This window comes from Hemiscyllium ocellatum, chromosome 33 (genome assembly GCF_020745735.1).
Source record: "Hemiscyllium ocellatum isolate sHemOce1 chromosome 33, sHemOce1.pat.X.cur, whole genome shotgun sequence".
Taxonomy (NCBI): Eukaryota; Metazoa; Chordata; class Chondrichthyes; order Orectolobiformes; family Hemiscylliidae; genus Hemiscyllium; species Hemiscyllium ocellatum.
In genome coordinates this window covers 46362682-46434770 of record NC_083433.1, presented here as the reverse complement: position 1 = coordinate 46434770, position 72089 = coordinate 46362682, and the positions used below count along the sequence as shown (strand labels likewise).

General features: G+C 45.8%; 1 long non-coding RNA gene across 1 annotated transcript; it reads right to left on the bottom strand.

Annotated features, from left to right (window-relative positions):
* Nucleotides 1-31560: 31560 nt before the first annotated feature.
* Nucleotides 31561-64860, bottom strand: LOC132831389 (uncharacterized). The gene is made up of 2 exons (XR_009646490.1): nucleotides 64515-64860; nucleotides 31561-32255 (listed from the first exon to the last, which is right to left on the bottom strand). It is a non-coding gene; the product is annotated as an uncharacterized LOC132831389 (long non-coding RNA).
* Between the last annotated feature and the right edge of the window lie 7229 nt (nucleotides 64861-72089).

Sequence of the window (72089 nt, the reverse complement as noted above, 5' to 3'; positions counted from 1 at the left end):
CATGATGAGTGTGAGGTGGATCATCCACTCAACACGTCTGGATGAGGATAGTGCAGACACCACATCCTTGACTTTTTTTCACTGACGTACAGAGCTGTTCCGATATTTAGGATGAGGATATTTGTGGAGTTCTCTCCACCAGTAAATTGTTTAATAGTCTAGTGACATTTATGTTTGCATTTGGCAGGACGACAGAGTTTAGATCTGATCTGTTAGTCTTGGGATCATTTCCCCTCTCCATCAGACATTAGTTCTGCTGGTCGGAATTTAACCAGTTAATTGTGGTAGCTTTAATGGGTTGTCAATAGGTTTAAGTCCACGTGATTCCCACACTGGTATGTTCACCCACACTCATCACTGAACCATGGATCGGCTTCATGGTAATGTTAGACTCATGAATTATCGTCGGGAAAATGTTACAGATTGTCGTTGAATACAATTCTGTTTCTGCTGCTGCTGAGGTCTAAAGCATCAAATGATAACCCAGTATGTGTTTAAATATCTACAATTCAATTCTACTGACTGTCCCCCAGTTCACACCGAGACCCATTCACCCATCAGCCCTGTATTCTGTACCTAACCTGGTTTCCGATGCGGTAACACTTGTATTTTCATATTCTCATTCTGCTGAGGACCTCTCCCTGGTGTCACACCTCTAATTTGTTACTTTAACTCAATCCATTTAAAGTAATTATCTAAATTGTTTCTCTTCCACAATGTCGACTTGTGTATTTGAAGTGAATGTGTTCCCCTCTGTTGTTCTCCCTGACCATGATTAAGAGCTCTGTAGTGTCAGTGATGCCAGACTTATGTTGTTTCAGAGCCAAGGAACTTGTGCACTATGTGTTATTGTTCAGTTCCCAGTGTACGGCTCTCCATGTTGGACAGGATGTTTGAGTATCTTTAACATACTTCTTTGGAAATTGTCCAAAAACAGAAATTGCTGAAGAAATTGCTAAAGATGTTGCAGCATCTTCCGGAATGAATGCAATGTTAAACTTTCAGGTCCAGTGACCCTCTGCAAAGCTCTCAGTTTCTCAAGCAATTTTGGTATTTTTATTACCAGTATCCATAGTTATTTGTTCTGCGAAAAATTGTTCTGTGCCTGTTCATTTCTGGAGAAACTCAGCAGGTCTGTCAGCATCTGCAGAGAGAGAGAAACGGCATTAGCATTTCAAACCCATTGTGACATTTCTTCACAATTGAAAAGCATTGGAAACTTGACTTTTTAATACCTTGCCAGAGGTCGGAGGTTGGTGACAAAGATAAACCGGCATTGAAAAGTGGTGAATGAGAAGATGATATGAAATGGGTTTAAATTAAGGTGTGAATGGGGGAAAAGGGTTCTCTCTCTTGAGTGCAAGATAAAGAAGACACAATCACACAAGGTCATAGGGAGGCCAGGAGGGATAATGTTGACTATGTGGTACTATAAAGTTCTGGCCATAAATACGTTTTCACTGTCGAGATCATCACCTCCTTTAGCCAAAGGATTTCAGGTGCTTGACTTCGTATTGGCACTAGTAAGCGTTCCATGCTGCCTTAGTTTTGTAATAGGGAGGAAAAAAACAAATCACAGTATGAAGTTTGGGCTGAGTATTGTTTACCTGTCATGTTTACTGTCGTCTCAAATTTTCAGTACTTAACTTTAAATGCTTGTTCTTTCAGTTAGTATTGGATGGAGTGTAGAAGTTTGAGGGATCACATTATAGACGTTTCTAAAATCATGGGAGGCATGGGTAGGGTGAATTGCCAAGGTCTTATCCACAGGATGGGGGTGTTCAGCCGTAGTAGGCATTGGTTTTAGGTGAAAGAGGAAAAATTTACAAGGGAGGCAGGGGCAGTGTTTTTACACCGAGGGTGGTGTGAGTATGGAATGAACTGCCAGAGGAAGAGTGGAAGATGCATGTACAGCTAAAACATTGAAAACTCATTTGGACAAACATAAGGATGGTAAACATTTAGAGGCATATGGGCCAAATGAAAGCAGATGGGACGAGGTTAATTTGGAAAACCTGGCTAACATGGACATTTAGAAAATCTTCACGCAGGTTCACAATGGTTTTGTGAAAGGGAAATTATACATTGCCGTGTAAAATCATGCAAAGTATTTCTGGAGAGGCCTGAGAATGTAACAAGCGGACTTTATAAAGGGGATCGGTTAGACACCAGGCTTTCCAGAGTTTTTCCACAAGGTATTACAAAATAAAAGTTCTTACACAAGATAGAAGCTCATAGGATGATGGAGAATGTATTAACATGGGATGATGATTGCTTAACATGTCGAAATCGGAGAGTCAGGATTAATGGATATTCATGATGAAGGTATATCGGCTGGAGGACGACAGCTATCACTCCGATGGCATCAATTAGTTACACTCTATACTGATAGTCTGAAGGAGGGAGCTGAGTGAAATATATATCCGAGTCTGAGGATGACACAGAGAACCAAAAGGCAGGCTGTTATTTAATGGAGAGGACTTCCAGAAATGGAACAGTACAAAGGGATTGGAGTGTTCCTGTGTATGGAACATAAAGTCAGCATGCTGATGCAGCAAGTAAGTAGGTTGGTTCATTAGCCAGCTTCCAGGAATGAAAGGGTTGTGTTATTGAGAATCTCTAAAATGTGAGGAGATTATTCATTGGGGTTTAAATAAATGAAAAGTGATACTGCTGAAAAATACAAGACACAGAAAGGACTTGAGAAGGTAGATGTTGAGACGTTGTTACCATTCCTGAGTGGAGTCTCGAACTCGAGGACATAGATACCGAATATGGAACATCGATTTCAATCTGAGTTGCAAAGTGATGTCTTCTCTCAGAAGGTAGTGAATGTCTGGAGTTCCCTAACCCAGCGAGGTGTGGAGGGATACAAGGAGTAAGTGAGAAAGTGGAGTTAGACCTGGAGTAGATCAGTCATGTTCTTATTAAATGACAGGGCAAGCTTGAGGGTCCGAATAGCCTACTCTTGTTTCTATTTAGTAATTTCACATGTTATGCTTTTGTAAAGTAACTGGTTACTATCCCAGAAGTTGTGTTGTGTAATGCTATATTCGGGTGAGCAGAGAATTTGTTTGAGTTAACGCTCGGTGTGGTATGGGGGCTGTATTCACAGTAAATCTGGGTCTGTAACATGACCCACATCTGGAGCAGACGTTGCGGAGAGGGGAAGCCTGGAAAGAGGGATTGGGGGTGAGTGTCACTTCCTGACCCAGCCTCGATTTTCCAAGTACATTTCCAAAACTGCACCTAACCATCGGAGTGGCCTCGATCTGCCGCTGTATAGCAGATCCGAAGGGCTGAGTGGAACATGGGAACATAGGACTGAGGGATATGAGGGGGACATTCGGCCCTTTGACACTATTCCACCAGTAAAGTATGCCATGACTCATCTCATTGTGGTCCCAGCTGCACTTTTCTCTCCATGCACCATTATCCCTAATTCACCTGTCTGCAGACAATCAGACAAAGCCAGCCTCGATATAATATAAAGATTCAGCCATCCCAAACTTCTGGGAAAGAGGATTCCCACGTGAATGAATTCCCACTTTGTGACTTTTTTCTCGCTCCAGTTGTGACTGAGGATGGAGGGTGTCACTCTTTCCTTTTCTAGTCCCACTCCTCACTGCTCACAACAAATGTTAAATGTAACCAGGTTGGTGATATGGCCGATGATAAAGGTCTCAGACTGGGTTAGGTTCAGTAACAAGATCAAGTCAGGTAGATTTCTTTAGTCAGCCACAAGTTACTAACAGAACTAATAGATGAATATGGTGGATCTGTGGGTAGCACTGCTGCCTCACGTCGCCAAGGAGCTGGGTTCCATTCCAACCTCGGGCGACCCTCTATGTGGAGGTGGAACATTCTCCCCATGCCTGTGTGGGTTTCCTCCCAGTGCTCCAGTTTCCTGCCACAGTCCAAAGATGTGCAGTTTAAAGTGGATTGCCCATAGTGCCCAGGGATGCGGAGGTTAGGTGGGTTAGTTATGGGAAATGCAGGGTTACATCGATAAGACTGGGGGGCACGTCCAGGTCGGATGCTGTTTGCAGTTTGGTCAGTGTGGACTTAATGGACGGAATGTCCTGCCTCCACACTGTAGAGGTTCTATGAAAATGACAACAAATTTGGACGATACAAACACTCAGTGGGTATATACCTGATCCACACTCCTCAAGGTCTCGTATGTTTTTTTTCTCTCATTCCAAGAGTAACCTTTTAAAGCCTTCATAATATTAGCCGTTCACCCCAGGAATACGTGAAATGAAATATCTCTGAATTGCTTCCAATGTAATTATATCTTTTCTCAAATAAGGAGACACAAAAAACTAATCTCACACTCAGATCATAATGTTTATAATTGTTTTCTCAAAGTGCTGTGCGTCTTTGGAACACTCTTTCCCACGGAGCAATGGAGGCAGAGATATTGATTTTTTTTGAGGCACAGACTGAATGTTCACAAATAACAACAGAATCAAGGATTATCGAGGAATGGGCAGCAATGTGTAGTGTGGGGGAAAAGTAGACAGTGGTATCAAATAACACGGCTTCAGAACCTCCAGGAATATAATACAAAATGAAATGATAATATCGATAAAATGTTCAGGGGGAATACAAAATGGCGGAGATCCAGAAGGTCTGCTTTGCTGGGCTCTGCATCAACACACGGGCAAAGTGGTTCTCTAACCCACCCCATCCAAGCCGTTTACTTAAACTTCAGCACTAAAAGAGCGATAGAATCTTTACTAATCCCGTTTTGTCAAAAGGAAATGACAAAACACGGGAAAGGATCGAGTAAGCCCCAACACGCGGTGCAACCGTCAAAAGCATCGAGCATACCTGAGGCTGGAGCTACAACCCCCTCTGCTCGTTCCATGGACCCAGTTACTCACCAGGCCTTGGTCACTGAGTTCACCAAGTTACGTGAAATGATTGAAGCCATGATTGATGAACAGTTCAGCCGTGGCTAGAGCCGCTCTCAGCCGTGCTCCAAAAACATGAGCAGCAACTTCACAGCCTTGGAAACAGAACAGACGATGCCAAGCGCTGAACTGCAGCGACAGAGTCTGTGATCGATTCCTCTCGGGAGAGGATCCTCGCCCCTGAAAAACAGGTCTGCACCTCAGCTGAACAAGATGACGACCACGGGAACAGGGGTAAGATGAAGAATAATCACATCGTCGGTTTGCTGGAGCGGACAGAAGGTGGTCAGCTGGTGAGTTTTTTCAAAAACTGGCTGCAGCGATCGCTTCACTTGGAAACTGAGGAGGGATGGGTGAAGACTGAGACAGTTCATCGGTTACAGCGCGGTAGTCAGTCTCAGTCCAACGCCTTCATCCTGTCCTTGTTCGATTACATAGTTATGGGGATAAACAAAGACTGATGGAAACTTTCAGAACCCGGGGAAAGATCCGATGGGTTTAATTCACGAGAGCTCCAGGATTACATTTTTTTCAGGACATTTTAGTTGCGGTGATTCAGGAAAAAAAATATTTTGATGAGATGAAGAGAAGAGTAAGGGAACTCGGGATTCAGTATTCCTTACGGTACCCAGAGGTGCTCTGTGTTGATTTCAATGGATCCACGAACTCGTGTGACTCTCCAGAGAAAGCGAAAACTTTATGGACATTTAAAAGTAAGCTGGATATTTAGATAATCATGCTTCTCCTAAAGGAATTTTGTTGGATTTTTCTGGTATTAACCAGTATTAAATTATAGCCAGGACTGGGTTGAGTACTCATTTTTAACTGCTTCATTAGTATTACTATTCTTTTTCTCTTTCTTTGCTTGTGTCTGGGGTGCAGCTCAAGGTGGATGGAGTTAGAAAGGTAGTTGCGATGTCTAAGTGCCAACCGAAGGGCAGTTCAAGCCCGATTTTTTTGTTAATTACCCAGGATTCCATATTGGCAGCGGGCACAAGATAAAGTTTTGAGATATGTAAGCGTCCCCAGTAGGGGTAAATTGCCCAATCGAGTGTGATTGGCATTTTGAATTTTATTTCATTTTTTTTTATGTGTTTAGCTTTGGAAAGTTTTGAGAGCTTTTTAGTTGTAGTAGTTTTAGGTTTACAGTTTTTAGACTCAATGAGTCTTTTTTTCATTAATCATCAGCGATGTGTAATTCAATGTGAAACTCGAGAGTTGAAATGTTGCTACAATGAGTTATGGATAATGATGTACTTAAATGTTGTACCTGGAACATTAAGGGGAGCCATCTGCCAGTCAAGAGGAAAAATGCACTTTCTCGTCTTCAAAAAGAGAGGGTGAATGTTGTTCAATTGCAGGAAATGCACCTTGATGGCAAGGAACATTTGGCATTAAAGCAGGGCGGTTTGATCGGGTTTTTTTTCTCGCCTTTTAATACAAGTAGTAGGGAAGAAGCCATCCTAGTGAAGAAGAATCTTCCATTTAAATTACTAGATTGCATTAAACACTCACGGGAGGATCATCATCCCCAAAGTATTGAACTATGGGATGTAATACTGTATTTTGAATGTTTATTGCCCCCCTGTGCACCATCTTAAAATCCTGGTAGATGCATTTTCCAAATTAAGTTATCTTGCACCGTGGCACATAATTGTAGAAGGAAATTCCATCTGTGTTATGGCCCCACGGTGGACAAAATGTCCAAATGTCCCAAATACCCTCGTTATGATGTAAGCAATTAGTTGATTTGTGTGCAGAATTAGAGCTGGTGGATGTCTGGAGGCAGATCTATCTCACAAGTAGGGATTTTATTTTCTCCTTTAACCCACAGAAATGGCACACGAGGGTTGATCTCTTCCCCATCCCTGCAACAGTCTTAGATTTGGTGGCATCCTGCGCAACTGGGAATATTATCCCAACATTCCTGCCCCAGAAGTAAGATAGAAGTAAAATAAGATTATGTTGTATGCAGATGAGGGTCTTATGTTTTGGTCAAATCCCACAGTTTCAGCAGCTCACGTGATGCAATACATTAATTCGCTTATCACCTTTTCGGGCTATAAGATTAATTTTACAAAGTTTGTGTCGATCCCTATGGGAGGTTTCAGGGAAATACCTGATGTTGAAGGCAAATCCTGGTTTCCTTTTAAATGGTCACGAGGGTGCTTTACCTGTTTCAGTATATTCATTACATCCGTCTTTGATCATTTATTTAACGTGAACTATGTCCATTTGTTTGACAAAATTAACCAAGACCTTCAAAGATGGGATGCACTTCCAATATCCTGGCTAGGTCGGATAGCTGTTCTTCAAATGAATGTCCTTCCTTATTTGCTATACCCCGTGTGAATGCTTCCTTTGATGTTTCCCAGACAGATATTGAGGATACTAAATGGCTAATTTAGCTCTTTTATTTGGCACCATAAGTGACTCTTTATCAAGCTAACCAAACTGCAACTACCAGACAGAGTGTGGGGAGTAGATCTCACAGATTAAAAGCTATCAATTAAGCTCCTTATTATCCTATGTTAGTGTCTGGGTCACTGAGGATTCGGTGTCAACACGATTAGATTTTGAACCCTCTCAGACAAAGTGAACCCTTATTAGTCTGTTGTTCTTAGGCAAAATGACAACATTTATGGAGTATTGTTATAACCCAATAACTATCAATAAAGTTAAAGCATGAATGCCAATATGTCAGGTCGAGGGCAATATAGCCAAAACTATGCTGCTTAACCCTATAATTGGCTTAATGAGTTGTCAACCGGGAATAATGGATTCTATATTTAAACTGTGGGAAGCCAGGGGTGTAACTTGCTTGAGTGATTTAGTATTAATAGAATCCCTACAGTGTGGAAACAATCCCTTGGGCCCAACAAGTTGACTTCGACCCACCCAGACCCATTCCCCTACCATCCTATATTTACCCTGACTAATGCTCCAACCTACATATCCCTGAACACTATGGGTGATTTATCAATAGCCAAATCATCTAACCTGCACATCTTTGAATTCTGGTGCTGTGAGGCCGCAGTGCTAACTGCTGAGCCACCACATGTTATTTGAGGGAGAAAGAATGACATCATTTGATCAAATAACTCGTACGTATGGACTACCTAGTAGAGACCTCTTCTGTTTTTTTAATCCAGATCAGGGATTTGATTTAAATAAAATACACCTTTAACAGACTCTCACAGATCCGATAGATAGAAGTGGGTGCTTATTGCTTAGAATACACTCTCTGCCAGTACCCTTCATCATTAGTTGGAGTGTGTCCCCTCAGACGAGACTTTGCAGCTTTGTGATGCCTGCGAGAGAGATAGTTGGGGGTTCAGAATACCTCGGAGAGATGGGAGGATATTTGTGAAAATGCTCGAAGGATTTTGATCTGTAATAGGACCCATTCCATGCAGTTGAAAATTCTTCATAGGGTCTATCTGACCCCAGATTGACTCTCAAAATGTGAAGTCGGATTATCGTCAACCTGTCGTAAGTGCAGAATGACTACAGGCACTCTTACTCATTGTTGTCCTGCTGCAGGCTTCAGATATATTGGAGCACTGTGGTAGCTGTGATAGAGTAGGTATTGGGGACTGAATTGGAGATGGGCCCGTTTTTTTTTCCTGGGCCTGCTCAGGGTACCTTACGCAGATGCACATGACGAAAAAATTATATCCTTTCTTTCTGTGCTAGAAAACATGTTCTGTTGTGTTGGATGTCTGAAAACCCTGGGTCTGTTGTGTCGTCGTAAGTTCTTCATGGAGAATATCCCTTTGGACTTTCTCACCAGTATGATGCATTAAAAAAAAACAGAGATTCATATAAGACATGGCAGCCCTTTTTGGATTACCACGATGCAGGTTTATCTGTCAAATTAAGAAGGGCTTTTATATAGCCATGACTATATTGTCTAATGAATCTAAAATCCAGCAAGGAACAATTATGAACATGAAAATGCGTATCAGTTAATGCTCTTGAAGAACGAGAGCTATTGTTTTGTTATGCTGAGGTGTACTATTTATTCATTACTTATTGTTTATTTTTGTTTTTCTTCTGTCCATTTAGTGTTTTTAACTTGTTTTGTATGTACATGCACATGAGTGTAATGTTGTTCAGTTATTTGAGTTGTGTTGTTATTGGGTTATTATAATATAAAAAATCTCTTTTCAATAAGATTACTTTTTTAAAAAAATAAAATGCAAGCATTGATAGAATAGAGTCCCAAAGAACTCTCATTGGCGAGACCACTCATGCTGGTTTACCCTGAGCGTCACTACCTCTCGGGTGATGGGGTGAGGTTGAGGTTGAGACAGCTTCCCCTTCATGGTAACCTCTGTCAGTGTGAGGAACTGAACCTGCGCTGTTGACCTGCCTCTACATCACAAACCTGCCATCCAACTAACTAAGTGAGATACAGTGCAACTGTCACAGACAGAAACAGTCACAGGGAAAGGGCAAGAGAAACTTTCATAACAATGAAAATGATACAATTCAGATAACGGTCAAGATAACGGCTGAGTGTAAAAACGTTCTCTGCTCGATATTATATTTTATAACAAGACATGTTTAGAAGCTGTCTTTGATTTAATATCATTAAGGTGAGTCAAGTGAAATAACCAGAATTACTAAGTGTGATTGGACATCAATAACCACAAAATAATGTAGATTTTTTGTTTGGTCTGTGTAAAGCATGCTGACTGTCATATGAAAGTATAAAGCAGATGGAATATATTGTTAGGAGAGTGCGTTCCATGGGAAATACCCTCGAACAGGCACTTGAAGAAAACTGGAGTAAAAGTGCCGCAGTGCCGTCTGGTCAATCATGATGGGTCAGAGAATTGGGCTGGTATTGAATGAGAGGGACACCATGGGGTGGGATGGGTAGCTAATGAGGTGAGTTCGATACGATAGCATCACAAAACTAGCTCAGCTTTGTACAGACAATCCCTCTGTCACACTCAACGAAAATGAAACTGAGACAAGTTACTGTTTTATACAGCTCAATGTGTCGAAGACTCTGCAGTCCTACCTCCCAGTTACGAAGCTGCAGGGCAAATGCTCATTCATAACTCTCCATCGCCTGAACTCACCCTAATATACCATTCACTCACAATTCTTCATAATACTGACCCGTGTTGCATGATACTATCAAAATGTCTTCATTTCAGCATTCTGGAAACAGTGAACATATCTTTCCATGACATTTTTTCTCAGTCTCCCCCTCCCTGTCTCTATCCCAAAACACACGTATTCACAGACATATAGTTCTACAGACGGAAACAGGCCCTTCCGCCCAGCTGTTCCATGCAGAACAAAATGTCCATCCACACTCATCCAATTTCTCTGCCCTTGCTTTGTATCCTTTAATATTTTCCTATCTGTGTACTTGTTCAAATGCGTTTTCAATGTTGTTATTGTCCGCACCTCAACCACTTCCACTGGCAGCTCAGTCCATATGTGTACCATGCTCTCTGTAAAAAAGTTGCCCCTGCGGATTAATTTTGATTTTATTCCTCTCGAAGCATTGACAGATTTCCTCTAGTCCTCGATTCTCCAACCTTGCCAAAAAAAAAAGAACTATTCACCCTATACACTTCTTGTTGTGGTTCTGTTCACCGAACTGGGAATCGGTGTTGCAGACGATTCGTCCACTGTCTAGGTGACATCCTCAGTACTTGGGGGTCTCCTGTGAAGCGCTTCTGTGATGTTTCCTCCTGCATTTATAATGGTTTGTATCTGCCGCTTCCAGTTGTCAGTTCCAGCTGTCCGCTGTAACGTCTGCAACACAAATCCCCAGCTTGGCGAACAGAACCAGAAAAATGAACACTGGAGCTACAAATCTTCTCACAAACTATCTACACTTATATAAGAACCCCCTTCAGTTTCCTAGGTTGTAAAGAAATAAGTCCTAACCTGTCCAACTTCTCCATATAACTTAAACCCTTTAGCCCAGGAAACATCTTTGAAATTTCTTCTACACTCTTTCTAATTCAATAATATCTTTTCGAGAGCAAGGAGAACAAATCTTAACCCAATACTCCAACTGTAGCCTTACCAACATCCTGTATAATTGAAACATAACGTCCCAACTTCTATACTCAACGCCCTGATGAAGACCTGTGTGCCAACAGCCTCCTTCACTGTCCTGTGTATCTGTGACTCAAATTTCAGACAACCGTGCACCTGATCTCTAATTTCCTTTGTTCCACTACACTCCTTAAAGCCCTCTCATTCATCATTAAAATCCGACCAAATGTTGCGTTGTGCACTCTCGTCCAAACAGTTGATATAGATAACAAACAGCAATGGGTACAACACTGACCCAATAGTCACAGGCCTCCAGTCCGACAAGCATACCTCCACCAGAGCCATTTGCTTCCTAACGTCAAGCCAACTGTGTCGCCAATTTGTCAGATTACCTTGGAGTCCATGCGATCCAACCTTCTTGAGCGGCCTACCATCTGGAACCTTACCAAAGGCTTTATTGAAATCCATATAGAATATGTCCACCACCCTGCCCTCGTCAACCTTCCTGGTCGCTTCCACAAAATCTCTAACAAAATGTGTAAGGCATGATCTGCCATGCACAAAGCTATGCTGACTGCTCCAAGTCAAACTCTGTCTTTCCAAATGCATGCACATCTTATATCTCCGTACCTTCTCAAGCAGTTTACCGAAAACAGATGTGAATCTTACTGGTCTATATTTCCCAGGCTTTTCTTTGCAACCCTTCTTGAATAGGGCACTACATTTGTTACTGCCCCGACTTCCGGGACCTTGGCCCCTGAACTGTCTTCTCTCGCCTCTTGCAGTGCTCTTGGATATATCTGGTCAGGACCAAGAAATTTATCTGACTTTATGCATTCTAATATGTCCAACAGCATTTCTACTGTGATATGAACGGAACCAGGATATGACAACTAACCCCCCAAAAGATCACAGATCTTCATGTCTTTCTTCATGGTCAACACAGAGGGGAAATTGAGGACCTCGCCCGTCTGTTGTGGTTTTACACATGAATACATCCTATTTTCTCTGTAGTCGTTCTTTTTCTTTACTATACAGAAAGCACATCTTTGGATTCACCCTGATTTTCTCAGCCAAGGCTATGTCATACCCCCTTTTCGCCCTCCTGATTTCCTTCTTCAGTAAACTCCTGTATCCCTGTGTCTCTCCAGAGATTCCATTGATTCCAGCTACCTGAAACTGAGCCCTCCTTTTTGCTGGCTACAGCCTGATTATCTCTTGTCATCCAGGGTTCTCTCTTCCTGCCTCACTTTCCCTTCACCCTCACAGAAACATAGACTTTGAACTCGAGCTATCTCACTTTTAAAGGCTTTCCACATACCAGAGGTCCTTTTGCCTGGTAACAAGCTACTCCAATCAACGTTTGCAAGTCCCTGTATAATTCCAACAAGATTCGCCTCGTCCAAATTTAGAACTTGAATCTGTGGACCAATTCTGTCCCTCCCATAACTATTTTAAAGTTAATACAATTCTAGTCACCGTTCCCAAAATGCTCCCCCACGTTACCTCTGTCACCTATCCTGCCCTATGTCCCAACAGTAGGTCGAGTCTGTCCCTTCCCGAGTAGGACCCTCTATATGCTACTTGTGGAAACTTTCCTGAACACACTTAACTGATTCATTTCCATCTAACTCCTGAACCCTCTGGAAGTCCCAGTCTATGTTAGTATAATTAAAATCACCTATTATGACAATCCTATTGCTCCTGCAAGTCTCCCCAGCCTCCCTTAATATTTGTTTCTCTAATTCCCATTGATTATTTGAAGGCTTATAGTGCAACCACTATAACATCACCAACTCCCTCTTACTTCTTCGCACCATCCACAAAACCTCACCGGACATTATCTGTTATTTCATCTTTAAATACTGGAGTAGTATGCGCCTGAATCGGAACTATTGGTATTGAAACTGTTTCAATTTACATCTCTCACTCCCAGTGATTTTCACACTCACAACCCCGTGTCAAGATGCATTGGAGATATAAAGCTGTAAATGGATGGGAGCTGCACATCCTGTCACTGCCAGCATTGGCTGCAAGTTTCCCCACGCTGGGCAGGAATCTAACAGTGTTACGGAACAATGCAAGTGTGGGATTATATATGAATGAACCAGCGCTGTCTGCACAGCTCCTGTGACTGCTTCCTGTTCCTGTGTACCAGTCTTTTCACTGCGGAGAGCGGCGCAAGCCGGGCGGAAGTTAGGTCGGATCGCAGAGCTGGTCGGGAAGGTGAGTGAGTAGTATTTGATTGGGTGTGCTCTAGACCCCAGGACCTGCTTCCTAGGGCCTCCTCTGACCTAACTTTAAAGTCCACAGGTAAGCGACTGTGTTATTGACTCAGTGTTCTTGTTTTGGAGACAAAGTGTATAGTCATGGCAGCGCAGGCAGTGGAATGTTCTTCATGAAGGATGTTTGAGGTAGGGGTGACCACCGATACTCCTGCCGACTTCGTCTGCAGGAAATGCAGACAGATCCTGCTCCTCACTGAACGAGTTAGGGAACTGGAACTGGAGTTGGATGAACTGAGGATTATTCGAGAGGCTGGGAGGGTGATTGATAGAAGCTACAGGGACATCGTTACGCCAGAGAACAGAGGTAGCTGGGTAACAGTTAGAGGTGGGAAGGGGAAGAAGCAGGCAGTGCAGGGTTCCCCTGTGGTTGTTCCCCTAAAAAATAGGTATACATCTTTGGAAACTGTTGGAGGGGACAGCCTTGCAGGTGTAAGTTGCAGTGAAGGGGTCAGTGGCGTGAGGTCTGGCTCTGAGACTAAGAAGGGAAAGAGGGAGAGCAGGAGAGCGCTAGTTATAGGAGACTCTCTAGTTAGAGGTACGGACAGGCGGTTCTGTGGACATGGGCGAGACTCTCGAATGGTTTGTTGCCTCCTGGGTGCCAGGGTCCGAGACGTGCCTGAGTCGGAACTATTGGTATTGAAACTGTTTCAATTTACATCTCTCCCTCCCAGTGATGTTCCCTCATCAAGGTGCAACGGAGATATAAAGCTGTAAATGGATGGGAGCTGCACATCCTGTCACTGCCAGCATTGGCTGCAAGTTTCCCCACACTGGGCAGTGATCTAACACAGTGTTACCAAACAAGGCAACAGCCTGGGTTTATATATGAATGAACCAGTGTGGTCTGCACAGCTCCCTATGCTGGACATTTAGCAAAGGATTATGGATCAGGCATTGGTGTGGGCTGCACAGAGTTCCACTCTGGACATTGCTGGGTTGCATTCAGCAGTACGCTAGCTGGACCTATACAGTGCTCCATCTTGAACGTACAATGGATGGGCTGGTTATGTGAGTTGGATTGCGAATGTGAGAGAACTAAACATCTGGCAGTGCCTTTATTTTGTGTTTTCATTCTTGTGATTGGGCCCTTCAAATCCTGACTCATCTGTTTCGACCCGATCCTCTGGATGAGTGATGGTGACTGTTGCTACGGCATCTGTGTCTGCAACATGACCAACAAATGGAGCAGAGGCTGCAAAGAGGAGCGTCTGCGTAAAATGGAATGAGGGAATCACAATCAAATCAGCTGTGCTCTGAGAGAATGGTGGGGCAGGATTGTGTGGACCCATGAATGCAATTTATTCATGTCTTTCTGTTTGTAACAGGCAAACTCCCCTCCTTTCCCAGTGCCCAAAGCTGGTGGGGAGTGAGTCACCTCCTGCTGTCCCTGCGTAACAGGATCCTGGGGCCTCACAAGCCTCCAGATTTCTCAGTGCCATTCTCGAGCAGTTGAGTGACTGCCTCCTGTTCCTGTGTCCCAGTCTCGAGCAGTTGTGTGACTCCCTCCTGTTCCTGTGTCCCAGTCTCGAGCAGTTGTGTGACTCCCTCCTGTTCTTGTGTCCCAATCTCGAGCAGTTGAATGACTGCCTCCTGTTCCTGCGTCCCAATCTCGAGCAGTTGAATGACTGCCTCCTGTTCCTGCGTCCCAATCTCGAGCAGTTGAGTGACTCCCTCCTGTTACCGAGTCCCAGTCTCGCGCAGTTGAGTGACTCCCTCCTGTTACCGAGTCCCAGTCTCGAGCAATTGAGTGACTGCCTCCTGTTTCCATGTTCCATCTCGAGCAGTTGAGTGACTGCCTCCTGTTCCTGTTTCCCAGTCTCGAGCAGTTGCGTGACTCCCTCCTGTCCCTGAGTCCCAGTCTCGAGCAGTTAAGTGACTCCGTCCAGTTCCTGTGCCCCAGTCTCGAGCAGTTGAATGACTCCCTCCTGTCCCTGTGCCCCAGTCTCGAGCGGTTGAATGACTCCCTCCTATCCCTGTGTCCCAGTCTCGAGTAGTTGAGCGACTGCATCCTATTCCTGTGCCCCAGTCTCGAGCAGTTGAGGGATTATCTCTTGTTCCTGTCCCAGTCTTGAGCAACTGAGTGATCCCAAGTTTGTGAAAGTAGATGTCCTCCTCCTGGTACTGACTACCAGGCTCCAATCTCTCTGTGCTCACCTGCTGCTCCTGTGGAATGGGGTTGAGGGACTGAATGGCCTCTTCACATTCCTTACAGCTTCTCTTGACTAAAAGCCTTTCTCCTGTTTCTGTAAAATACCATCAAATTCTGAATGATGTATTTTTGTATTCGACTCTCAGTAATTGAGCAAACAAGCTGACTGACTGAATTCAGAACCTGAATAGCCTCTTCCTGTTCCTGTGTTATACACTCAAGAGTCAACAGTTTCTCAGTGATGTACAGCACGGAAAAAGACCCTTCGATCCAGATGTCCATTCTGACCAAATATCCTAAATTAATCTCGTCCCCCTTGCCAGCACTTGGCATATACCCGTATAAACCCTTCCCATGCACGTACCCATTCAAATGCCTTTTAAATGGTGTAACTGTACCTGCCTCCATCACCGCTTTTGGGTGCTCAGTCCATAAACACTGCAGTCTCTCTTTGAAAGTGGTATGTCTCATTTCCCTTTATAAATCTTTTCCCTCTAACTTAAACCTTTGTCCTGTAATTTTGGACCCGCCTATCCTGGTGTAAAGACATTGACTGTTTACCTTATCTATGCCCGTCATGATTTTATAAACCTCTTTAAGGTCACCTCTCAGCCTCAACACTTGAAAATAGTCCCAGCCTATTAAAACTCTCGCTGTAACTCTAACCCTCCAACACCTGCAACATTCTTTTAAATCTCTTCTGTACCCTGTCACGTTTAACAACATCTTTCTGACAGCAGGGAGACCAGAATTAAAGGCAATATAACAAAAGTGGCCAAACCAATGTCCTGTACAGATGCAACATGGCATGCAAGCGCATAGACTCAAAGCACGCACCAATAAAGGGAAGATCACCAAGTGCCTTCTTCACTATGCTGTGTACCTGTGACGGCACTTTCGAGGAAAGGAGAACCTGCACCACAAGGTGACACAGTTTCTCAGTGGCTTGCATTGCTACCTCAGAGCACAGCGATCTGGGTTTAATTCCATCCTTGAATGACTGTCTCCCCGTGTGTGCGTGTGTTTCTTCCGGGTGCTACAGTACAAAGATATACAGGCAAGTGTATATTGGCCATGCTAAATTGCCCCAAGTACCCAGGGATGTGTGGGCGAGGTGGATTAGCCATGGGAAATGCAGGCTCAGAGGGATAGGGTAGGGGTTTGTCCAGTAGGGTACTGTAGGTGGCCTCGATGGGCCGAATAGCCTGTTTCCTCACTGTAGGGATTCTAAAATTTCAATGGAGTTCTCTTTGAGTGGCAACTTTCGACAGAAACTAACCTTCATTTCTTGCCCTGATTTGTCTTGCCAAAATGCAACACCTCACATTTATCTGAATTTAACTCCATCTGCCACCCCTCGGCTCACCTAATCAAGGTCCCATTATATTCTGAGAGATCATTTTTCACTGTCGACTACACCACCAAATTTGGAATTATCTACAAACTTACTGACCATACTTCATATACTCAAGTGCAAATGATTTGTATAATTAACAAAAGGCAGTGGACTCACTATTGATCTTTGCGGCACACCACTAGTCACAGGTCAATGGACAAACATCCAGTGTCACGCCCTGTCTCCAATATTAAAGAAAATGTTGGATCTAAATGGTGAGCTCTCCCTGGATCCCAGGCAGTCTGACCTTGCTAACCAGGCTACCATGTAGAACGTTTTGGTTTTCTTACTGAATTCCATAAAGACAACACCCACTGTCCTGCCTTCATCAACCATCTTCATCACTTCCTCAAAACATCCCACCCAGTCAGTGAGACGTAATCTCCAATGTACAAAGCCCTCTTCAGTCCTTGTCTTTCCAAATGCATATACATCCTTTCCCTCAAAACCCCCTTCACCAATTTAGTCACCATTGACGTCAGGCTCACCGATCTATAGTTACCTGTTTCTTCCTTACTTTCTTAAATAATGACACTATGTTGGCAGCCTCCAGTCTTTTGACATATCACCTGTGGAAAACAATGATACAAATATATCAGCAAAATGCTGAGCAATCTCTTTCCTAGCTTCCCACATACTTTTGGGATACAACTGATCAGGTTTCTGGAAGTTGATCATCTTTATATATTTTGAAATATCCTACATTGCTTTGTAATATTGATACTTTTCAAGATATCACTAAATATTTCGTAATTCTCTGGCTCTTCTAACCCCTTCCACATTAAATACTGAGGAAAAATACTTGTTTCAAATCCCTCCGATCTCTTGTGATTCCACACATAGATAGGCTTACTGATCTTTAAGAGGCCCTATTCTCTCCCTAGTTAATCTTTTGCCATTAAAGGATTTTCAGAGTTTCTTCAATGCCTTGTTATCCCTATTTCTAAAGCCATCTCATGTCCACATTTTTCTGAACTGATTTCCCATTGACTATACACTTACTGCCATTATACTCCTTTGGGGATCCATTTGATCTCAGCTCTGTTTACCTGACATATGCCTCCTTCCTAACCTTGACCATAAAATCAATATATCTAGCCATCCAGCACTCCCTGCACCAACCAGCCTTGCCCATCTCACTAATAGGAACACGTTGGCTCTGGACTCTCTGAAAATATGTTTTGATGTCCTTGCATTTTCCAACCATCCCTTTACCTGTGAATAGGATATCCCAGTCAGCCTTTCACAGGGCTCGCCTAAACACTTTCAAAATTGGCCTTAGTCAAAGTTAGAACTTTAATGTTTACATCAGGTCTTTCCTATTTCACAACTAGTGTAAAACTAATATTTATGCGTAACAGGCTTGAAAAGTTAAATAGACACTTCCTGCCCCTCTGGAACAGGCTTGAGAGGCTGAATGGCCTCCTCCTGTCCCTCTGTAACAGACTTGAGAGGCTGAATGACTTCCTCCTTTTCCTCTGTAATAGACTCAAGAGGCTTAATGGCCTCCTCCTGTTCTTCTATAACACACTCGAGAGGCTTCATGGGCTCCTCCTGTCCTTGTATAACAGACACGAGACATTAAATGACACAGCAACCCGTGGATTATGAGCAGCCGGTAAACTGTATCTGATATAGGCCCATTCCGTCTCAGTTACAGAAACACAAACAATACAATGTACTCCAGGTGCCCTCTCATTAACACCTCATACAGCTGCAGCGACAAAGCTCTTTATTCCGAATGATTCTTTTGACAAAATATGCCAATATTCCAGCTTTCCACCTTTCAAGTAGCAACAGGCTAATATGAGCTGAATTGTCTTCTCTTATCCCTCTGCAAGCGCTCCATAGGGACAGAATTGTTTCGGCCTGTTCCTGAGCAGCAGTCTCAATGCTCTGTCTCAAGGTTATGAAAGGATTTGATAGCAGGACATTAAAACCAGGAGTAGCTTCACACTGGTCAATAAGTACCATACTTTGTATTCAGGTATCTATAAACTTGCCCAACCGACTTTTTTTTGTGCAGCCGATCTGTTATTTTATAACTGCTTCCTTTCATAAACAGAGTGGAACATATATAGACCCCTGCAGTGTTCTGTTAATACTCTCATATACAAGGCAAAAAAGATTAAAAAGATTGAAAGGTTTATGGTCCAACCTCCAGCAACACTCATCCCTTCCATCCAAACCCAGTACAGTGATATGAAAAGTGATGTATGGAACTGGTTAACTGATCCTATTTGTTCAGTGACTGTGATTAATGCCAGTCTCGATGGATTCTAATTATCCCAGTGCAGGGTTTCCATCTTTTAATGATAAATGGGCACCGTTCATTGTGTTATCCCATAACATGAGCGGGAGCATCACCGACAGCACTGACAGGGATCAGCAGCTCCAGAGAAAGGGGGAGGAGAGATCAGAATCTGAGAGCATTAGTCTGGAATGTTCCAACAATGGATCAGAATCTGAGAACGTTAGACTGGAATATTCCAACAATGGATCAGAATATGCGAACATTAGACTGGAATATTCCAGCAATAGACAGGCACTTATCCGATTATGTTTGGTATCTTTCTGCATTTGATTGGTTGTCATTATCATGGCGGATCTATTACACTCTTCTCATTATTCAATACTTTTATTATCCTTTCCTGGCTATCGTTGGTGTACCTGGTAAGCGTCACTGTCCAGATGTTGTTTTCTATAAACCAATTATGACTGCATTATTATTCTTTCATATAGTCTAAACTTCTTGCCACTATCATTTTTCCTGTTGAAACTCTGAATCCAGATATTCACTCTCCAGACCACTACTAACTACATCAAGGAACGTGTTCGGTTACTGTCTCGCTCTATGCTCTGGCAGTTTTATTAATGGGTCTCTATGTTGACCTACTCAGTTCCAGCGAAGAACCACAATGCATTGTATTATTGCCTTTGTTATTTAAATATTAAGAGCATGGAAGTCACTGTCTGCTGTTCTGGTTCCAAATTCCACTTCCTTCCACTGTTTCCATCCCATCCCTGGCCAATATCTGAGGCTGAAGCATACACGTCACAATTGTGGGACATCCCTTTGACCATGAGCTGAATCTTGACACCATTCCCTTACCATTTCTAAATTGAAATGCTCACTACTCCAGGATATATCTCACTGGTTTATTGCATCTGCTGTTGAACCTTGAGCTATGCTGTACAGTCTTAGTGAAGCCAATAATCTCCTGCTGATACTCCTGGCTTCAATCCTGCTGAAGCAAATCTGATTTGAACTCACACCAAACCCCCATCCATCTGTCATTCACGTGCACGCCGATGTATATTGCTGTTATGTCTGGCAATGACGTTATTTAAACATTCTTAAACACTTTACCTCATCTGTTCATGAAACTTCTCTCGTTCTCTCTGTTGATTAACAAAAAGCCTGCCAATTGTTCATAATTAAAATAGTTTCCTCCATGTGCGTTCCTTCTCAAACAATGAGTTTCGCATTCAACCACGCCAATCGCACACACACACTCTTTCTTTCAGTCTCTGATGAACACACACACACACACGCAGAGAGAGCAAACCTTCCCATTGTAGGCAGTAATCTGTTGCGAGTATAGTTAGCATATGATAGTAACGTTTGCAATACTCTCATGCTAGCTAGATAGTGTATTTTACTGAGCAACCCACTAGCATGGCCTGCACAGCTCTCCATGCTGGGCTGTCATCTTGTCCCAGTTTATGTTGTTTGTGTTGTTCTGTGAAGCAGGTTTAGAATTCGATGTAACAAACCATTTCAGCTGATCTGACAATGCCTTTATTCAATGTTCTAATTCTTGTAATTTTACTCTCGAAGATCTCACTTCTGCATATAGTCCCACTGCCCTGTCTTTTCCCCCATATTTCCACAACATCTTTTCAGTTAATTAACTGTCTGTTTCTGTCTTTACTGTGAATCTCTCTGTCCCTCTGTATCTTTCCCTGGCCTTGGGTTTTGGCTGAAGAAGGGCTCAGGCCCGAAACCACGATTCTCCTGCTCATTGGATGCTTCCTGACCTGCTGCGCTTTTCCAGCAACACATTTTCAGCTCTGATCTCCAGCATCTGCAGTCCTCACTTTCTCCTTGGGTTTTGGCTCCATAGTGTATCGAGTGCTAGAATTGTGTAGCTCAGAAATAATGAAATGGGATGTGTCAAGCTGTTGTTCACTTCCCGGTATGCCCCATGTGATAATCCATGAACAGGCGTGTTTCAGAAGTCATGAGACACATCCTTGTAACTTGGTCTGTACCTGTGTTTGCCCCTCTCAGGTGATCTTACTATCAGTAACACGAGGAAGCCCCTTGGGTAAAGGACCAGGCATCTAAATTGCATGACAATGCTGTCACCTTTTTTTTTAAAAAAAGCTTATTTTCTCCTTTTTTTTAGTTAGAGATCTTAAAGGCCAAACTGCCTACTGAAAACGGCTCAAGTAAACAACTTATGAGGTTCTTAGTGTTTTTAGTAAATAGTAGTAACAATGGCCAGCTCGCACAGACAGGCTTTTCAGTTTTTTGTTCTTGTAGATGTAACAGTTACCAGCTGCTTGGGTCCAAGAAGGGTTGGAAGTTTTACTAACTTATCCCTCGATGCTATTCTGTCTGAAACCTCACTTGATACTGTTTCGTCCTGGTTTGGAGAACTGTATGCAAGAATGTATGTCTGAATGCTCCTTTTTGCCAAGGGGGAAGGGTTATGTTCAGATTAGATTGGATTACCTACAGTGTGGAAACAGGCCCTTCTGCCCAAGAAGTCCACACCGACCCGCCGAAGAGCAACCCATCCAGACCCATTCCCCTATATTTACCCCTTCACCTAGCATTATGGGCAATTTAGCATGGCCAATTCACCTAACCTGCACATTTTTGGATTGTGGGAGGAAACCAGAGCACCTGTGCGGACACGAGGACAATGTGCAAACTCCACACAGTCTGTTGCCTGAGGTGGGAATTTAACCCGGGTCTCTGGCGCAGTGAAGCAGCCGTGCTAACCACTGTGTCACCATGCCGCCCACTGTGCCATCCTGTGTTTAGGTGATGTTAATAAATTGGAACAGTGCATTTGTAGAAGGTACTGTATCCATCATTCAGTTAAGGTTTCCAATAGTTAAGTTATTCTAAATTCATCTTCATTTCTGTATGGATTTTCATTCGAGTGTTTAAATATATTGTGTTTTGTTTAATGGTGAGTGGTTTTACTAGTAGCATTACATCTGAAACTCCCAACTCACATCTACCTTTAAAATAAGAAAAGATTGGCATCCAAGCTACCTTCTTAAAATAGTTTGAGACAGTCTGGTTGGTCTATAGTAAACTGGAGACTTTTGTCTTGTTCTAAATCGGTTACACCAAATTGGGCTTAGAATTACAATCCCTACAGTATGCAAACAGGGTATTCGACCCAACAAGTCCACACCGACCCTCCGAGGAGTATCCTACCCAGACCCATTCCTTTACCCTATTATTACACATTTTCCCCGACTAAGGCACCTAACCCACACATCCCTGAAAACTACAAACAATATATCATGGCCAATACACCTAACATGCACATCTTTGGGTTGTGGGAGGAACCAGAGTATCCAGAATAAGCTCATGCAGACACTAGAGATTCTGAACCAGGAGGCTATTGGGTTCAAAGATCGCGTATGATAGTTGTTAGTGTCTTTTGTTCTGGTGTTGAATTCGGTTGGTTTAAACAGTGTTTTGTGTGTAAAGATTCTTTCAGTCACTAAGAGTTCTCTGGGCGTGGAAGAAGTGAAGTTGGGGATTTTACAGAAGGTCATGAAGGCAAAGCTCTAGGAAGTGACAGACAAGCTGGAGTTGGGGTTGTGTTTGTGAGAAAACGAGAGATAATTACAGTGATAGCTCGGCAATTACATTTGGTGGAACTGCCATCAGACTCTTTGGAAATGGCTGGAATTCAATTTCAAATGAGGCACTTTGAACATGAGAAGGAATTGAAACAGTTTGAATTATGATGAAAAGTAGAAATAAAAGAAAAGGGGATGTAGAAGAAAGAGAGAAAAGGACAGAAGAAAAGCAGAGAGTAGCAACTTAAACAGTTAGCAATTCGAGAGGAAAGTTGACACAAAAGGCGGAGATGAAGGTAGACGATTGGCGGGATGAGGAGAATAGTGAGGTTGAACAACCCAATTATAACCAATGGCCTGATGGAGTTCTGTTTAAATGCATCCAGACATTATCTAAATTTGATGAGAAGAATGGGGAAGTCTTTTGAATTTCGTTTGAGAAAGTGGCTGAACAAATGCAGTGACCAGTGACCATGTGGATTTAGTTGATTCAAACAAAGCTGGTAGGTATTTGCATCCCTATCAGAGGAGGTATCTGGCCAGTATGGGATGGTGAAGAAAGCCATCTGAAGTGCATATGAGCTTGGGCCAGAAGCCGAGAGACAGCATTCCAGGAATCTAAAAAAGGTTCCCTAGTTAAATGCATATTGAGTTTGAAAGGATCAAACAAAGTAATTTTGAAAGGTGGGGAAGGGTATTAAAAACAGAGCAAACCTATGAAACTCTTAGAGAGATTTTTATTTTGGAGACGTTCAGCAATTCACTTCCTGCAGTCGTGAGAAGAGCAGAGAGTAACAATGGCAAGGTTAGAAGCTGAAATGGATGATGTTGCTGACTGAGTTCAGAAATCAACGTTTGGTTTCTGTGAGGGATTGAGAAGAATGTGTGAGATCTTCTTAAAACATATACCTGTGAGAGTAAGGTTGACTGGCAAAGGCCGCGAGTAGCAGGTAAAGAGATTAGAGCATTAAGAGGTACAGAAGTACGTAACTCTTTTTTTGCTGAGATATGAGGAGCTATGTCATTCTGAAGGAGTATTGGAGAGATGAGGAGTGCTCCATTATGTAACGTGTGTTAGGAGGTTCCAGTGCAAACGTCAACAGATTTATTCTACAGTGGGGACGGAGGTCTTGAGCTTGGTGTTGGAATTACAACATTTCAACATTTAAATTGCGAATAACATATGTGAGACATATCTTTATCACTGACCGTAACCCCTTAAGGTCTTGGAAAGTTTAGGGAGAAAAATACCAGTCTGTTTCGATTGAGCTTATTATTGCTGCCATTCAGTTTGAAATTATACAGGTGACAGGGCGAGAAAAACTACGTTTTGACACGTTGTGGAGACTTGGATGAAGAAAGACAAAGGCATTCTGTGGCAGGAGTAAAATTCCTGAAATCGAAATTATTTGTGAATATTTGTATCCTCACAGTCAATGTAATGTATATGCATTGCAGATTACTAATAGAGGAAGATTAGGAGATCTAAAATGAGTCCACCTTTGCATATTGATGGATTATTTTATTAAAGATGGAGTCGTGAGAATACTGTCTGTAAAAAGGTTATTTTCTCTTGGTTTTTTTTTTAAGAGAGGTTTTAAAGGCAGAGGTGTAGAACTGCTGTCTGAAAACAGTTTAATTAAATAACTAATAAAGATTTTAGGTTTCATTGAAATGGTGGTAACAATGTAAGGGCAGTAGCCAACTCTCCCAGATCAGGGTTTCTCGTTTTGTTTTTAGCTGCAGCATTCAGAAGATGCTGGGGAGCCCAAAAGGTTTGGAAGTTTCAATACATGATCCCTAGCTGCTTTTCCCTCTGAGAACTCTGTTGATGCTGTTTCCTCCTGGATTGTAATACTGCTGTAAGGATCTGTATTTGAATATATCATTTTTCCAAGTGGTGTAAACCAAGAAGGTGCGGTATCTATTGTTTGTGTAAGTGTTCCAACATATAAGGTATCCTAAAATAATATTTTCTTTGATTGTATTTTAACTAAAGCATTTTAATAGATTATATCTTGCTTAATGTTGCATGGTTTGACCAGTCACAACATATCTGTAAGGCATACTTCCCATCTATATTCAAAATAAGGAAAGGTTTGAGTCTAAACGGCCTTCTTAAAACATTTTTGGGGGATCTGGTCTGGTCCACAAAACTTATAGCCGAATGGGTTTGTGGCTGACGGCTGTAATGGAAATTTAGTGGAGGGACGGGGGGATGGTTTGCTGGAGGATGTGCTGCGAGCTGCCTCAGACATTCTGGGAGACCTCTGAGGATTTGGTGACCCAATTCTGGATGGAGCATGGGGACTGTAGTTAGACTTTCTGGGTGTGTAAGATGAACACCAAATAGAGCAGAGGCATCAGAGAGGGGAAGCTCTGAAACCACGCAGTGAGTATATGTGGGGAAAGGGATCTGCTGTATCCCCATCGTGTTTTCCAGGAACAGCTTCCCAAGCTTCACTTAACCCAGCAGCAGAGTGTGAGGGGACCCTGACAGAACAAGGAGCTGGTCACAGAGCGGTGTCACCTCCTTCAACACGACCTGCAGCTTCACACCAGGGGAAGGATGGTGCTGCCAGTGGCTGTTAGGGTCACTGTTTCATTCAGCTTCTATGATCCAGAACTTTCCAGGCAGGGCTAGGTGACATGTCCATCATTTCCCAGTATCTCAACATCAATGTCACCATTCGGTGATGGAGGATATATATGGTGGATGAGGTTAATAGATTGTTTCTCCCTCAGCAGGGAGCTGCCAGGTGTATCCAGTATAATGGGATTCCCGATGGTGAAAGTTGCATCTGCAGAGTAACCTTGTCAATGGGCAAAGGTAGAGGAACTGAAGGAGCTCTCTCTCTATTAATGTTACAGTGTACCCATGCACAGTACACCATGTTGGTGAATACCCACTGTCCTGGCAGCAGTCACTGCCTCCTCATTCAGAAGCAGTCAGCCGTTCCCATCGTCATCGGGTCTCCACGTAGAAAAGAAATAAAGATATCTTGGATAAAGGCCGTCCCTTTGATGCACGTTTCAAAACACCATCCCCACCACCAATCAACGACATCAAAGTATTCCATGTGTACGGAGAGCAATGGGGTCACTTGGAGTGTCTGGGAGCTGACGATCAGGGATGGAGCAAAGCCTCCCATGTCTAAATGGCTCTGAGTGAACCCCCCCAGTACACAGTATCATTAAGTCCTGTAATCCCTCTCCATTTCAGTAACATGCTGCCTTCCATTATTCCTGCAAATGGAATGACAGGTTATATCATGTTAAATTCCACCTGCAAAACTATTACCTATTGTCTTTAACTCTCTGAATCTATTTGCAGACTCTCCACCCTCTATTGATAATTTAATCTGTTGCTTATCACAGCGACATAAGAATTCTTTGAAGAGGTGACAAGCAGGTTAGACCAGGGATACCGAGTAGATGTGGTCTATCTAGACTTCAAAAAGGCCTTTAATAAGGTGCCAGATGGGAAGCTGCTGAGTAAGGTGAGGGCCCATGTTGTTCGAGGTGAGCTACTGGAATGGATTGAGGATTGGCTGTCTGACAGAAGGCAGAGAGTTGGGATAAAAGGTTCTTTTTCGGAATGGCAGCCGGTGGCAAGCAGTGTCTCGCAGGGTTCAGTGTTGGGGCCACAGCTGTACACGTTATATATTAATGATGAGGGTGTAGGGAGGCTGTAGAAGGATCGAGACAGTTTGGGAGAGTGGTCCAGGAAATGGCTGATGGAATTCAATGTGAGCAAATGCGTGGTCCTGCACTTTGGCAAAAAAGAGAATACAAGCATGGACTACTTTCTAAACGGTGAGAAAATTCATAAAGCCAAAATACAAAGGGATCTGGGATTGCTAATCGAGGATTCTCTAAAGGTAAACATGCAGGTTGAGTCCACGAGAAAGAAAGTGAATGCAATGTTGTCATTTATCTCAAGAGGGTTGGAATATCAAAGCAGTGATGTTCTACTGAGACTTTATAAAGCTCTGGTTAGGCCCATTTGGAGTACTGTGTCCAGTTTTGTGCACAACACCTCAGGAAGGCCATACAGGCACTGGAGTGTGTCCAGCGGACGTTCACGGATGATCCCTGGAATGGTAGATCTAACATACGAGGAACAGCTGAGGATCCTGGGATTGTATTCATTGGAATTTAGAATGTTAAGGGGAGATCTAATAGAAACTTATAAGATAATACACGGCTTGGAAAGGGTGGACGCTAGGAAGTTGCTTCCGTTAGGTGAGGAGACTAGGACCCACTGGCACAGCGTTAGAATTAGAGGGGGTCAATTCAGAACAGAAAATGCGGAGACATTTCTTCAGCCAGAGAGTGTGGGCCTATGGAATGCATTGCCGTGGAGTGCAGTGGAGGCCGGGACGCTAAATGTCTTCAAGGCAGAGATTGATAAATTCTTGATGTCACAAGGAATTAAGGGCTACGGGCAGAATGCGAGTAAGTGGAGTTGAAATGCCCATCAGCCATTATTAAATGGCGGAGTGGACTCGATGGGCCGAATGGCCTTACTGCCACTCCTATGTCTTATGGTCTTATGGACATCACCAAACTCAGCATCTGTATATCTGTTCCATCCTCCTGGTCATTAATATAGACTGTAAATAGTTGAGAACTCAGCGCTGGTCACTGTGTGACCCAACTGGTTACGTTCTCTCTAACTGATTTATCCTGAGTGCCTGCTTCCTGTATGATACCCAGTCCTCCCCCATTCCTGGGAAACACAGTCTAAGTGTTGAAGAAGAACAAGGAGCATCTGTGAGGAATCCAACCCCTCGATGAGGCTGATGTCACCGCAGCCTCTGTTCCACTTCCCTGCCATCTCTCCATCCTAAAACTCTAGTCTCTTATTGTACATTGCGCCACGTGAAAAAAAAGTCCACTCCACATCTCCACTTGCAATTACTTTTAGCATTTTACAGACCTCAATGAGATCTCCTTTCATTCTTATAAACTCGAGAGTATAGGCCTAAACTGCTCAATTTCCCTTCATAAGACAAACACTTCAAATATGGAATCAATCTAATGAAGCTCTTCTGAACTGCCTCCATGGAAATACCTCATTCTGCAGGACACCCAAACTGCACTCCAGTTGCAGCCTCACTAATGCCTTGCATAGCTACACCAACACTCCCTCCCTTTCTACTCTATCGTCTCATAAATAAACACTGAATTTATGCTTGCATTTCTTATTACTAGCAGTACCCGCATGCAGGTTTTCTGTGATATGCGAGCGGGCACCCAGACCCCTCTGAACCTAAACACTTTGAACTTTCTCTCCGTTTCGATAATAATTTATCTTTCTATTAAACTGGCAAACTTGAATAGCCCCATATTTATACATTTTAATTTTCCTTGCCAAATTTTGACCCATTCAACCAACCTATCCATATGTTTTAAAATCTCTTGTTTCGTCATTCCGAATTAATTTCCCACCGATGTCAGTGTCATCTGAAAATGCGGCATTGTATTTCCATCCCGTCAACCGAGTACAATAATACCAACGATTGCAAATGGTTGAGGTGTGATTACTGAAATCCAACGCACCCCACAAGTTGCATTTGCCAAAAGAAAATGACACATTTATTCCATCTGACTACATTTTGTTGGTTAACCAATCCTCCATCCAAGCTAATAAACTATTCCTAAAATCATGTTTTCTGATTTTACCATTTACTCTTTGGAGAAGCGACATATCCGATGCCTTCAGGAAGACCAGATTTGTTCCATCTTCAGGATTCCCACAATCCACCTTGTTTGTGACAACTTCAAGTAACTCAAGCAATCAATTCAAACACAATTTAGCCTTAGGAAAACCATGGGATAAAAACAATGACTGCAGATGCTGGAAACCAGATTCTGGATTAGTGGTGCTGGAAGAGCACAGCAGTTCAGGCAACATTCAACGTGCAGCGAAATCGACGTTTCTGGCAAAAGCCCTTCATCAGGAATAAAGGCAGTGAGCCTGAAGCGTGGAGAGATTGGCTAGAGGAGGGTGGGGGTGGAGAGAAAGTAGCATAGAGTACAATGGGTCAGTGGGGGAATGGGATGAAGGTGATAGGTCAGAGAGGAGAGGGTGGAGTGGATAGGTGGAAAAGGAGATAGGCAGGTAGGACAAGACCGGACAAGTCATGGGGACAGTGCCAAGCTGGAAGTTTAGAACTCGGGTGAGGTTGGGGGAAGGGGAAATGAGGAAACTGTTGAAGTCCACATTGATGCCCTGGGGTTGAAGTGTTCCGAGGCTGAAGATGAGGCGTTCTTCCTCCAGGTATCTAGTGGTGAGAGAGTGGCGGTGAAGGAGGCCCATGAGAGTTGAAATGTTGGGCAATGGGGCGGTGTGGTTGATTGGTGCAGGTGTCCCAGAGATGTTCCATAAAGCGCTCTGCTAGGAGGCACACAGTCTCCCCAATGTAGATGTGACCACATCGGGAGCAAAGGATACAAAAAATAATATTAGTGGGAGTGCAGATAAAACTATGGTGAATGTGGAAGGCTCCTTTAGGGCCTTGGCTAGAGGTGAGGGAGGTGTCAGAGATGGTCCAGGTAAATTGAAGGTCAGGGTGGAATGTGTTGGTGAAGTTGATGAATTGCTCAACTTCCTTGCGGGAGCACGATGTGGCACCAATGCAGTCATAAATGTAGCGGAGGAAGAGGTGGGGAGTGGTGTCGGTGTAATTACGGAAGATCAACTGTTCTACATAGCCAACGAAGAGACAGGCATAGCTGGGGTCCATACGTGTGTCCATGGCTACCCCTTTGGTCTGGAGGAAGTGGGAGGATTCAAAGGAGAAATTGTTAAGGGTGAGGACCAGTTCGGCCAAACGAATGTGAGTGTCGGTGGAAGGGTAGTGCTGGGGACGTCTGGAGAGGAAAAAAGCGGAGGGCTTGGAGGCCCTGGTCATGGCAGATGAAGGTGTAGAGGGATTGGATATCCATGGTGAAGATCTCCATTAATGACGACCGACTTGACAATGACATTTTTACAAACCCACCGACTCCCACAGCTACCTGGATTACCCCTCTTCCCACCCTACCTCTTGCAAAAGTGCCATCCCGTATTCCCAATTCCTCCGCCTCCACCGTACCTGTTCCCAGGAGGACCAGTTCCACCATAGAACACACCAGATGGCCTCCTTCTTTAGAGACCGCAATTTCCCTTCCCCGGTGCTTAAAGGTGCCGTCCAACGCATCTCGTCCACATCCCGCACCTCCGCCCTCAGACCCCACCCCTCCAATCATAACAAGGACAGAACGCCCCTGGTGCTCACCTTCCAACCTACAAACCTTCGCATAAGCCAAATCATCCGCTGACTTTCCGCCACCTCCAAAAAGACCCCAGCACCAGGGATATATTTCCCTCCCCACCCCTTTCCGCCTTCTGCAAAGACCATTCCCTGCGTGAGTACCTGGTCAGGTCCACGCCCCCTACAACCGACCCTCCCATCCTGGCACTTTCCCCTGCCACTGCAGGAACTGTAAAACCTGTGCCCACACCTCCTCCCTCACCTCTATCCAAGGCCCGAAAGGAGCCTTCCACATCCATCAACGTTTTACCTGCACATCCCCAATATCATTTATTATATCCGTTGCTCCCGATGTGATCTCCTCTACATTGGGGAGACTGGGCGCCTCCTAGCAGAGCGCTTTAGGGAAAATCTCCTGGGCACCTGCACCAATCAACCACACCGGCCCGTGGCCCAGCATTTCAACACCCCCTCCCACTCTGCCAAGGACATGGAGGTCCTGGGCCTCCTTCACCGCCGCTCCCTCACCACCAGACGCCTGGAGGAAGAACGCCTCATCTTCCGCCTCGGAACACTTCAACCCCAGGGCATCAATGTGGACTTCAACAGTTTCCTCATTTCCCTTTTCCCACGTCACCCGAGTTCCAAACTTCCAGCTCAGCACTGTCTCCATGACTTGTACGGACTTGTCCTACCTGCCTATCTCCTTTTCCACCTATCCACTCCACCCTCTCCTCCCTGACCTATCATCTTCATCCCCTCCTCCACTCACCAATTGTACTCTATGCTACTTTCTCCCCACTCCCACCTTCCTCTAGCTTATCTCTCCACGCTTCAAGCTCACTGCCTTCATTCCTGATGAAGGACTTTTGCCGGAAATGTCAATTTCGCTGGACTTTGGATGTTGCCTGAACTGCTGTGCTCTTTCAGCACCACTGATCCAGAACTTCGTAAAACCATGTTGACTGACGAATTGTGGTTTGAGTTTGCAAATGTCCTGAACAATGGACTCTAGCAATTTGCCTTTATTACAATAGTTTATTGTTACACTTCAGTCGCTCATGTATTACATTATTACAAGTTCCTCCCTTTCGAAAACCTTCACGATTTCTTTGAATTCCTGTTCTATGGGCACAAGGCTTTAACAAGGCTCCAATTGCCGTGTAAGAGCCATGTATGTCTGAATGGACTCATCATCCTGCTGGTGTCCAAACTCGATTGGCTGATGTCTTTCTGGTGTTCCCATGTTGCCATCTCCAAGTCCAGAATGACCTCATCCTGTTGATGCTTTCGAGGATTGGGAGATTATGGAATCTTCCTGTTGCTGTGTAAAAATTTGGGGGGCTCATGGGTCTTCTCATACTTCACCATAACAGGTGGAGATACTGAACGGTCTCCTCATGTATCCCGGAGATGGGACCGAGGGATTGATTCGACGTCTCTTGTTCCCATAAAACAAACACGTGTATAAATTACCTCTTCCTTTCTCATGAAAGAAGTCTCAGATAGTTTTTATCCTTATCCAATTCCCTTGCAATTGGCTCGGTGGGTCTGAATGGCCTCCTGTAATCCCAGTGTAACAATCCCCAGTCACTGTGTGACCTCTTCGAATTCCTATATTACAGACTTGAGAAGGCTGAATGGACTGATCCTGTTGCTGTTTATCAGGATACTAGTGCAGCATGGTCTATTTTTTTTTATTTTATTAAACAAATTACAAAACAGTTTACAATAAACATTTACAGCTGTAAAGAATACAGCAATTTTACAAGGGAGAGGAGCAGCAAAGCTAGGCCCCAAACCCTACCGTTTGACCATTTTTGCAGCATGGTCTACTGTTATAGGCTCGAGGGGCTGATTGGCCTCCTTCTCTAAATGTATATCAGGCTCCAGGGGCTGAATAGCCTCGTCCTATTTTGGTGTATCAGTGTCGAAGTCCTGAATATCATCCTGTTGTTCCTGTGTAACAGGCTGGAGAACGGAATGGATTCCTCCACTATCTGTGTAATTCCCTTCACTTGTTAACTCCTTCTGTCAAATTTGTTCAAATAAGATCATCTTTATTTTTTGTAAACTCCAACGGCTACTGGGTCAACCTGATCATCCTTTCGTTATAAGCTAGCACCTTCATTGCAGGAATCATTTGAGGGAACCATCTCTGAGCTGCTTCCAATATAACAACATCCTTTCTTCAGAGAAGAGGCTAAATCTGTACACACTACTCCAGATGTGATCTTCCTGTACAGAAGCTGCAACACTTTATCAACCTGCTGTAAAGTTCCCACCCAGGTTAGAGCAGTCTCAGCTCTCTGGGGGAATACGGAACATTGTTGGAAGATCATTGTCCTTCTCTACTCCATCAGCATAACGGGAGATCTGGGGAAATTAAAGTTTGAGAAGTTCATAAATGATGTGGTGAGATGATCTCTGCCATTAATCTCCCCAGAGCCCACGTCCCTCAGATTTCACAGAATCTAGTAAGGTGGAGCGCAAAAACAGCAAGGAGAAGCAAACATTGATGGGAGTGAAAGCTGCAATACAAATGCTGGACATGTTATAAAACAGGAAATGAGATATACACATTTGTGGGTACTTCAGTAATAATGTGCTGTTAAATTATATCTAAACTGTGTTAACCCAAATGAATGCTAATACTGGGGAAAATGGATGTTATGATCACGTGTGAGATTGTTTACATTAACGTTATGTCGAGTACTGAGCTCGAGATCAGGTTATTTAGGAATTGGTGTTGAGTGATCAGAAGAGCTAATTGAAAATTTTGCTGTAAAGGACCTTTTCGGAACAGTGACCACAATGTATTTGTTTTCATTTATGCTGTTTAAGTACACGACAGTTTTGTTGTATTTGAAGTAACCGTTATAAAATCTGAGTCATGCAAACCATGAAAGTGGAGACTACTAATGCTGGAGATCAGAGTCGAAGAGTGTGATGCTGGAAAAGCATAGTCAGGCAGCATACTAAGAGCAGATAAATCAATGTTTCTGGCATAAGCCTTCATCAGGAATGAAGCTTCTGGGCCAAGGGGACTGAGAGATAAATGACAAGGGGGTGTGGCAGGAGGGAGGTTAGCAGGGATTATGATAGGTAGATGAAGTTGGGGATGAAAGTGATTGGTGATTAAGGGAAATCAAAACACCTCATCTACTGCATCCATTAAACCCAATGAGGTCTTCTCTACATTGGCGAGGCAGGAGGTCAATTTGTGGATCCTTTCAGAGAACATCTCTGGGACAGTCACATTGAACAACTCCATCGCCTTGTGGCTGAGCACTTTAACTCCCCTTCCCACTCTGCCGACGACATCAGGGTCCTAGACATGCTCCATCGCCAAACCCGAGCCACCAGAAGCCTGTAGGAGGAAAGCCTCATCTTCTGCCTTGGGACCATCCAACCACAAGACATCATAGTGGATTTCCCCATTTCCCCATTTCCCCTAATCCCACTTTATCCCACTCCAACCCTCCAAGTCAGCACCGCCCTTTTGAACCTTCCTATCAATCTCGTCCATCCTCCTCTCCGACTATCGCTTTCAAACCCACCTTCATCTACCTATTAGATGAAAGGAGGCAGCTTAGAAAAATGCCAAGTGCTGTTATAAGCCAGTAGGTTCAGAGAAATGTAGGACCCAGCAAAGGATGACCAAGAAACTGAGAAGAAAATCAGAAAGAGAAAAAGCGTGCAGACGAAAGAAAAACATAAAGACTGCTAAAAAGCGTCTATCAATATATGAAAAAAATAAAAACAAGGTCAAATGTGCAACAGTTGGTGCACGTTCAGGATAATTCATTGCAGAAAACAGAGAAATCGCAGGGAAAAGAAACATTTTGTTTGTGCCTATCTTCATGGAAGAATGTCCAGAAATTCCAAGTGACCATGGGACTTCTGTAAATAAAGTCTAAGATCATTCTTATAAATGTTGAGGTCATCTTTGAAAAGAAAGCTGGATTGAGTATTTATAAATCTGACAGACTAGATGTACTTCATACAAGAATTTCAGAGGAAGCAACAATAGACATGTTGATTGCATTGCGGATTTTAACTTTAGTTTCCGACACATTCCCGAAAGGCATTTAGCCAACCTGGATAAGGCAAAGGTTATAAATATTATCCAATAGTTTAAGAAAGGATGAAGATGGAGAGTGGTGAACTACAGACCAGTTATCTTGTCATCTGCAGTCGGGTGTCTGTTGGACTCGATTACAAAGAACATGTTACTAGATATTTAGAAGGTAATAACATAACTGGGGAATGTGAGAATGTACCGATGAAAGGAAAATCAGAAGTGGCAAATATTTTTTTAGAATGGCTTGAAGATGATTCTTGTGGGCATCGGCAATGAAGAACCAATGTATAACATATAGTTGGAGCCTCATTAGCTTTTATTTTAAGAACTCACACAGTAAGCTCATAGAAAAAGTTAAAGCGAGAGAAATGGGGAAGAACATATGCAAATGGGAAAGTAACAATTAGGTTTACATTCATGTGAATGTAATTGGAATATAGAGGATATTGTGCACCAGTTGCATCGAGTGTTGGTAAAACTAAAGTTAGAGTATTGTGTATCGTTCGGAATCCCAATCTAAGAAAGAATATACTGACTATAGAGGAACTGCAAAAGGTATTCTACAAAATAATCCCTAAGTTGGCAAGCTTGTCTGACGGGGAAACTCAGCCTGTAACCTCGAGTTTCAAAACATAAGAGGTGAATCTTAGAAACATTGAAAGGACTGAAGAACAAGAACATGAAGAAGTACAAGTAGGCGAGGTCAGGAAGTATCCCACGATATTCTACACGAACGCGTAGAACAGTATAATGAGCAAACAGTTAGTGCCCATTAGAAAACAAAGGGGCAACCTGTGTGTCAAGTTGGAGAACATTGTTGGATTGTTACATGAGACCTTCACATCTATTTTACTTGGGAGAAGGAGGACGCAGGTACAGAACTCAAAAAGATGGACTGGAAAACTTTTGAACAAATCGATGTAAAATATGAGCAGGGATTTGAGGCTTTGTTCTGTATAAATTTGGACTAATATCCATGAGTTGTATCACAGGCGGCTGTCGGGGTCAAAGGAGGAAAGACCCTGACTGAATATTTAAATTAGAATCTGACCGTAGGGGATGTGCCAGAGAACTGGAGAACTGCTAATACGATTCCACTTCACAGTAAGGGTGGGAGAGATAGCCCAGGGAACTATAGACGAGCGAGTATTTGATCATTGTTAAGGAAACTACTGGACAAAATAGGGAAGGAAAAAATCGAACTCCAATCAGAGTCGCAAGGTTTGATCAGGGATAATCATCATGACGTTATCAGAAGGAAGTCACAAACAATGGATTTGATTGAATTAGTTTGAGGAGGTCGATTGTTTAGTTTTGTAGGAAGGCCTTCGACAAATTTCCAGCTGGGGGTAAACTGAAAAATAATGTAAAATCTCACAATATGAAGGATAACTGGACAAGTTACAACGAAAATTGTCTTAGTGGCAGGAGGCAGAGGGTGGTGGGAGAAGGCTGTTTGTGTGACTGGAGACCAGTGTCCCCTGGTGTACCACAGGGTTCAGTGCTGAGTCCCTTATTGTTTGTGTTATTCATAACAAAAAAAATGTGAATGTGGAGAGGGCTAGGTGGAGAGTGGGGGTGGTGTGATAAGTAAGTGTATGTTTGACATAAAGATTGACCGGTTGGTTCGCAGTGAGGAGGAAGGCCTTAAGTTACAGGAAGATGCGGATGGAATGGTCTGATGGGCAGATCAATGGCAGATAGATTGTAACCCTGATAAATGTGAGGCGATGCACTTTGGGAGAAGGAACCCAGCAGGGGAGGACTCAGTGAATGGCAGCACACTGGCAAGCTCAGATTGTGCTTCTCCACACATCCCTGAATGTGACTGGACAGGTTAATGCTTAAAAATGTGTTGCTGGAAAAGCACAGCAGGTCAGGCAGCGTCGAAGGAGCAGGAGAATCGACGTTTCAGGCAGATTCCTGAAGAAGGGCTTATTCCCGAAACGTTGATTCTCCTGCTCCTTTGTTGCTGCCTAACCTGCTGCGCTTTTCCAGCAACACATTTTTTAAGCTCTGATGTTCAGCATCTGCAGTCCCCACTTTCTCCTGGACAGGTTAATGGACTAGTTAAGAGTTGGACCTTGGGTGTTTTGTTTCCTAATCAGGGTGTAGATTATAAGAGCAATTCAGGGCTTTGGTTCAGCCAAAATGTCGTATTGTATGTAGTTTTGGGAGCCACATTCCAGGAAGGATGTGATTGTACTCGAGAGGGTGCAGAAGTGATTCACCAGGATGTTCCCTGGGATGGAGCATATCAGCTATGGAGAGAGGCTGGATAAGCTCGGGTTGTTTACTTTAGAGCAGAGAAAGCTGAGGAGTCAGGGATTCAGAAGGATAAGATTATAAGCGACACGGACAGGGGGGATAGACATCAACTGTTCCTTTTAGTTAGAGGCTCAAGAACAAAGGAGCACACTTTTAAAGTGAAGAGTTTGAGGTTCAGAGATGATTTAAACATTTCTTCAACTCGAGGTGTGGGGTTCTGGGATTACTTCCTGGGAGGTGAATTATCACGTGTAACCTCACAATCGTTAAAAAGTACTTTAACGAGCACTTGGAAGTGTGATAACATTCCAGGATATGAGCCTGCTGTAGGAAAGTGGGACTAGTATTGATCGTACTGTATTTCTATTGGCACAGAGTCTAGGCTCCTGTAAGTGCATGTTGTGGAAGGTCAATTATTGAGCAGTTTAAACAGGAAGTGATAGATTTCTGAAGAGTTATATTCATAAGGGTTATAAGTGTGAACTGTAATAGCTTGCTAAATTATGTCAATGTGAGAAATATGAGAAAACAAGTGTAGTTTCCTTACAGTTTGGAACCAGAGAATGGAGAATGGGGAACAGGGAAATGGCAGAACTATGAAGCTACTACTTCAGTTCTGTCTTCACAAAACTTTCTAACAATATAAGGAAAACTAAGTCTGGTGTGGGAAAATGATAGAGTACATGGAACATAGAACATAGTAAGTAAATGGTTCAGCAGAAAGTAATGGTCATAGACGACATTAACATAGATGTAATTAAATGGGAATTATGTTTGAGAAACAAACTGGGAGACAAATGAAAGAGAAGCAATGGATGTAAAACATTTTGATTTTTAGAAAAATGTTGGTAAAGCTCCAAGCCCAATTTGCAAAATCAATTCTGAGTGGATTTGGGCTAATATATGGCCATGTTTCTAGAATGGGACAGCTGGCAGGAAACAGTTAAATGAAATAAACAGACTCGTCATTTCTGATGAAGGGCTTATGCTCGAAACGTCGAATTCCCTATTCCTGAGATGCTGCCTAACCTGCTGTGCTTTGACCAGCAACACATTTTCAGCTGTGATCTCCAGCATCTGCAGACCTCATTTTTTACTCGAAGATTTTAACCTACTGCGAATCCTCTTGCAAGGATGCCTTCCTTGAAGAAGCTCTCTTCCTCCCTCTACAAGGATTTCAGTGAGTCCCTCTCTCACTGCACCCCCCAGGTCATCTCCTCTGCACAGAAACTCTTCAGCCACGTTCTCAAACAGGCTCGTTACCACAGCCACATCTCCTTCCTCAGCACCTGCCTACGGAACCGACTGATCCCACACGGACTCCGAACTACATTCCAACCAACAAAATTTAGACCCAACCAGGACAACCTGTACCTACAACAAATCCGAAGCCTCCAGCAACAGACCTCCCTCCGGATCCCCCACTCCACCCTTGCAGCCATTCGTCGCCACCTACACTCGCTGCAATCAGCCCTACCCCAGCTCAGGACAACACTCTCACAGACCTGCAAAGGACCCCTGCTGTTCTTCATCTACAGAAGAATCCACAAACTCAACAAACAGTTCTTCCTAGCCATATCAGAGATTAAAGACAGTAAGTACCAAAAACGTTCATGTACTTACCCCCACACTCGTGGCTCCTCAACTATTCCAGAATCTTCTATAGGCTTGTCGGACGCCATTACACATGTGGCCTCCACAGCGCCCGCGGCACCAAAGGCCGCCGCCGACCCCGCCCCCACGCTTGACTCCGCCCCCACATCGAGCAACGTCACCACGTCTAACTCCGCCCCTGACCCCTCCCCCAGCCCCACCTCCAGTCCCACACCAGATCCGAGCTCCCAGCCTTGCCGGATTTTCACCATCCCTCCAGATCTCCCCCTCTCTGAGGATGAAAGATCAGTCCTCAGCAGGGGCCTCACCTTCATTCCCCTACGCCCTCGGATTAATGAGTTCAACACGCGCCGATTTATTGAACAATTCTTCCGCCACCTTCGCCTCCGTGCCTACTTACACAACCAAGACTCCCGCCCACCCTCTGACGACCCCTTCTCCCGCCTCCAACACACCCCATCCACCTGGACACTCCGTGCTGGCCTCTTACCCGCCCTCGATCTCTTTATAGCCAACTACCGCCGTGACATTAACCGACTCAACCTGTCCACCCCTTTCACCCACTCCAACCTCTCACCCTCAGAACGTGCAGCCCTCCACTCCCTCGGCTCCAATCCCAACCTCATCATCAAACCCGCAGACAAGGGAGGCGCGGTGGTAGCTTGGCGCACTGACCTTTATACCGCTGAGGCCAAACGCCAGCTCGCGGACGCCTCCTCTTATCGCCCCCTTGACCACGACCCCACCTCCCACCACCAAACCATCATCTCCCAAACCATCCAGGACCTCATCACCTCAGGGGATCTCCCATCCACCGCCTCCAACCTCATAGTCCCACAACCCCGCACCGCCCATTTCTACCTCCTGCCCAAAATCCACAAACCTGCCTGCCCCGGCCGACCCATTGTCTCAGCCTGCTCCTGCCCCACCGAACTCATCTCCCAATACCTCGACACGGTCCTGTCCCCTTTAGTCCAAGAACTCCCCACCTACGTTCGGGACACCACCCACGCCCTCCACCTCCTCCAGGATTTTCGCTTCCCTGGTCCCCAACGCCTTATTTTCACTATGGACATCCAGTCCCTGTACACCTCCACCCCCCATCATGAAGGACTCAAAGCCCTCCGCTTCTTCCTTTCCCGGCACACCAACCAGTACCCTTCCACTGACACCCTCCTTCGACTGACTGAACTGGTCCTCACCCTGAATAACTTCTCTTTTCAATCCTCCCACTTCCTCCAAACTAAAGGAGTAGCCATGGGCACCCGCATGGGCCCCAGCTATGCCTGCCTCTTCGTAGGATATGTGGAACAGTCCATCTTCCGCAACTACACTGGCACCACCCCCCACCTTTTCCTCCGCTACATCGATGACTGTATCGGCGCTGCCTCGTGCTCCCACGAGGAAGTTGAACAGTTCATCAACTTTACTAACACCTTCCATCCCGACCTCAAATTCACCTGGACTGTCTCAGACTCCTCCCTCCCCTTCCTGGACCTTTCCATCTCTGTCTCGGGCGACCGACTCAACACAGACATCTACTATAAACCGACTGACTCCCACAGCTACCTGGACTACACCTCCTCCCACCCTGCCCCCTGCAAAAACTCCATCCCATATTCCCAATTCCTTCGTCTCCGCCGCATCTGCTCCCAGGAGGACCGCACAGCACAGATGGCCTCCTTCTTCAAGGACCGCAGACTCCCCCCAGATGTGATCGACGATGCCCTCCACCCCATCTCCTCCACTTCCCGCTCCTCCGCCCTTGAGCCCCGCTCCTCCAACCGCCACCAAGACAGAACCCCACTGGTTCTCACCTACCACCCCACCAACCTCCGCATACAACATATCATCCGCTGTCATTTCCGCCACCTCCAAACGGACCCCACCACCAAGGATATATTTCCCTCCCCTCCCCTATCAGCGTTCCGCAAGGACTACTCCCTTCGTGATTCCCTCGTCAGATCCACACCCACCACCAACCCAACCTGCACCCCCGGCACTTTTCCATGCGACCGCAGGAAATATAAAACTTGCGCCCACACCTCCACACTCACTTCCCTCCAAGGCCCCAAGGGATCCTTCCATATCCGCCACAAGTTCACCTGTACCTCCACACACATCACCTATTGCATCCGCTGCACCCGATGTGGCCTCCTCTATATTGGGGAGACAGGCCGTTTACTTGCGGAACGCTTCAGAGAACACCTCTGGGCCGCCCAGACCAACCAACCCAACCACCCCGTGGCTCAACACTTTAACTCTCCCTCCCACTCCACCGAGGACATGCAGGTCCTTGGACTCCTCCACCGGCAGAACATAACAACATGACGGCTGGAGGAGGAGCGCCTCATCTTCCCCCTGGGAACCCTGCAACCACAAGGTAGGAATTCAGATTTCTCCAGTTTCCTCATTTCCTCTCCCCGCACCTTGTCTCAGTCGGTTCCCTCAACTCAGCACCGCCCTCCTAACCTGCAATCTCCTTCCTGACCTCTCCGCCCCCACCCCACTCCGGCCTATCACCCTCACCTTGACCTGATTCCTGATGAAGGGCTTATGCTCGAAACGTCGAATTCCCTATTCCTGAGATGCTGCCTAACCTGCTGTGCTTTGACCAGCAACACATTTTCAGCTGTGATCTCCAGCATCTGCAGACCTCATTTTTTACTCGTCAAGCAACAGCCTGACATTGTCTGTAAGGTATGATTCTGTGAGTATGACTATGTCCCAGACGCCCCATCACCTTCCCCGGATATCTCCTGTCTCATCAGCAGGACGGACACAGCAGAAGTGGCGGCACAGTGAGGTACAGTTGGAAGGGAATTGCTCTTGGTGTCCTCAAAAGTGCCTCCGTATTCCATGAAGCTTCATGGCATTAATTTGCACATGTGACAGGAAACCTCCTGCTGATTACCATGTACCAGCCTCTCTCAACTGATGAGTCAGTACTCCTCCATGCTGAACAACACTTGGAGTAAGCACTAAGGGTAGTACGGACGCAAGATGTACTCTGGGTGGGGGATCTCAATGTTCACCACCAAGAGTATCTTAGTTACAGCATTACTAATCGAACTGGCCGGATCCCAAAGTATATAACTGCTAGACTGAGTCTACGGTAGGTGGTGAAGGAACCAACAAGAGGAAAATACATACTTGACCACAGCCTTACTAATCTGCCAGTTGCAGAAGTATCTGTTCATGGCAGTATCTGGAAGAGCAGCCACCGCATAGTCATTGTGGAGACAAACACACACCTGCACATTGAGAATAACCTTCACCATTTTGGTTAAACTATAACGGTGCTTAATAGGTCAGACTTCGAACAGATCCAGCAGCTCAAATCTGGATGTCCATAAGGCATTGTGTGTCATCAATAGCAGCGGAATTGTACTTTCACATAACCTCATGGCCTGGCGTATCCCCCTCGCAACAATTACCATCAATCCAGACGATCAACCTTGGTTCAATGGAGTGTGCAGGAAGGCAGGAGCAGCACTGGGCAAACCTAACAATGAGGTGTCAGCCTGTTGAAGCCACCGAACAGGACTACTTGTGCGCCAAACAACATAAGCAGTAAGTGATATACAGAGCTAAGTGATCCCACAAGCAATGGATCAGAACTAAGCTCTGCAGTCCATCCACATATAGTCGAGAAACGTTGGGAACAATTTAACAATTCACTGGAGGAAGAGATTCTGCAAATAACTCCTACCTTCATGATGGAAGAGCCCAGCACTTCAGTGTATAAGATAAGGCTGATGAATTTGCAACCATCTTCAGTCAGAGGTGCTGAGTGGATGATCCATCTCAGCCTCCTCCAGTGGTCCTCAGCGATTCAGTTACCAGTCATCAACCAATTCGATTCAGTCCACGCGATATCCAGAAACGTTTGGAGATACTGGATTCTCCAAAGGGCCCATACTCTGACAAAATTCTGGCAATAGTACCGAAAACATGTACTCCATAACTTTGCCACGCCCCAAGCCAAGCTGTTTCAATACAGTTACAAAAATGGCTTTTCCCGATTATGTGGAAAACTCCCCAAAGTATCTCCTGTGCAGAAAAACCAAAATAAACCTAAGCGAGCCAATTACAACCCCTATCAGGCTACTCTCGATCATCAGTGAAGTGGTGGAAGGTCTCAGTGCTTTTAAGCAGCAACCTGCTCAGCAATACCCTGGTCAACGATGCCCAGGTTGGGCTCCCCCACGGTCACTCAGCTCCTGACCTCATGACCTTAGTTCAAACATGGACAAAAGAGCTGAATGACAGAGGTGGGGTGAGAGTGATAGCCCTTAAAATCAAGGCTGCCTTCGACCAAGTGTAGTATCAGGGGCTTTAGCAACACTAGTATCAATGGGTATTAGAGGCAAACACCCCGTTGGTTAGGATCATACCTGTCACATAGGAAGATGGTCATGGTTGAAAAAGATCAGTCAACTCAGCTCCAGGAAAAGTCTGTAGGATTCCCTCGGGCAGTGGCCTCGGCTGAAAACTTATTCAGGGCTGCTTCATCAATTACCTTCCCTCTATTTTGAGGTCAGAAATTAGGATTTTCGTCAATGATTGTACAATGTTCTGCAACATCTGTGGCTCCTCAGATACTGAAGCAGTCCATGTCAAATGCGACAAGATCTGAACAATATCCAGGCTGACAAGTGGCAAGTAATATTCAGGCCACACAAATGCCAGACCGTGAACATTGCCAATAAAATACAATCAAACCTGCCCCTTGGCATTTAATGGTGTTACTATCAGTGAATCCCCCCAGTATCAAAGTCCTGGTGGGTAAGCATTGCTCAGAAACTCACTGGTCTCGCCACATCCTGACTTCAAAAAGTCTGTCCATCATCTAAAATGCATAAGTCAGAAATGCGATAGAAGACTCCCAATTTGCCTGGATGAATGCAGCCCCAACAACACTCAAGAAGCTTTATACCATCCAGGACAAAGCAGCCAGTTTGACTGTCCCTTCATTCACAATGCTCCACCATCAACGCTTTACTATCTACATGCTGCAATGAAATGATTCACCAAAGATCCTCAGAGACCATCTTCCCAACTCATGACCACGTCTATCTAGAAGGACAAGGGCTGCACATGTATGGAAAAGCCATCATCTTTAGGGTCCCCTCCAAGCCATTCACCATCCTGACTTGGAAATATTTCACCGCTCCTTCGCAGTCGCTGGGTCAGAATCCTGGGATTCTCTCCCTAATGGCATTGGAGGTCAACAACAGCAGGTGGACTGCAGCGTTCAACAAGGCAGCTCACCACCACCTTCTCAAGCGCAACTAGGAACAGGCAATAAATGCTGGCACAGCCAATGACACCCAGATTGACGAAATATATAAATAGAAATTAAGAGGGGACGGTTGCTGTGGTGTCATAGGGATCGGTGTTTGGGGCCCAGCTATTCACAATGTTAAACATTGTGTTGCGGGAATCAGATACAATATATCCCAGCCTGCTGACATCACTAACGGATGTGAGATTGTGAATGGGTGAGGAGGATGTAAAAATGCACCGAGAAGTCTAAGACAAGTGGAGTGAATGGGTAAATACGTGATAGATGGAGAACATTGTGGATAGAGGTGACAGTGTGCCCTTTGGTGGAAAGGATAAATTGGTAGCCGACCATTTGAAAAGGATTGATGGAAACATGTTGATTTACAAAGGGACGTGTGCTCCTTTTTGTTGTTTCCTTCTGCATAAACCTCTGAGGCCCAAGCAGCACAGTGAGTCCTGCAACCAGAAGTCAATACGAGGCATGGCATCGGCACGCTGACCAGTGTACACAGACCCACCAAGTAAGGAGCTGTAACATTGAAAACGATCTGCATCTTGTGCACCAGTCGCTGAAAGCAATATTGCAGAAACATAAAGCATTGAGGAAAATAAATGGTGTGTTGACCTTCATTTCAGGGGATTTGAGTCCAGGAGTAAAGGTGTCTTACTGCAGCTGTACAGGGCCTTGGAGAGATATAAGCTCGAACATTGTGCAGCATTATGTGCAGTTTTGTTCTCCTCACCTAATAAAGGACAACACTGACATTGAGGGAGTGCAGTGAAGGATGACCAGACTGATCTCTGGGATGACAGGCTTGTTGTGGGAACAGAGTTTGGGGTGACTGGTCCTGTATTCCATGGGGTTTAGGAAAACGAGTGGAGGTCTCAGTGAAATATGCAAACCTCTGACAGAGTGAGACAGATTGGAAGCAGAGATTATTATTCCCCTGTCTGGGACGTCTAAAACAAGTGGCCACAGTATTAGGCACAGGCAGGTCACTCTGCATTGAGATGAGAATAACTGGCTGCACTCACTGACTGGTGACCCTGGGGAATTCGCTCGCACCTGGAAACCGAGACACTGATTATAAGGATTTAGAGACAATAAAGGGATGGTGGGAGAGCAGGAGTATGGTGTGGAAATGAAGGGCCAACCATCATTACATTGACTTGGGTAGCAAACTCGATGGACCAAACGTACTACTGCACCGCCAATTTTATAGCTTCCCAAAGTTACTCAGATTAACAGATATTTACATAATGTGGGGTAAGTGCATTGAGGAGATTTTTTCCATGAACTAGAATGGGGGAGGCTCAATGTGTTGTATGACCTACTCCTTTCCCGCTGTTACTGTGCCGTCTGTGGGAAAGTTTGGTAAATGTTGTCACAAGCTCTCAGATGTTAGAAAGGAGGTCTCTGCAGAGTCAACAGGACGGTGTTCCCATTCCCTTTTCCGACAATGAGGCTGAGGCCGGATGTTCTGTCCGGTTTTCATCCTTTCAGACCTCGGAGCAGTTTGATACAAGTGAGTGCCTTGATTGGCTGTTTCAGAGACAATTGAAATGTTTATCACATGTCAGGGTCTTTGGAGTCAGTTTTATGCCCAGGAAATCACGGGAGATTCACTTTATGAAAGTACATTGGAGAAGGAAATTCTGTTTACAATCGATATTGACGTCAAGGTCACTGTTACTGACATCAGATTTTAGATCTCAACATTTTATTAATTGTCTTTAACTTCCACCCGCTGCCAGAGCATTAGCCTGGTCTGGAATAGTAATCCAGTGACATTTCCACAGCAGCACCATCTCCACATGGGGACCTATGGGAAACCACACTGAGCTAGTTATTTCTATGCTGCTTGACAGTTCTGTCAAAAATAACTCCCTCCAATTTGACTATTGCGACTTTACTGAGGGAGTGGTAATTGGTTGGATTGTAATTATTCCCATCTTTGGGGACTGGACAGAGCTGAGTAATTTTGCACATTGCCAGGGAGATGTTAGAGTTGGAGCTTAAATGAAACAGCTTCCCCAGGGACACGGCTTATTGTGCAACACCAGTCTTCAGATCCATTACAGGAATGGGTTCAGGGCCCATTGCCTTTGTTGTATCTACTGTGTTCAGCTGTTTCTTCATCTCACATGCAGCAAATCGAATTAGTTGAAAACTGGCATCTGTGATTTTGTGGGCATCATGATGAGGGTGAGCTGTATCATCGACTCAACACTTCTGGCAGAGGATGGTACAGATGAAACATCCTTCTCTTTTACACTGATGTGCAGGTCTGTTCCATTATTTAGGATGGGGATATTTGTTGAGCCCTCTCCTCCATTCATTTGTTTAATCGTCCATCACGATTTATAATTGAATGTGGCAGGACTGCAGGGCTTCGTTCAGACCTGTTGGTCAAATACGGTAGCTTTAATGATTCACCCATCAGCCCTGTACTCAGTGACCTAACCTGGTTTCTGATGTGGTAATACTTCACTTTTCAAACTCTCATTCTGCTGAGGGTCTTAGAGCTGGGTCACGAGGAATAATTGGTGGATTTCTTAACTAGATACAAAGGGAGTACGAGAGAGAGAGAGGATATAGATATGGAGATGTGGAAAATGAGAAAACAACATTATCGAAAGAAATAGATGTATTTCCCTCAAGGTTTTGGCAATTCCTGTGTGCTGTGGTCCTTTGTCCAGTGCATGTACAACAGAGCAATATGTTCAAATGCAGGATCTGAAGCCGTAACTTTTCTCTCCAATAATATGACAGGCACTAGTTTCGGAAAGAACCCAGCAGGCCAACATATTTAATTCCTGGTAGAAGGGGGATTAACTGAAATAAGTTGGGAAACAAGAAACAAGAGTTTAAAACACACATCCTGATAAGAATGAAGACTAGAATTATAATCCCACAAAAGGGGCATCGTTAAAAGAAAGGGAAGGTATCAGTTCAGATGAGGATCAATTAAAGTTTTAGTGCTTTAAAAATTTTATTCATCACGTGCATCGTTTTTCGTTAACTGTGTCTTCGTGTTCATTCAGAATGTGCTGTACACGAATGAAGAATGTTTCTTATCTGAACACGCACTGATTAAACAGTGTATATAAAATCATTTTTCCTCCATTTCAGACTGTCCTGTTGTCATGCTAGCAGGATATATGAACACCAACTGGCCACCAAAGGACATGACCCACCATCACTAGTTTCCATACATAAAGGAAAAGAAGGACACCACGTTGACTGTGACAATGCACACTTCCTAGGACAACGCCACGCACGAAAGTTCTCAGAGGCATGACATACTAGCCAGAAGTACATCAATAAACACATCAATTTAGATCCTATCTCCCTTCCCTTGAACAAAAAACTGGAAATGACATCACGCACCTTAAGAAAGCAAGATCCAGAAATAGAAAGACGAGACTTACCACCAGTGCGTCACCAGAGACTCTCACTGATGGTGTTACGTAGTCATGGTGACGAAACATCTGAAAACAAACCTCCAAGCTCAGCGAGTTTGCATACATACTTATTAATTGTTCTTTTTCTCTTAATGCTAGATTTTGCAACTACTTTGTCACTCATGTTTTAACAGATTACGAGGTGAGGTGAGCTTTTCTGGGTGTGTAGTTTTAATTAACAAGGGAGTTCAACATTGACATCATAACGGTTTGAGGGCTTGTCGTATGGGAGTTCGACAGATTTGAACAGATTTGGGATAAAAAAGGTCCCAGCAGATTCCATCACTTGGCAGTTAGTGACCTAGATCTTCAAACAGGTGAGAAAACCTATTTACTTTTGTTTCCTTGTGGTTGGTTAAAATAAAAGAAATGGCTTTTAATATGAATAAAGAGGTTCTGAGGTTTGAAGGTGGAATCAGCAAAAAGATTATGCAAATGTCAAACAGACTATTTTGAGTGTTTAGGAATTGGTACTAGGAGAATATGGACAGCGGTTCAGATATATAGAGACAGAACCAGGTCAGACTTACGTTGAGTTTGAAAGAATTAAACACAGTAATTTTGATAGATGGGTGCAAACCTTAAAAATGGATAAGACCTGTGAGGCTCGAAGGGAGATTATTCTGCTGGAGGAGTTTAAAGACTCACTTCCAGAGATGGTAAGAATTCATGTGAATGAACAGAAAGTTCAAGAAGTGAGAAGCATGGCAGAAATGGCAGGTGAGTATGCATTGGTGCATGAGATGAAATTTAGTTTCTGGGAGCTATTTCATCTTGTGGGTGATAAAAATTGGGAGAAGGTGAGAGTCTACACTACAAAACATAGAGAAAGACCCACTGGCAATAGATTACCACGGGTGAGAAAAACAAGTCCAAGGGGTTGAAATTAAGTGAAAGGCCTCAAGTGTTCTTACAGTAAAGTAGTGAAACACATAAAAAATTACAGTGCCGATGGTTTAAGAAGGGCACTGTGAAAAGGTATTTTCACTGCAGTAAGCTGGGACACACGGTGCTGGGCATTGAAGGAAGACATTTTGGGAAAAGATGTTGCAAAAGAATTTAAGTCAGTGGCATTAGTGAACCTGGTAAAGAAGACCCCAAGTGGAGCTGAGGAGCTGCAGGAGAGTGCACAGCCTGGGCAGGGGCTGTGTATGGAGTCAGTGCATGATCTCTATAAAGAATTCACCTCCATAGATAAACCTTACTAAGGAAAAATGGAGTGTAGGGGAAGGACAAGTAATTATAATTTTCCAAGATACGAGATCTGCTCAGTCTATAATAAATAAGAAGTAAGGGACCGGAAAGGCACAACAGATCAGGCAGCACTCGAAGAGCAATACAATCGACACATCAGGCATAAACCCATCGTCAGGAATGTGGTCGGGGGTAACAGGGGGCTGAAAGATAAATAGGAGGGTAGGAGCTGGGCTGGCGGGAGGGACACTGGAAGGGTGATAGGAAGAAATAGGTGGGAGTGATTGTGATATGTTGGAGGGGAGGGTGGAGTGGGTAAGTGGAAAGGAAGAGGGCAGTGTTAAGTTGAATGGTTGGATCTGGGTTGAGGCTGGGGGAGGGGAGATTTGGAAATTGGCGAGGTCAACGTTGATGCTGTATAGTTTGAGGGTTCCAGCTGTCCTACTACTATCCACTCCACCCTCCTCTCTGCCCTTTCACCATCAGTCATCACCTACATCTACTGATCGCCTTCCAAGCTCCCTTCCACCCAGCTCCACCCCTACCCTCCTATGTAATTCTCAGCCGCTTTCCCTCTCCCTTAACCCCCACTTTCCTGATGAAGGACGTATGCCTGAAATGTCAACTGCCCTACCTCTCGGATGCTGCCGGCTTGTTGTGCTTTTCCAGCCCCACACTTTTATCTCTGATCTCCAGCATCTGAGTCCTCACTTTCCCTCCCCCTCTAATAGTAAGAGATGGAAGTATTTTCACTCTTTCTGACATGTTACTCAACAGCGTGATAATTTGCAGAATGGGGACAGAAATTAAGCATTCACTCTGTAACATTCGGTTGGAATGCCAAATCAAGGTTGGGGAGGGAACAGTGAGAGTCAGTGATAGAGTGTCAGTTCCAGGAATACAGTTTGCTCATGGGAATGATTTAGCAGGATCCAAGGTGGAGAAGACAAAGTCAGACCAGGGAACTGGCAAATTAAAAGAAAAATACCCATGGATTTTTCCAGAATGTGTAGTAACAAGATCCCACTGTCATACATTACAACAGGAAGGAAAACCAAAAGATAAAAGCCAAAGGAGTTGATGCACGGAAGACTCAGGCTAAAGCATTTCTAGTGTCTGGAATGCACAAGGACGCGTTTATTTATTGTTGTACATGCCATACATGCCAAATGGTAGGTAAGTCACAGGCAGTATAAACCAGCACCTTTGTTGTCAAACACTGTATTCGAGTACACCTTTCATGTGGTTGATGATTAATTGTGGAGCTCCCCTTTCTGAAATAAAAGTGGAAACCAATATCCGCTGATCATAATGGACGTGTCTACCCGATTTCCAGGGATAATTCCATTTTGTGGTGTGGAGGCAAAAAGGGAGGCAGAAGAGTTGGGAGCTATCTTTACTCATTGTGGGCTACGCAGTGTGATTCAGTCAGACCAAGGGTCTCATTTTACCGCTCAGCTGTTTGATGACATCATGGATAGTTTTGGCACACAGAAATTTGAATCAAGTGCGTCCCATCCCGAATCCCAGGGAGCCTTGGAAAGTTGGCATCAGATGCTGAAGACAATATTAACAGCGTACTGTTAGAATAACCCGAATTATTGGAATAAAGGTGTCCCATTATATTGCTTGCCATTAGAGATGCCCCAAATAAATCTACTCATTTTCCTTCCTTTGAGTTAATATTCGTACATGAAGTGAGAGACCCTTTGAAATTAATTAAATATAAATTGACAGGACCAAAGTCCGAGATCTCACACTTGGATTATGTATCTGAGGTGAGGGAGAGATTGGATGAAGTAGGTGAGTCAGCTAAACAGCACCTGAAAAGGGCACAGTGTAGAGTGAAGCAGGTGGCAGATAAATGCACTGAAACTTTGACGATTTCCCGTGGGGATGACGTATTAGTATTGCCACCAGTGGTAGGAAATCCCTTCAAGCCAGGTTTAGTGGCCCCTTTCAAATTAAAAAATGTTGAGTTAGTTAAAATATCTGGTAAAGATACCGAACATGACAAAAATGTTAGAGAATGTCAAGAGAATGAATAATGGTCTAGCCACATTTAAGACTCAGGAACAGAGTTGTGGCCAGATGAACAAATTGTGCAGGTTATCTGTATGATGTAATGATCTTTAGCAAGTGCTTGAAAGCTCACATGTTACATTTGGCAGAGCATGTTGACCGATTACAAGAAGCAAACCTGGTAATAAACTTAAATAAAACAGAATTCGCGAAGGCAGAGGAGACGTTCTTGGGACATTACATTGGACATGGAAGGTTGATCCAATGCAACACAAAGACGAAGGGCTTTGAGGAATTTCCACGACCATCCTCTTAGAAAGAGGTGTTCGATTTTTGGAACTGAATGGATTCTATCGGAAGTTTGTTGCAAACTTCAGCAGCGTATTGGCACCACTGATGGATTTATGAAAGAAGGTCACAGAATGTGGTGGACAGAACAATGCCAGGAGGTATTTGAGAATTTTAAAGCAGGTTTAATCACCCCGCACCAGATTTAGCTACACCAAATATTTTGAAACCCTTTGAAAATTGTGTGTGATGCTCGGGATATAGGGGTCGGAGATGTCTTGACACAGAAAGTTGATGATGGAATTGAGTGGCCAATTGGCTACTTGTCGAAAAAACTCAATATCCACCAGAAAAAATACATACAAAGTTTCAATTATCGAAAAAGAATGATTGAATTTCGTACTGGCCTGACAACATTTGAATGGTTACATGACAAATTGTCGCAGATGGTTGTAGACAACAACAACAATCCTTTCGTATTTTTGAAATATTTAAAGACCAGAATATGAGAATATTTCATTGAAGTCTCATGTTACCAACTTTGAACTTAAAATACACATGCTGTGGATCCTAAAAATGTGATAGCAGATGTGTTATCATGGATTTAAAGGAAAAAGTGTAGATAAGATTTGACTTATTCCAGTGCTATATATGTGGGTGGAATTAATATGAATGGTATAACTGAGATTAATACTCTGTATTTCAGAATAATGCGATTAAGAATCAGAGGAAAAAGATTCATTTTTTATCTAAACATGTGAAGTGTTCTGAAGCCGAAAGCATGTCTGGTCACTTTAAGACAGAACGGGTTTTGCTGAATAGAAAGTATAGCCGTAGGTGCCGTAGGTCAGACTGTTCCAAATGTCACCATTAGCTGGGAAATGGATACCTGAGTTTTGGTTGCTACTTTGACAACAATTCAAATACAACCAAAGAGTTTGAATAACGCTGAGGTTACCAGAAGTCAACGGAATGTGAATGTTGTTGTTTGGGCACTTTGAAAGCAATCAAATTATGAGAATTGTTGTATCATGGGGAATATATAAACCCAGAATTTGAACACTAGAAGGAGAGCTACTGCGACCCAACAGCAGAGTAACTGCTGTAGAGAAGGAGTGCTAACTGGCCAACTCAAACACTCTCTATCAAAGATACATGTTCATGTAAAACCTACTTGCAGTAAAAAAAATGACCCAGGGAGATCAGCAGCTGGAAGATTGAAGACAGCGGGGAAGATAGAGACTGTGTGGTCTTGAGATTGTAATGTTTAACATGTGGGTTGTTGGAATAATATATTTTTACAGAGTTGGAGTCAGATAGTAAAGTAGTTAAGAAACAGAGGGGCTTGTATTTGTGAATAGTTGTTGTTTAGTGTTCACTATTAAAGTTAAGAAACTGACTTGCTATTTAAAAAAAATATAGTGGAATGTAGGAGAGCTGTGTCGCTCATATTTTAACAGATTACGAGATGAGGCGAGCTTTTCTGGGTGTTTGCTTTTAATTAACAGAGAGGTTCGACTCCACCTTGTAAATGTCCATCCACACTAACCCCATTTCCCTGCAGTTGGCCCATATCCTTCCAGTCCTTTCCTATCCACATATTTATCCAATTGCTTTTGAAATGTTGTTAATGTACCCCCCTCATCCACATCTGCTGGCAGCTCATCCACGTACCAGCCTCTGTGGAAAGAAGTGGCCCCTCAGTTTCTCTTTTATTCCTTCCCCTCTAACCTTAAACTCATCCCCTCTATTCTCGATTCTCTACACCTTGGAAAGAGACTGAGAGCATTAACCCTATCCGTATCCCTCATGATCTTATACAGCTCTATAAGGTCCCCCCTCAGTATCCTACACTCTAAACAAAATGTCCTAGTTTGTTCAACCTCTCCCTATAACTCAGACCACTGGGTCCTGACAACATCCTTGTAAAACTTCTTCTGCACTCTTTCTAATTTAATAATATCGTCCCGATAACAAGCTGACAAAATTGATCACAATACTCCAAGTGCGGCCTTACCAAAGTCCTGTGTAATTGCAACATAAACTCCCAACTTCTATACTCAATGTCCTGCCTAATGAAGGCCAGTGTGCCAAAAGACTTCCTCGCTGCCCTGTCTACCTGTGACTCCACTCACAGAGAACCGTGCACCTGAACCCAATGGTCATTCTTCCCACGACACACCTTAAGGCCCTCCCATTCAACATGAAACTCCTACCTTGATTTAAGTTCCAAAAGGCAAGACCTCACACATCTGCACTACATTCCATTTTCCATTTCTCGGCCCACTTCCCCACCTGATAAAAATCCTGCTGCAATTTCTGATAAACTTCCTCACTGATCACGATACTACTTATTTTAGTGTCATCTGCAAACTTACTAATCATACCTTGTACATTCTCAACCAGATCATAGACAACAAACATCCATGGACCCAGCCTCCAGTCTGACCATCATCCTTCCACTAAACCCTCTGCTTCCTACCATCAAGCCAACTGCGTATCCAATTGGCCTGTTCCCCCAGCATTCCATGCGATTTAACCTTCCAGAGCAGCCTGCCATGTGGAACCTTATCAAAGGCCTTACTGAAATCCATAGAGACTACGTCTACCGCTCGGCCCTCATCAACCTTCCTGGTCACTTCATCAAAGGACTCTAACAAATTTAGGAAGCATGATCTCCCAGTCACAAGTCTATGCTGACCGCTCCGAATCAAACCCTGTGTAAGTAATGGGTGCAGTCAATGGTATGCTGTCCTTCATTGTAAGATGATTCGAGTACATAAGTAATGCCATCTTCCTGCTGTTGTGGAGCCTTGCTGAGAGAGTATTTGGGGCACTCTCTACAGAATTGGTCACCTTTGTAAGGAATGATCTCCTTACCACAGACACGGGTGATGGTATCATGAGAATAGAGTGAAGAGGCTGAATGTTTAATCTGTAGAACTGTGAGAGATTAAAACATAGTGATGCTGAAACATGAAGAATGGCAGAGATCACTTATTTCCAAACAGACATTGACAGGGAGAGAAATTCATACTTTACCCAGGATTGATTGGTTTGATTTATTGCCACGTGTACCTCAGGACAGGGAAACACTTTATTAATGAGCAGTGGAGGCAGATTATAGTAAACATGGCCAGACAGATCATACAAGTTACACTGAACAGGGACGTGCACTAGACCAGATCAACATGGACAAGGTCAGCATTATTTGAATTTAGTGAGTCCATCCATTAGTCTAACATAGCCTTCCTAATAGTTTAAATGCCTTAATTAACTCTCCCCACGTTATTGAGCAGTCGGCGTGTGAACCCATACTTAACGTCAGGTTGTTCACAATCCCCAACAGCAGCCACATTACCTTCCATCTGAAACAGGTAGCCATTCTCATCAGCTTCCGCTCTACATAGAGAACACCAGGCTGGCTTCTCGGAGACGGAAGGTGCCTTCTTGAGACTTCACACATATGGCTTCCCTCCTCACCGCGAGAAAACCAAATTAAAGTCCCACATGCGTATCATGAGCAACAGAGCCATGAGGAACAACGTGGAGCAGTCTGTCTGTGCAGCCTCTGCTCCACTTGTTTATCATGTTGGAGCATCAATTAGGAGGCACCTCAGACTGCCGATACTGGAGATCAGAGTAGAGAGTCGATTGTTGGAAACGTACAGCAGGTCGGGCAGCATCCGAGAAGCAGGAGAACCGACGTTTTGGGCATAAGACATTCATCAGGAATCAGCATTGAGGTGGGAATGGCCTCCTACTGTTCCTGTGTAAGTGACTCAAGGGACTGACTGGCTTCTTCCTCGTTCGACTGGACAAGGCCAAGGGCCTGATTGTGTTGCCCCTGGTTCCTGTAAGACAGCTCGATGTGCTGACAAGTGTGATGATGCTGTAGCTTTAAGAGGCTTTTTTATCCTGGTTTCTTTTAAGAGAGATATTGAACGATCGTTACGAAGCTGGCTAGTTAAGACCACTTGAGTAAACAGCGAGGGAGGCCTTAGGTTTATTTTAATGCAGTGATTGGATGTGGCCAGCTCTCACAGATTAGGATCACTGGGTTTTGGTTTCTCAGTAACATCAAAAATTATAGGGTCTCCACAGAGTTGGAAGTTTCACAGAATGTCTCCTGGCTGCTACACTCTCTGAATTTTCTCTAGATGCTGTTTTCTATTCCTGCATTTTCCTTTTGTGGTTATTGGAATTTCCTATGTTGGACTAGTTCATTAGTAATAGCTCCTAGTTCTATTATTCTGTTAAGCTGTCCAATAGAATTATGTTAATCTAAATTTCTCTTTCTTTGGTTTTATTTCATCTTCCGTGTTTAAATAAATGGTATTTTGCTCACCACCGAGTAGTTTGACCAGTCACATTGTATCTGGAACAGACACTTTACATTTCCTTTAAAATAAGAAAACGTAAGAATCTAGGCTACTGCCTTCAAATATTTTCAAGGGAACTGGTATAGCCCATCACACTAGAATCCTTCTCTTCCTGAGTAATAGGCTGGAGGCACTGAATAGGCTTTCCCTATTTTTCTCCAATAGTGTCAATGGGCTGAATGATTTCCTGATATCCCTGTGAAACCAGTGTGAGGTGCGGAATGAACTCTTGTTTTACTGTGGCAATGTGCAGTGTTAGGCAGTGCTGTTACATGAATGTTACAGACACGTCAACAGCACAAGCCTCAATGGAGTCTGGGTCTTGCTGCACATGGACACAGACCAGTTCGGGAGCTGACGGGGGATAAAATGTTCTGAACATTGTGGAATCTTCAGTGACCATCCCCACTTCTGATCTTATGGTGGGAAAGGTGGTGGCGGGGAGACATTGATGAAGCAGCTGTAGAAGTTTGTGAAGAGAAAGCTACCCTGAGGATCTCCTACAGAGGTGACCCAGGACTGAGATGATGAACATCTTCCTTTGTGTCATGTTTGATTCCAAACACTGGAGAGTTTACTCTGATTCCCATTAAGTCGAGGTTTGTTAAGCTCCTTGATGTCAACAGAAGCCTTGATATCAGGGCCAGTCATTTTTACCTGACCCCTTCATTCAACCTCTTTTGTTCATATCAATAGGCCATGGTATAGGAGCAGCAAGGGTTTTCTTCAAACAGGTGGCATTGAATGTCAGGGTTTCTCTTCTCAAGAGTGTTCGGGGAGCCAGATGACTGAAAGTATTTGAAGAGGAGGTAGATGGACATTGACCTGTCAGAGAGTTGAGGGCGATGAAGAATTGGGGATGAAAGAGGATTTCAGACCAAGAGCAGATCAGTCATGATCTTAGTGAAGGGCAAGGCAGGTTTGGGGAGTGAACAACCTGCCCCTGTGTCTGATGTTCTCACATTCTGTTATTGGAAAGTTAGTGGGTGTTATTTTCATGAATGTTGTGTTGTTGAATGTTGCCGTCAGGGAGACCAGAGGATTTTGTGAGCCATCGCTGGGCGAGGTATGGGGCCTGTATTCATAGTGAATTTTGATCGACAACATGACCAACAAATGGAGCACAAGTTTCAGAGACGGGAAGCTCTGTGAAGAGAGATGGGGGGCCTCTTTCATACCCAGCCTGGGTTTTACAATTACGTTTCCCAAATCACCTCAAACCGTGTGGGACAGTCTTTAAGGGCCGAAAGATATCCTCTGTTTCTGTGCACCAGGTTATAGCAGTAAGTAGTCTGTAAATGCTCCTGCCTAACAGGTTTAATGGGCTGAATGGAACACAGGACCACGGGATTAAGGGACAGGAGTAAGTCATTAGATACTTTGAAAATTCTCCACCAGGCACTAAGATTGTAGCTGATCAGGGTGGGGACTCAGCCCCACTTTCCTGTCTGTGTCCCATTATGCATGACTCACTTCTCTGTCAAATATTTACCTAATGCAGCTTTCAATCAATGTGAACATAGAGGCACGATAAACTTCCAGTGAAGAGAATTCCCACTTGAAAGGTCCATTCAGAATTATTCGTTGTTCCTCTGATAGAATTAAAGCGTCATGCAGAATGGAAACAGACCCGTTAGTCCAATCTGTTCACTCCGATCAGATATCAAATCTGATCCAGTTCCATTTGCCAGCATTTGGCCGATATCCCTCGTCTTTCAGATACTTTTTAAATGTGCGATTGTAACCTCCTTCACCACTTCCTCTGACAGCACTTTCTGAACACACACCACTCTGTGTGTGAAACATTTGTCTTCAGTCCTTTCTAAATCATTCCCCCTCTCCCCTCCAACCTATACTCTCCTGTTCTGGACTCCCCTATCCTGGGGAGCAGAGCGTGGCTGTTCAGAATATCCATGCCCGTGCTGGTTAAAAAACCTCTATAATGTCACCCTTCAGCCTCTGACACTCCAGGGGGAAACACCTCAACCTAATCAACCTCTCCCTAAAGCTCAAACCTCCAGTCCTGGGACATCTGTGTAAGTCATTTCTGCAGAAAACCGAGTTGTACGTGGTATTCTTAAAGTGGCCTCACCAACATCCTGTACAGATGCAACATGCCACCACAACTCCTATACTCAATGCTCTGACTGATTAAGGCAAATGTGCCAAATGTGTTCTGTACTGCACTGTCTGCATTCGACTCCACTTTCAAGTAACAATGTACCTTAAAGTCTGGTTGAAGACTTTACAATCAACACAGGAATTCTTGGACATCATCAGGAATACACACATAGACAAAGAAGAAACCATGGTATCATTCGACGTGCCGGCACTGTTCACATCAATTGACAAAACCCTAGCCAGAGAAACAATAGCCAACCTACTGGACATACATAACAGAACACAGGAGGGCGAACCTATCAACAAGGACGGCATACTTAAACTACTAGACCTGTGCCTCACCACACACTTTACATTCAACAATCAGATATACGAACAAATCAACGGAACACCCATGGGATCACCAATCTCGGGACTCATAGCAGAGGCAGTTATGCAAAGGTTAGAACATACAGCCCTACCACAAATCCAACCCAAACTCTGGGTCAGATACGTCGATGACACCTTTGTAATCATGAAAAACACAGAAATAGAAAAAACACACCGAATCATCAACGCCACACTCACAGGAATACGATTCACGAGAGAAGAGGAAAAGGATAGCCAACTCCCATTCCTAGACGTGTTAGTAGAGAGAACACCCAACGGAGAATTCACCACAAGGATACACAGGAAACCAACGCACACAGACCAAGTCCTAAACTATGAAAGTAACCACCCCAACACACACAAACGAAGCTTCATCAAGACACTATTCAAAAGAGCCACAACACACTGCAGTACACCAGAACTGCGAAAAGAGGAAGAGGAACACCTATACAAGGTATTCGCCAAAAACGGATACCCACGCAACTTTATCACCAGATGCCTAAGAGATAGACCACGGAACGAGGACATGCCACAACCAAAAGGACTAGCCACTCTACCATACGTCAGGAGCGTCTCAGAACTGACAGCCAGACTACTGCGACCCTTAGGACTCATAACAGCACACAAGCCAACTCCCACACTCAGACAACAACTCACTAGAACAAAGGACCCAATAGCCAGCACGAGCCAAACTAACGTAGTTTACAAAATACCATGCAAGGACTGCACAAAACACTATATAGGACAAACAGGAAGACAGCTAACAATCCGCATCCACGAACATCAGCTAGCCACAAAACGACACGACCAGCTATCCCTAGTAGCCATACACTCAGACAACCAGGAACATGAATTTGACTGGGAAAACACTACCATCATAGGACAAGCCAGACAAAGAACAGCCAGGGAATTCCTAGAGGCATGGCATTCATCCACAAACTCCATTAACAGACACATAGACCTGGACCCCATATACAAACCACTACAGCTGAAACTGACACCCGGAAACGGCAAGAAGATCCATCAACAGACACATCAACCTGGACCCCACATACAAACTACTACAGCTGAAACTGACACCCGGAAGCGGCAAGAACAAACCACTATAAATACCGGAAGAAACATCAAAGCAGCGCTTCACAGGAGGCTCCTATAGCACTGATGATGTTCCCTAGCCAGGGAACGAAACGTTTGCAGCAAAAACTTCCAGCTCGGCGAACAGAACCACAACAACAATGTACCTGCAGCCCTATGTCCCTTTGTTCCACAACACTCCCCAGGACCTGACCATTCAGTGTATAACTTCTGCCCTGATTTGCCTTCCCAAAATACAAAACCTCGTCTTTATCTAAATTAAACTTCATCTGTCACTCCTTGCCCCTTTGTCCCATCTATTTTTGGTCTTGTTGTACTCTGAGATAATCTACTACATCACCATTCTGATGTCGTCTGTAAACTTACTAACTCTGGTCCCAATATCCACATCTAAATCCTTGACATAAATGATGAAATGCAGTGAACTCAGTCCTGATTCTTACAGCACACTGCTGCTCACAAGCCTCCAGTCTGAAAAATACCCCTCTTCCTTCAAGCCAATTGTGATTAGCTTCCTCTGTATCCCATGTGACCGAACCTTACTAATCTGCCTACCAATCAGAATGAAATACTAGCTATGAAGAGAGGCTGAGTAGGTTAGGTTTATTTTCACTAGTAAAAAGAAGATGGGGGGGGGGGGAACTTATTGAGGTTTGCAAAATCATGAAGGTTAAAGATAGTGTGGACAGAGACGAGCTTTTTCCCAGGGTGAAGGATTCAATAACGAGAGGTCGTGCTTTCAAGGTGAGAGGTAGACAGTTTAAGGGGGATACACGCGGTAAGTACTTTACACAGAGGGCGGTGGGCGTTTGGGACGGTTTGCTAGCAGAGGTGGTAGAGGCAGGCACGACAGATTCATTTAAGGTGCGTCTAGACAGATGCATGAGTAGGTGGGGAGCAGAGGGATATGACCGACAGATTAAAACAGTACATTTGGATCGGCTCAGGCTTGGAGGGTGAAGGGCCTGTTCCTGGGCTGTAAGAATTTCTTTGCTCTTTGTTATTTAATGAACACCTTGCTGAGGTCCACATAGACAATGTCAACCAAGCTGCCTTCATCAATCTTCTTTGTCATCTCTTCAATAAACTCAATCAAATTAATGAGACATGGTTTCCCATGCAGAAAGCCACGTTGTCTACCCCGATCAGCCCTTACCTTCCCAAATGTATGTAAATGCTATCCCCCAGAATCCCGTCCAACAACTCACCCACCACCGACTTCAGGCTCACCGGTCTAGAGTTCCCCAGCTTTTTGGGTCACTGTTTCCTTTCTAGTCCCACTGCTCCACTGCTTACAACAAATGTTAAATGTTACCAGGTTGGTGATATGGCCGATGATATCGGTCTCAGACTGGGTCAGGGTCAGTTTTAGGAACAAGTCAGGCTCGTTTCTTTAATCTGCTCAAATAGCACATTTATGATCCAGAGCAATATCGATGAGATTAGATTGGATTACTTACAGTGTGGAAACAGGCCCTTCGGCCCAACAAGTCCACACCGACCCGCCGAAGCGCAACCCACCCATACCCCTACATATACCCCTTACCTAACACTACGGGCAATTTAGCATGGCCAATTCACCTGACCTGCACATCTTTGGACTGTGGGAGGAAACCGGAGCACCCGGAGGAAACCCACGCAGACACGGGGAGAACGTGCAAACTCCACGCAGTCAGTCACCTGAGGCGGGAATTGAACCCAGGTCCCTGGCGCTGTGAGGCAGCAGTGCTAACCACTGTGCCACCGTGCCGCCCCCAATGAATGGCAAACTATTTTTGTGTTGCAAATATATAATCAATATTTCCCTTTCTATAACACAAACACACACACACACACACCCTCGCAATTGTAACTTGAAAGAACTTTGTCCAGATATTATCCCATGTACATTGTCCAAACTATGTCTCCATCACATTCCCTGTTCCATGTTGGTACATCATTGCTGCTGTCATACACAGAGCCATTCCCTTAGCAGAAAATGCAGAAAATGGTCTTAGTCGATTTGAAGATATGTTTTTTATGTTCCTGCTTCATTAAAAAATAAAAATGTCTAATTTATTCAGAATACGTGTGTTAAAATGAATGCAGTTTTTAAAAGAAATACAGAAATTGCTGGAAAAGCTTGGCAGGTCTGTCAGGATCCAGATGCCTTTTACATGCTGTAGTTGTACCAGCCTCCACCACTTACTCTGGCAGCTCATTCCATACGCACCCCGCCCTCTGTGTGAAAAGATGCCCGTTAGGCCTCATCAAAACCTTTTCCCTCTCACTTTCCACCAATGCCATCGAGTTTTGGACGCCCCTAACCTGGGGAAAAACCCGGATGACTCAACCTATCCATGACCATTCTGATTTTATAAACCTTTCCTGCTGCGAAATGTGACTTCAATCAACACGAATGGCTGTACTTTCAGTCATCCTGGGCCGAAATGCTGAAATGCAACACTGACACCTGTTCATTCTCCATCAAGTCACAATTCTAAAACCAGTTTCATCAGTTTGTTCAGATATATTAGGAGACACTTCTGTGGGATTTACACCTAGTCCTTTGTGCCCGGAGGTAGGGACACGAGCACCACTCGGCAATACCCATAAAGCTGTAACATTATTCTCCTGTGTGTTTGTTCATCAGCCTGTTATAACATGCTGTGACATACCTCTGCAACAGGCAGAACATGAATCCACACCTCTGGTCCAGAGCTAGGAACACTACCACACAAGTTCAGGAATTGGAATCAAATCCAGAGCTCTGGCTCAGAGACACGGACACTGCCCACTATACTACCATACCCAGATTTTGGGTCATATTTTAGTGCCCGCTTCCAGCTCAGTGTGGATTGATTATAATCAGGTTACGATTACTGAATTACAAACAACACTTTGTATTATTAAACAAATGCAAGATATTTGTCTCAACTGTAGGATATTGAGTGTACTTGCTGAATATTGAAATTAACTATAACCATCTTTAATCGCTATTATCTGTAGTCTGCAATATTAGGGAAAGAAATCCTGCAGAAACACTCTGCCCAATGAAGGGTCTCAAATAGATGTTTATTACTGAACACCAGAGGCGAAGGAAGGGATTAATTTCTGACCCCAAAACACCGATCAATCTTACCCACTCTAACATGTGTCTGCCCCCTTCCTAAAACCATGAAATGATACCAGGCCGCTGATTACTGTCCAGCCTCTCCTCCCCACTGTCTGTGTCTGCAATCTGTCCCTCCTCCCTCTAACCACACAAGGCAACCCAAGCTCAGGGTCTTTGTGAAAATCAAGGCCAGAGTGTGCAGGCCTCCTGGAGAGGGGTGGGCATTTTAAAATTGAAGGGGGAGGGGGAGGTGGCAGTCATATCACACACTGGGCTGAGGGGTGGCAGATGGAGGATAGTCTGGATTAATGCCAGGCATTGGATTTGGTAAATCAAACAAGAACAGGACCTATACAATTAAAAGTAGGGTCTTTTGGTGGTGTTGTAGTACAGAAACCTAGGCCGTCATGTTTAATTCTTTAAAATTTGCATCTGATATAGAAAGTGGCTGAGAAGGTGTTTAACACACTTGTCTTCATAGGTCAGACCTTTGAGTATTGGAACTGGGATGTCATGTTGTGGCTGTACAGGACATTGGTGAGACCTCTTCTGGAATACTGTGTCCAGTCTGGTCATCCGGCCCGATCATTCCATAGGCACACCACCCTCTGGGTGAAACAGCTGCCCCTTAGGTCACTTTTAAATGTTACCCTCTCACCTTAAGCCTATGCCCTCTAGTTTTGCACTCTCCTGTACCCTTAGCAAATACCTGACTATTCACTTTGATATTATTGACCTTGATATTATTAAGCTGGAGAGGGTTCAGAAGAGTTTAACCTGGATGTTGCTGGAAATGGAGGGATTGAGCTATAAGGAGAGGCTGAATAGGCTGGGACATTTTTCACTGGAGAGTATGAGATGGAGGGGTAACTTTGCAGAGGTTTATAAAATGATGAGGGGTACAGATAAGCTATAGGGCTGATGTCTTTTCCCGAGAGTTGGGTATTCAAAACTGAGGGATATTTTGAGGCGTGAGGAAAAAGATTTACAAAAGTCAGGAGAGGTAATTATTTTAGACAGAAGCTGGCGTGTGTGTGGAATGAACTTCCAGAGGAACTGGTGAAAATAGGGACAGTTACAATTTTTAAAGGACATTTAGATCAGTACATAGATAAGACATCAGTTTGGATGGTGCTGTGAGCAGCTGCCCTCTCCCTCCCCCTGTTGGTTTTCACCTTCTACCAACGGCTGTGCAGTGGCGTGTGGAGGCCAGCAGAGGGAGGCATTGCATCACTTTCTGCACCACAGACACAGCCAGACCTGCCCCACACAGACACACACACGGCATGAAGCTCATCTGGTAACTTAAACTAAACATAAAGAAATGCTCAATTTACCTTGTAAACTGTTGAAATATGAGTGATAGAGAACTCCCAAATTCCAGTGTTTAAACAAAAAGTATCAATGTAATTTTTTAACTCTGAAAGTGAACATTTTACATCAACTATTCACAACTCTGGGACCCTCTTTCTCCTAACTGCTCATTACCCTACTCCAACACTACAGTAATATACTGTTTCAATGAGACACTTATTAAAATTACATAAACGTGATTTCAAAACCACACAGCAGCTGTTGTTTCATCTGACCTCACACCAATCTCCCTTTTCCCATCTTTCCTGGGAAGTATGGCTCATGTTACAGGATGCTATCGAAGTGTCTACATTTCAGCATTCTGACACCTGGGAACACATCCTACAATGACACTGTCTCTCAGTCCCCCCCTCTGTCTATACCCCAAACCCCTCCCATGTGGTGATATTTAAACTGATTCCCCCGCCATCTCTCTCTGACAGTGATGTTCACACCCACAGCACCCCCTTATCATGGCACAATGGAGATATGGAGCTGGAAATGGGTGGGAGCTGCACATCCTGTCACTTCCAGTATGGGCTGCAAGTTTCCCCTCACTGGGCAGGATCTAACACGGTGTTACTGAGCAATGCACTGGGGTGGTGTACACAGCCCTACATGCTGGGAGGGTAACTGCTCCTGGGTTACAGATCAATGCACTGGGGTGGTGTACACAGTCCTACATGCTGGGAGGGTAACTGCTCCTGGTTTACATATGAATTCACGGGTGATCACTGCACAGGTCTCTGTGCTGGTCAGACTGTCTGGTTGCTGTTTATGGATAATACAATGATGTGGGATGTGCAGCTCCCGGTGCTGGACAGGGATGTAGCCTGTGCACAGTACATCATGATGGTGGGGTGGGTAGGGGTGAAAGGTGATGGACAGGTCACGGAGTTTCCCGGAAGTTTCCGTCCCTGACATTCTATAACTGCCATTCCCCGGAACGTTCTGTCCCCGACATTCTATAACTGACATTCCCCGGAACGTTCTGTCCCCGACATTCTATAACTGACATTCCCCGGAACGTTCTGTCCCCGACATTCTATAACTGACATTCCCCGGAACGTTCTGTCCCCGACATTCTATAACTGACGTTCCCCGGAACGTTCTGTCCCCGACATTCTATAACTGACATTCCCCGGAACGTTCTGTCCCCGACATTCTATAACTGCCATTCCCCGGAACGTTCTGTCCCTGACATTCTATAACTGACATTCCCCGGAACGTTCTGTCCCTGACATTCTATAACTGACATTCCCCGGAACGTTCTGTCCCTGACATTCTATAGCTGACATTCCCCGGAACGTTCTGTCCCTGACATTCTATAACTGACATTCCCCGGAACGTTCTGTCCCTGACGTTGTTTGTTTGTGAACGGCCGGACGTCAGTGAATTGAACAAACGATAAGATCCCGAGGGAAGAGATCCCGTTCCAGGGAGAAGGAGACACTGCTCCGAAGGCCCCTCAGGCAGTTAAAGGGGTGAATACGTTTCCCCTGCGTTTACATTTCTCCACGACACAGGATCGACCACAATTTAGACCAAAATACAGGAATTCCCAAACTCCGTTTTTCTTCAGGAAACTGGGAGAGAATCCTTCAGGACAGCAACGTTCCCACCCTCCGTATTAGGAACTGGGAAGTAGTTACCTGTGTCTGCTCTCGAGTGATCGAGTGTGTGGGAATGTTCTAGAAACTGTCTGTCCTTATGGATGTGTCTCTGTGTGTTTGGGGAGGGAGGGTTTCTTGTGGTTTATGTCACATTTTTGTCAGTAATTCCGACCTTCCCATTTGTTATTCCAGCTCCAATTACTTTAATAAATCCCTGAATACAGGGACACATTTGAAAATCTCATTGGGTCCCCGATCAAACGGGTCCCTTTGCCTCCAGGCTGATGGATAATGGGTTTGTTTTCCTTCCTCACAGTTAACGTAGTGACCATCTACGTCCTGCTTTATAAAGATTGTGGATTGTCTCCATGTGTCAGACGTTACCTGGGGGCCATGGCAGCGGCGGATCTCCTGGTCATTATCCTCGACCTGATCCTGAGACACATTCCCATTGTTTATAAGGAACAGTTTTATTTCCTGAGGGACTCCGTCCCCGTGTGTAATATCCACGCCGTCCTGCTTTATGCAGCCACTGACTGCTCTGTCTGGTTCACCGTCACTTTCACCTTTGATCGGTTTGTGGCCATTTGTTGCCAGAAGCTGAAAAGTAAATATTGCAGTGAGAAAACGGCGGCTGTGGTTCTGGGAGCAGTGACTGTGCTGAGCTGTTTAAAGAACATTTCCTGGTATTTTATGTTCACGGCTCAGTATCGGCTGCGGAACGCCCCCTGGTTTTGTGATGTAACAGACGCTGTTTATTTATCCAGTGTCTGGGTCACAATCGAGTTCCTCCACCACAGTCTAACCCCGGGTGTCCCATTTCTCCTGATTCTGCTGCTCAATGTTCTCACCGTCAGACACATTTTAGTGACCAGCAGAGCCCGCAGGAGACTCCGCACTCACACCAATGGGGACGCTCAGTCTGACACTGAAATGAGAAACCGAAAAAAATCCATCATTTTACTGTTTGTGATCTCGGCCAATTTCATCCTGTTATGGTCAACGTTAATGCTGTATTCTATATGGAACCGGATGTTGAATATTGGATATACCTCTGTGTATCTCCATCCCTTTGTGCAGGAATTGGGCTTCATGCTGCAGCTCCTCAGTTGCTGCACAAACACCGCGATTTATGCCGTGACCCAGACTAAGTTCAGGCAGCAGCTGAAGAATGTGCTGAAATATCCCTTCACCCAAATCCATCCATCCATCAAATTCCCTCATTAATCACACCATCCGGGATTTTCTCATTTCAGTTCAGTGTTTCAGCGATGGAGCAGCCTGTCGCTATGGTAACAGACTGAGGGGAGCGCTGGTTTGTCCCTCCTTATCCCACAGGGGGGTTACAGGGAAACATTTCAATGTTTCTCACAACTCAGGGGCCAGTGAGAAAAGGCACCATCCCACTGACTGTATCCATCACTTCCATTTGTAACCAATAAAAATGCTGATTACAGCGTGCCGAGCAGCAGAGGGACCGATGTTGTTGTGTGTCTTTGTGTTGGAGAAGCTGGGCTGGAGAGAGACAGACTCAGCCCCAAGTCCTGGTCCTCAGGGAAGGGGAGGGCACTGGGTCCTGAGCTCAGGAGCTGGGTTTAACTCCCTCTGTTCCCCCCACTGGGCCTGGCCTCCCCATTACCTCTCCCCTACTGTTTCTCCTCAATTCTCCCTCTCTCTCTCTCTCTCTCTCTCTTTCAGCACACACTCTCTTTTCCAAACCTTTCCCTCATCCCCACCTCTCTCTCCCTCACACACACACCCAAACCCGGTTTCTCCACCTGCCTCCACTTTCCCTCTCCCCCCCTCTCTCTCTCTCATGCCGTCGCAGTCTGCTCCCACAATTCCATCTCTACCCCATTTTCCCCACCCCCACACACAGCCTCACCCTCAAACATCCCCAGTCTCTGGGTCAGAGGGAGAGGGAAGGACCAGGGAGACAGAGTATGTCAGAGAGAGAGAGGGCGGTAGGGACAGGAGGGAGAGCGATTCAGTCAGAGAGAAACGGAGGAAGGTGGGGAGAGAGAGAAAGAGACTGATTGAGGGGGGTCAAGAGTGAGAGATGGTGGAGGGAAAGTGAAGGAACGGGGGGAGAGAGAGGGGGCAAGGGAGAGATAGGGTGAGATAGGGGAGGACGAGAGATGGGATGGAGGGAGGGGAGGGAATGTCAAGAGAGAGGGAGAGGCCGAAAGAGGGGATGGGAGAGAGAGGGAGCACGAGAGAGGGGGAGGAAAAGGGAGAGGGCGAGGGCGAGGGAGGGGAGGGACGTAGGGGAGGGAGAGAGAGAGGGGAGAGGTTGAGAGAGGGGAGGATGAGACAGGGAAGTGAGGGAGGGGAGTGCAAGAGAGAGAAGCAAGAGAGGTAGGGAGAGTGAGAGCGGGGAGGGGTGAGAGGGGGGTGGGCGAGAGACTGGAGTGCGAGAGAGGAGGAGGGCGAGAGAGGAGGAGGGCGAGAGAGAGGAGGGCGAGAGAGAGGAGATGGCGAGAGAGAGGTGAGCGAGTGAGGAGAGGGAAGGGAGGGGAGGGCGAGATGGGGGGAGGGCGAGAAAGTGGGGAGGGCGAGAGAGGAGGAGGGGGAGAGAGAGGAGTGCGAGTGAGGGGAGAGGGAGGTGAAGGCGAGAGGGAGGGAGAGGGCGAGAGAGGAGAGGGCGAGAGAGGAGAGGGAGGGGTTGACGAGAGAGGTGAGGGGACGAGAGAAGGAGGGAGAGAGAGGAGGGCGGAAGGGAGAGGGCGAGAGAGGAGAGGGCCAGAGAGGAGAGGGCGAGAGAGGGGAAGGAGGGAGGGAAGGGCGAGAGAGGGGTGAGGGTGAGAGAGGGGAGTGTGAGAGGGGTAAGGCAATAAAGGGGAGGGCGAAAGAGGGGAGTGAAGGAGGTGAGGTTGAGAGGGAAGGAGAGGCCGAGAGAGGGTAGAGAGGGAGGGGAGGGCGACAGAAGGGTGAAGGTGAGAGAGAGGACGACGAGAGAGGGTAGGAAATTGAGGGCGAGAGAGGGGAGTGCGAGAGAGGGGAGGGCGAGACAAGGGAGAGAGGGAGGGGAGGGCGAGAGAGGGGAGTGCGACAGGGGAGGGCAAGAGAGGGGAGAGAACGGAGGAGGCTAGAGTGGAGGGCGAGTGAGGGGAAGGAGAGAGGGAGGGCGAGAGAGGGGAGGGAGGGAGGGGAGGGTTAGAGAGATGAGGGAGGGAGGGGAGGGTGAGAGAGATGAGGGAGGGAGGGGAGGGCGAGAGAGATGAGGGAGGGAGGGGAGGGCGAGGGGAAGACAGAGGGTGAGAGAGGGGATGGGAGAGGGGGGAACAGAGAGAAGGGGAACAGAGAGAGGGGGACAGAGAGAAGGGGATAAAGAGAGGGGAACAGAGAGAGGGGAACAGAGAGAAGGGGATAAAGAGAGGGGGACAGAGAGAAGGGGAACAGAGAGAAGGGGAACAGAGAGAAGGGGAACAGAGAGAAGGGGGAGAGAGAGGGGGACAGAGTGAAGAGGAACAGAGAGAGGGGGAACAGAGAGAAGGGGAACAGAGAGAAGGGGATAAAGAGAGGGGGACAGAGAGAAGGGGATAAAGAGAGAAGGGGAACAGAGTGAAGAGGAACAGAGAGAAGGGGAACAGAGAGAAGGGGATAAAGAGAGGGGGTCAGAGAGAAGGGGAACAGAGAGAAGGGGAACAGAGAGAAGGGGAACAGAGAGAAGGGGGACAGTGAGAAGGGGGACAGTGAGAAGGGGGACAGAGAGAGGGGGAACAGAGAGAGGTGGACAGAGAGAGGTGGACAGAGAGAAGGGGGACAGAGAGAGGGGGACAGAGAGAAGGGGAACAGCGAGAAGGGGATAAAGAGAGGGGAACAGAGAGAAGGGGAACAGAGAGAAGGGGAACAGAGAGAAGGGGAACAGAGAGAGGGGGGACAGAGGGAGGGGGACAGAGGGAGGGGGACAGAGGGAGGGGGAACGGAGGGAGGGAGGACAGAGGGAGGGGGACAAAGAGAGGGGACAAAGAGAGGGGGACAGAGTTGTGGGTAGAGAGAGGGGAACAGAGAGAAGGGGACAGAGAGACTGGGGGCAGAGAGAGGGGGGCAGAGGGGGGCAGAGAGAAGGGGAACAGAGAGAAGGGGATAGAGAGAGAAGGGACAAAGGGAGGGGGAACAGAGGGAGGGGGACAGAGGGAGGGGGGACAAAGAGAGGGGGACAAAGAGAGGGGGCAGAGGGGGTACAGAGAGAGGTGGGCAGAGAGAGGGGGGCAGAGAGAGGGGGGCAGGGAGAGGGGGTCTGAGAGAAGGGGATACAGAGAGAAGGGGAACAGAGAGAAGGGGACAGAGCGAGGGGGTCAGAGGGAGAGGGGACAGAGGGAGGGGGTACAGAGGGAGGGGGTACAGAGGGAGGGGGTACAGAGGGAGGGGGGACAAAGAGAGGGGGACAGAGAGAGGGGGAACAGAGAGAAGGGGACAGAGAGAGGGGACAGAGAGAAGGGGAACAACGTGCAGGGGATAAAGAGAGGGGAACAGAGAGAAGGGGACAGAGAGAAGAGGATAAAGAGAGGGGGAACAGAGGGAGGCCGGGCAGAGGGAGGGGGGACAGAGGGAGGGAGGACAGAGCGGGGGACAAAGAGAGGGGTCAAAGAGAGGGGGACAGAGAGAGGGGGATAGAGAGAGGGGGAACAGAGACAAGGGGTCAGCGAGAAGGGGAACAGAGACAAGGGGTCAGCGAGAAGGGGACAGAGAGAAGGGGACAGAGAGAGGGGGACAGAGAGAAGGGGATAAAGAGAGGGGAACAGAGAGAAGGGAACAGAGAGAAGGGGACAGAGAGAAGGGGGACAGAGAGAAGGGGAACAGAGAGAAGGGGACAGAGAGAAGGGGGACAGAGAGAAGGGGGACAGAGAGAAGTGGAACAGAGAGAAGGGGAACAGAGAGAAGGGGACAGAGAGAAGGGGACAGAGAGAAGGGGATAAAGAGAAGGGGATAAAGAGAGGGGGACAGAGAGAAGGGGGACAGAGAGAAGGGGGACAGAGAGAAGGGGAACAGAGAGAAGGGGACAGAGCGAGGGGGTCAGAGGGAGAGGGGACAGAGGGAGGGGGGACAGAGGGAGGGGGTACAGAGGGAGGGGGTACAGAGGGAGGGGGGACAAAGAGAGGGGGACAGAGAGAGGGGGAACAGAGAGAAGGGGACAGAGAGAAGGGGACAGAGAGAGGGGACAGAGAGAAGGGGAACAACGTGCAGGGGATAAAGAGAGGGGAACAGAGAGAAGGGGACAGAGAGAAGAGGATAAAGAGAGGGGGAACAGAGGGAGGCCGGGCAGAGGGAGGGGGGACAGAGGGAGGGAGGACAGAGCGAGGGGGACAAAGAGAGGGGTCAAAGAGAGGGGGACAGAGAGAGGGGGATAGAGAGAGGGGGAACAGAGACAAGGGGTCAGCGAGAAGGGGAACAGAGACAAGGGGTCAGCGAGAAGGGGACAGAGAGAAGGGGACAGAGAGAGGGGGACAGAGAGAAGGGGATAAAGAGAGGGGAACAGAGAGAAGGGAACAGAGAGAAGGGGACAGAGAGAAGGGGGACAGAGAGAAGGGGAACAGAGAGAAGGGGACAGAGAGAAGGGGGACAGAGAGAAGGGGGACAGAGAGAAGGGGAACAGAGAGAAGGGGAACAGAGAGAAGGGGACAGAGAGAAGGGGACAGAGAGAAGGGGACAGAGAGAAGGGGATAAAGAGAAGGGGATAAAGAGAGGGGGACAGAGAGAAGGGGGACAGAGAGAAGGGGGACAGAGAGAAGGGGAACAGAGAGAAGGGGATAAAGAGAAGGGGATAAAGAGAGGGGGACAGAGAGAAGGGGGACAGAGAGAAGGGGATAAAGAGAGGGGAAAAGAGAGAAGGGGGACAGAGAGAAGGGGATAAAGAGAGAAGGGGAACAGAGAGAAGGGGATAAAGAGAGGGGAAAAGAGAGAAGGGGGACAGAGAGAAGGGGGACAGAGAGAAGGGGAACAGAGAGAAGGGGGATAGAGAGAGGGGGACAGAGAGAAGGGGATAAAGAGAGAAGGGGAACAGAGAGAAGGGGATAAAGAGAGAAGGGGAACAGAGAGAAGGGGGATAGAGGCAGGGGGACAGAGAGAAGGGGATAAAGAGGGAAGGGAATAAAGAGAGGGGAACAGAGGGAGGGGGACAGAGAGAAGGGGGACAGAGAGAGGGGGACAGAGAGAAGGGGAACCGAGAGAAGGGGATAAAGAGATGGGAACAGAGAGAGGGGGGACAGCGGGAGGGGGGGCAAAGAGAGGGGGGACAGAGTTGTGGGTAGAGAGAGGGGAACAGAGAGAAGGGGACGGAGAGAGGGTGCGGACAGAGAGGGGGAGCAGAGAGAGGGGGAAAGAGCGAGTGGGGACAGAGAGACGGAGGGCAGAGCGAATGGGGACGGAGTGCGCGGGGAACCGAGAGATGTGGGGATGAGGGGGACAGAGAGGTGGGGGACAGTGAGAGTGGGTGACAAAGTGAGGGTGACAAAGAGAGGGGAAACGAGTGAGAGTGAGAGAGAGAGGAGGAACAAAAAGAGGGGGGACAGAGAGAGGAGGGACAGAGAGTTGTGGGCAGAGAGAGTGGGGACAGAGAGAGTGGGGACAGAGAGAAGGGGGACAGAGAGAAGGGGGACAGAGAGGGGGAACGGGGGTTAGAGAGAAGGGGGACAGAGAGAAGGGGGACAGAGAGAAGGGGGACAGAGAGGGGGAACGGGGGGTTAGAGAGGGGGGACAGAGTGAGTGGAACAGAGAGAAGGGGATGGAGGGAGGGTGCGGACAGAGAGAAAGTGTGGAGAGAGAGACAGGGGACGGAGCCAGTGGGGACAGAGAGAGATGGAGGACAGAGCGAGTGGGGACAGAGAGATGAGGGACAGAGAGAGGGGAACAAAGAGGGGTTTAACAAAGAGAGGGGGACAGAGAGAGGAACAAAGAGAGAGGAACAGAGAGAGAGGGGATAAAGAGAGGGGGGTCAGAGAGTTGTGGGCAGAGAGAGGGGAACAGAGAGAAGACGACTGAGAGATGGAGAGAGAGGGAGAGAGAGAGGGTGGACAGAGAGAGAGGGCGGACAGAGAGAGAGGGCGGACAGAGAGAGGGCGGACAGAGAGAGGGCGGACAGAGAGAGGGCGGACAGAGTGAGAAGGGGAGAGTGAGAAGGGGAGAGTGAGGGAAACAGAGAGAAGTGAACAGAAAGAAGGGGACAGAGAGATGGGGACAGAGAGTGGGGGGAACAGACACAGGGGGACAGAGAGAGGAGGGACAGAGAGAGGGGGACAGGGAGGGTGGACAGAGAGAGGGGGACAGAGAGAGGGGGACAGAGAGAGGGGGAACAGAGAAAGGGGGACAGGGAGGGTGGACAAAGCGAGGGTGTGACCGAGTGAGGGGGGACAGAGAGAGGGGGACAGAGAGAGGGAGTCCAGAGAGAGGGGGACCAGAGAGAGGGGGACCAGAGAGAGGGGGGCGGGGGTACAGAGAGACGGGGGACAGAGCGAGTGAGGACAGAGAGAGGGGGGACAAAGAGAGGGGGACAAAGAGAGAGGAACAGAGAGAGGAACAGAGAGAGGGGGATAAAGAGAGGGTGGTCACAGAGTTGTGGGCAGAGAGAGGGGAACAGAGAGAAGAGGACTGAGAGATGGGGGAGAGAGAGGGGGACAGAGAAAGCCGGATAGAGAACGGCGCACAGACAGAAGAGGACAGGGAGAGGGGGACAGGGAGAGGGGGGACAGGGAGAGGGGGGACGAGAGAGAGAGGGGGTGATAGAGAGAGGGGTCGAGCGAGAGAGAGAGGGAGAGAGAGAGTGGGCTGAGAGAGAGAGAGGGGCGAGAGAGAGAGAGGGGCGAGAGAGAGAGAGAGAGAGAGAGAGAGGGGCGAGAGACAGAGACAGAGAAGGGGGCGAGAGAGAGAGAGGGGACGAGAGACACAGAGAGAGAGGGGGTGAGAGAGAGAAGGGGGACGAGAGAGAGAGAGGGGGGTGTGAGGAGGGCAAGAGAGGGA